The following is a 71,636-nucleotide window of genomic DNA, read 5'->3' as shown; positions in this document are numbered from 1 at the left end:
CAGTGCTTCCAATCTTGAGTTTTAACTTATTTAAAATTTTTAATTGTGCCCCAGAATGTCCATTTTCTTATTAAAGAAGGCCAGCAAGGCTGTGCATTTTTCATTTTGGTAATTTGATGTCTGCACGTCTCCATGTGTAAATAGTTTGTCGATGTTGACTATAAATCAAGTAGAATAAGGCACTAATCTTATACCTTTAAAATTGTTGTTTGATAATTTTATAGCTTATTACATATTTCTCACTTTGGTTGCTTTTCTTTTAATATTTTATATAGTTACAAAAGTTTTGTACTTTATATGTATCTGAAAATGGCCTCCATCTTGTCATATATCATTCTATAGCTGAGATAAATATGCCAGTACATTTTTTTCTAGATTTTAAAATAGTGTTCAATGTTTATTGGGAATTACAGTTGACCCTTGAACAACATGGGTCCACTTACATGAAGATTTTTTTCAATAAATATCTACTACAGTACTACATGATCTGAAGTTGGCTGAATCTGTGGATGTGGAACCACAGATACATGAGGTGGACTGTAAAATTATACTTGGATTTTCAACTTAGCAGGGGTTGGCGCCTCAACCTCCACGTTGTTCAAGGGTCAACTGCACTTTCAGAGTTAATGTATCAGATTCTGATGTATTAAAAAATCTCCCATCCCTCCTCTTGATTTATTCCTGCCCCACGCTGCTTCTTTGTTTATACTGGTATGTGAACTTTCTCTTCCTGAATAAGGAGTCAGTGGAGATGGGAATACTAATTGATCTGAGTCAGTGAGTATCAATGTCATTCTGGAAAAAGCAGTGGCAGCATTAAGATTATGATGATGATATTGCTATTGCTACTACTACTATTAATCGTCATCATCATCAAAATCAAATAATAACAAAGGCACTGTATGAGAGTCTTGTTCACTAACCTTTCCAAATATTGCTATTAATTTATCAAGAGAGTGGGCTGGAGACTGTTAACTAGTATTTAATTTCATCTAACTTAGTGACCATGTTAATATTTTACTTAAGTCTTCTGAGGCAGAAACAAGGTATATGTCTTCATAAATGTATAAATGTATATTTGTACATATATTTGTACATATATTTGTACATATGTACAAATGTATATTTGTACATATACTTCATAAATGTATATTAAACTCTATTAGAGTTTAATTTCCCCATGAATAAATTTCTTCTATTAGGCGGTGAAATTATTAGTCATGTTAAAGAAATTCTCCACAACTAATTTTTATTAAGTAACATGTAGAAATGAAACATATTTGATATCCTATGTGAAAAATCAGAATATATAATGCCATGTAAAATATATATCTACATCTGGGAAAAGATTAGAAAGAATTATATAAAATAAAGACATGAGATTATATTACTTTTTTCCTTTTTGGCAAATTTTCTTTAAAGGTATTGTTTAATTCTTTTGAGAAGAAATTAAAGATGGTGACTTATACAAAAGATTTTCTTTTAAGATGTGGATTATTCCCTTTTCCTCTTGAAAGCATGATGAATATGCCCTATTTTACTCTGCAGTCCAGCAATAAGCGCTATGGGGTCCCAAAGACAAATTCTTTTAAAGTTTCAATTACTAAGTTTTCTCTAGGATTCTATAATTTTTACATTTATATCTTATTGGTCTTACTATATTATCAATATTTATTTTCTTGCTTTTGTTTTATCAGTTTTAATATTATATTTTTAGTATTGTTATAGCTGTCTCCTTCTAGGTCGTAATAAAATTTGTTAGAATAGAAGAAAATCATACTCCCCTAATTTTTCTTCCAAGCTTTTAAACTAAAAAATTTCAAATATAACAGAAATGTTGATTTGCAGAATTAACAATTGTTAATATTTTGCCATGTTCACTTTATGTATATTACACATCTAAATTATAGTTCTGTTTTGAACTCTTTTATATTTGTTTTCTCTGTTCTTTTTTCATTTGTTCTTCAACAAATATCTGTTATGCATCAGTTAATTCTAGTAATTTGTATTTTCTTTTTCCCATTCCATTATTTGTGCTAATAGCTTTTTCATTTAAAAATTTTGTTTTGCAGAATCAACTATTGGTGTTATTAATTTTATTTTTTCTTCTCCTTAGCGTATGTTTACTCTTAATTTTATTATTTCCCTTTCCTTACTTTCTCTTGGCTTGCTAGTTAGTTTTTTCTCAAACTAAAGTGGGAACCCAGTTGATGTTTCTTTTTATTTCTTAGTACTAGAAACCTCTGGAACAATAAAATTTTCTGCCTTTTTTTTTTTTTTTTTTGGCTCTTCCATGTATTTTGGTGTTTAAGATGCTCCTTGAAAGCATCAGATTTGTTGGATTTTTTTTCAGTCCAGATATTTATCTTTTTTAAAAGGTTTATGGGGCTTCCCTGGTGACGCCGTGATTGGGAGTCCGCCTGCTGATGCAGGGGACATGGGTTCGTGCCCCGGTCTGGGAAGATCCCACATGCCGTGGAGCGGCTGGGCCCGTGAGCCATGGCGGCTGAGCCTGTGCGTCCGGAGCCTAGGCTCCGCAACGGGAGAGGCCACAGCAGTGAGAGGCCTGCGTACCGCAAAAAAAAAAAAGGAGCTTTAGCCAAATCATATTTCGTATTTTAATCAATTCCTCTGCATTCACATTATTCCATCCGTATATAAGCTTAAATATTGTTGCTATGATGTCATACTTTTTCTTTTCCTTAAAAGAAAACTAAAATTTTCTTGTGCCTCTTTAGAACCTATTCTTCCCTCCAATTGCATTCTTAGGCAATCAATGATCTGCTTTCTGTCACTAAATATTAGTTTTTCCGTTTTCTAGTATTATATAAATGGGATCATAAAGTAATACTTTTTTTTTTTTGGCCTGGCATCTTTCATTCAGCATAATTACTTTGAGATTTATCCATGTTATGGTGTGAATCAATAGTTTGTCCTTTTTGTAGTTAAGATAGCTAAATAGTATTCCAGTGCATGGATATACCACAATGTGTTTATCCATTCACCTGTTGATAGACATTTGGGTTGTTTCCAGATTAGGGATATTACAAATAAAGCTGATATGAACATCTGTGTACAAATTTTTATGTGGACATATGTTTTCATTTCTCTTGAGTATACGCCTTGGAGTGTGTCAGTCTGTTTGCGTTGCTATAACAAAATACTACAGATTGGGTAATTTGTAAAAAACAGAAATTTATTTCCTACCGTACTGGAGGCTGAAAGTCTGAGGTCAGTGCACTGGCATGGTCAGGTGAGGACCCTCTTCAGGGTCTCAGACTTCCCTTTGTGTCCTCACATGATGGAAGGGGCTGGGGAGCTCTGTGGGCTCTCTTTTATAAGAACATTAATCTCATTCACGAGGGCTCCACCCTCATGACCTAATAACCTCCCAAAGGCTCCCCCTTCTAATACCATCACAATGGGCACTAAAGTTTCAACATATGAATTGGGGAAGGAGAGGACACAAACATTCAGACCATAGCAGAGTGGTATTTTTGGGTTGTATGGTAACTCTATGTTTAATCTTTTGAGAAATCACCAAACTCTTTTCCATAGTGGCTGCACTTTTATACACCCTCCAGTAGTCCATGAGGGTTGCAATTTCTTTACCTCCTTACCAATACTTGTTATTGTCTGTTTTTGTTCTTCCAGCCATTCTAGTACGTGTGAAATGGTATCTTATTATGGTTTTATTTATGGTTTCCCTTAGTCTCTGATCCAACCTCACACCCCAGACAGCCCTTCCGGATGGCTCTATCTAAAATAACTTCCCTTCCTCCCTCTTCCCTTCACCATGCCTTACTTTTCTACACAGCACTTAGTGCCACCTGACATTATCAAATGCCTCTTTATCCATCTGTTTATTATTTCTCCTTTGATAATAATGGGAGCTTAGTGAGTTAGGGCTTTGTCTTCCTCACCCCTTTGGAAATGGCTTGGCACATACTGACTCAATATTTGTTGAATACATGTGGTGTCGAGAAGTTAAGTCATTTGCCTAATGTTCCGAGCTAACAAATGGTAGATTTGTACTTTGAACTCCCAGACTGTAAGAGTAGACTCTGCTTTGGGAAGGAAAAAAAAATACAGATGGCAGAGAAGCTTAGGATGGGAGATGGGAATGAGAAAGGCCTTTCTTCTCCTTTCTGCCAGGAAATGCTCAGTAGAATTTTTTTTTTTTTTTAATCTATGCAATAACCGAAGAGAATTGTTCAAAAGGCAGAGCTAAGGTACAGACATGTTCAGAGACTTCAAGTCAGGAGTATGCAGGTAAACTGGCTCCAAAGCCCACTTCTCTTCCTGGGCTACAGAGTTATGCCAGATGGTTACTTGCTTTCACCTTGCTACTTAATTTTCATATGAAAGGAATTCATACAACCTTGAACTATGGGACCTTAAAATAGCTCTGTAGGGGTCATTTTGAACAAATTAATTCAGGGTTAGTTTGTTCATTTATAATGGCAGGGAACAAACGAATAAATTGGTGTATTTTGCATTTAATATCATTCCTTAAGATCTTGAGAAAATCACTGTGTCATCTATGGGTACTTCTTAATTAGGAAATAAATTATCCATTCACACTAGAGACTGCAGAAGGAAATGAACTTCATCTTGCAATTCTAGAACAAACTTCCAAATAAGGGTCAAGTTTTCATAGAGTAGAGAAAAAGAAAGGAGAAAGAAAATCATTTAGCACAGTGTTTCTCAAATTTGGCTACTTTCATGACCATATTCTTGGGGGAGTGGCTGCAAGCTTTCTTTGATCACATTTTAAATTTTATGTTTGACTTTTGTTCATAATCTAGTCAAATGAATACACACTTGTTCAGGACTCTCTGGACAACCATCTTCTATAAAGGAGTGCTGCCACATGAACCATACCGCTGAACCAGAACTGCAGTCTGCCCGCTAATGCTTGCTATGTTCCTTTGCTTTACAGGCATAATATTCAACTGAGAAAGTTTCCTCTTCCAGCTCTTGGTATTGTATCCTTTTGTCACTTTCTCCTTCTGTACCATAACTCCCAGGGAGCCTAGCTAGCTGTATGTTGAATCCTTAAAATAGTTTTAAAGTAATTATATAAAAATTTTTAATGGTTTATCTTTTTGGCTAGGGGGAAGCAAGGGAAGTCGACAGAATAGATCCTCAGGTGATGTGGACTCAGTTTCTTGCTGGAATTTGCAAAGCCGATTTAAGTACGATCTTAGTTGTCAGATTGTTTTTAAAATGTAGAAATTCAAGAAGACAGGCTTTGAGAATGCAAATTTTGAAGAACTTGGAATCTTTTCTCATTTCGAATATAATATTAACCGCAGAGCTCGGCTAGCTGGATATCACAGTGTGTTCAACGTAAGGAAATCACAATAATAAAAACAGCCTCTCTGTCTTGCCGGTGTTTGGTTCTACCTTTGCCCTACACCATATCCTGTGTGTTATTGTTTAGAGAAATAGCAGTGTGCAAAAGAGCTCTGCAGGGTGGAAAATTAAATCATGATGACTAGCTAAGTAGTGATCAATGGATTTCAGCAGATGAAATATGATGATATGATAACTTACAATGTGGAAATGATGCTTCCAGAACTTTTCAGGGTTGTTTGCCTCAATGTTGGGGGCAAAATAAGGCTTATGTGAGAACAAAGAAAATGATAAGAATGCCTGAAATTCACATAGTGATTAAGACAAAAAGGAAGGGGAAGCAGTTCACAGGTAGGGATAAGGATGGAAGAAAGGCCGTTAACTTGAGATGGCCGTCGTGCCTGCGGGATTCAGGGGTCTGGGCTCCCAGAGGAATGACCTGGTGAGTTTCAGCACTTGTTGTTGTTGACTTGCTGGTCCCAGTACCTCTGGAGACATCTTGGCAAGCTAGCATTTACATGTAAACGCCTCTAATAGAGCTACCCTTTCCAGAGCCTGCTCCCGGAAAGGGTTGCAAATGAATGAAAATGAGGAAGAAAGAATGTTAGACCTTCTGTTCAATTTCACATATTCATCTTTCCACCACACCTAGAAGGCTCTTAGTCACAATGGAAACGAATTATAATTCTAAGGAAATTACTTTATTAAATTCGCACCCATATACAATATACATGTGCATTTTAATCTCTTTATCTAAAATGAAATTGAGAACAAAGTTTTTGAGAATTCAAATATTTTCACTTAAAAGGGAAGTTTCAAGATTCTAGTCCAAGCTTTTTCTGACATCAAATTAGTATATATGGCATGATTCATCAGAAAAGGAATGCATGGGCCACCTGGAAAAGAGGATGACCCTCAGAGCAGCAGCCTGACAGGGACTGTGGGAACCAGTGGGATGGGAGGAGGGCGCCTCCACAGCAGAGTGGCAGAGGACGAGCTGCCAGGTGATGCCTCCTTGTGGAGTGTGGTCCTGCACCGGCTGCCTAGGCCCAAGTGGAGGGGTGGAGAGTGTGTACAAAGGAGGGGTCCCGGATGCAAACCATTAAAATTATAAATGTGAGGAGAACTGGCATGCTTACAAATTGAATTTTATAATCCAAAAATAGTATAACTCTCCATTTATTAAAATCTTTTATATCCCTAAAAAACCAAAAAACAAAAACAAAAAAGGCCCCTTGCCCAGGCACTCCATCATAGTAACCTGCTTTATTTGGCTGGAGACACTCATCACCATATGAAATCATCTTGTTTACTTGATCACCTATTCTTTCTCTCTCTTCAAAGATAATGCCAGCAACCTGAGAGCGGGAAGTGGACTTTCTTGTTCAAGGCTGTATCCCCGGTGCCTGGAATGGTCCTAGATTAGGGTAAGCATTCAATAAAAGTTTGTTGAATGAAAAAAAGAAAGAAAAAGAAAAAGAAACAAAGAAAAGGAGTGTATGTGTACATAAACAATCTACATGGGATATTTTTGAGAATTTCAGCCTAACACAGATACAGTAGTTTTAATGTCTGCTTTTTTAAAGTCCCAAGTGTTTTTGCCAAAGTGCCCATATAATCCAATTTTAATTTACTGATAATTTAACTTGTGTTCGGTTTACATATAAGATAACTTATAGCTTGTAGTCTGTTCTATTTTACTGAATTGGAGGCATATGGCAATTTCATTCCCTGATTTCAGCCCTCAAATGTTGAGAATGAAAAGAGATATTAAAGAAACTCATAGAATAATGGTATTAGCAGGGTAATGTGGGGAGATTTGGGGTGCTTCAGAAAAAACTTATCACTTGAAAAACTCCAACCTCCTTTGACCTGATAGTACTTGAGATCTATCATTAAAAACAAAATTTTAAAAACATTGTTACCTCCAGGGACCCTCTTATACAGAGTCACTTCCTTGGGAGGTATAGGACAGGCATCTCGTTCCAGGGCTCAGAGATGAGGTTGCATGTGTTTACCCCATCCTTTTCTTTGTGGTCTAGACCATGAACAAGGACCCCGGCAAGGGGCACTGTGATAAGTGGTGAAACTGAGAAGGTTCTCCTGCCGTGGGGAGCCCTAGAATCAGGACCCTTGGCATCAGGGGCAGTGGGAAGGCACAGAGGAAAGTCACCGCAAGGGAAAAGGGGGCTGCAAAAAAACCAACGGGACTACCTTACATTTGTTCTTAGGACCACTAGTCCTGATATCTGTAGGCTCTAAAATGTTGTGATTCATGTAGAAAGGCTAGAGGAAGGGGGAGGGGAAGACTTGCTTAGCCTTTCATGGATTTATGTTCAACACTCTGTGAAAGAAAACTAGGGTTTTCCAATACCCACTTTACCATAACTGTGTTGGATGCAGGCAGGCAGGGAGTCTAAGCACTGGAGGCTAAGAATTAACCTCTTTAGTCAACTGGAGAGCCAGCTGGGGTTGAGATGTTCTGAGCTTGTATCTCTAACTCCACAGACAAGGCTGATCCTGGGAGGGAAATAAGAAATCAGTTCTGGAGCCCCTCAACCTTGGAGCCCTGGGACTACATTTAGGGAGTGGGAATGTGGTTGGGGGTGTGAACTGGTCCAACAGAATGTGGTGGTGTGGGACAAAGGGGCAGAACCTAGCTTTCTTGAGGGCTCAGCAACAGGGGGTGTGGGCAGTCATGCTATGGACTCCCCAAGTCTTTGCCACCTAAAGGGTAAAGGAAAGAAAGTAGGTGATGGTTTGTAAAGGAAAGAAGGTAGGTGATGGTTTGCTGGGGTCTTCCCCTCCCCCTCATCCCATATGGGAAACTTCACATTCAACCTCCCCACACACTCCAAATTTTATCACTGCTCATCCACAGCATAATAGTTCCCTGTTTTCTGGTGAAAGAATATTTCTTTTTGGTGTCAGTAATGGTAATTTTAAATATATTCCAGATAAGATAATAAAGAGTAATAAATAAGAGCCATGAAAATGTTACTGTCAACCCCCTCTCTCTCTTTTACTGATTAAAACATTAATGGTGGGGTTGAAGGGAAGCTTGTTAAAAAGCCATGCTGACAAATAGTTCTTCAAGGTTTCGTCTGAAATCTCCAGTAGCAAAGTACCTGGGTAATGGACTGAAATCTCCAGTAGCAAAGTACCTGGGTAATGGACTGGGAACAAGAGAACTACTCCAGTATACAGACATCTTTTGGGTAGAGAACAGACAATGGCGAAGATTTTGGAAGTACAAAATCTAACGGTCTTGGTTTTTATTTTAGTGTCCTCACCACTGGACACAGTGGGCGTTCATTCAATTGAATGAACCTTTTTAGGGCACTGAAATGTCTCCCTTTTAGCTTTCATCCAAATCTGCCCTATAACATCCTAATTCCCTACCCAGTAAACAGCCCAGATGCAAATATTTTCAACTAAATTCCACCAGAAGAATTTCTGTATCTGTGGCTACTCAAAAATATCTCGACTCTCGTGATTTTCAAATAAAGCCCACATACTATTGAATAGTTTGCGAACGTTAAAAGAATGAGGTAAACCAGACTCTAGTTTGTAAGTGGGCTGAACTTTGTGGAAAGCATTCACCTCTTTGCAGGAAGAACGTCTTTAGAAATCATCAGCTTTTGCCCACTCCCACAACATTCCTCATTCTGAGGAACAGCTTTTCTGTTTCAATACCCAAAACATGGATTATTGTAGCTGTATCAGAACTGTGTGATCCAGTTCTCTTGTTTAATAGATAAGGGAACTGAGTTCTCTAGGACTACTTCTAGTCAGAAGTGGTAGAACCAAAGAACACATCTCCAAACTCTCAAGCCAGTGACATTTCCTCCCACGAGGTAACTGCTTCTGCAAAAGACAGAAGGGGGCAAGGGATGGAATCTCGTCAGCCCTGTGAAAGCTATCCACTCAGTTACTGGGAATAGACACACATTGAAAAGGATGAATAAGGTAGAACTGTTTATATATACAAATATGGCAACATTCCAGACACTCATGAATTAAAACAGCAGTTGCCAAATATCAATAGTACAGAGAGTCCATTTATGCGAACCAAAATGAATAGTGTACATTTTCTATGGACAAAGTCTGAGGATGCATTCCACCCTGATAACAGTGCTTACCTCTGGGGAGGGCTGTAGAATTGGGGATAGTGGTCAAGGGAGAGTTTGTCCTTATCTGTATTGTTTGTATTTTTATGAGGAGAATCTACTTATGCATTAATTATTTAAGAATTAGTTTAAAAGAGTAAAACTACCTTTTTGTTGTGCTCTGTGTCACTCTGATGGCTTTGTTTCTATCACTGTGGATCATGCATGGAGGAACTCAGCTTGTTACCTTAATCTCAGGGCAATACCTAGATTAATCTCAAAGCTGTAGGGGCTGACAGTCTGGCACAGAGGGAAAGGAGTGAGAGTGTGTTTGTGGGTTTAATTTTTATCTTCCCCCAAATTACTTGTTGCCTTTATAACTCAGCAGAACCCTATGGGGCCTCCTTGGGACAGCCAGACACCACCCCCACCCCACCCCCGCCCCCGCCCCTGGCACATGTCCTCTACCTGCCTCTTGTTTGTAGAAAAACTTTAGCCTCCTAGGCCTTCCCAGAGTTCCAAAGAATATATTTAATTAAAGAAGTGAGAAAATGCAGAAGCAAAGGAAAACACTCAAGACAAAATAATAATTTAGCCATTAAACAAAGTCGAGGACCTTTAGTTCCTCCTCAAAGACTATAGATGATATTCTGAGCCAAATCCTTTGAGCTGTTTTGCAGATACTGAAACCCCCACCAGGTGGAAGAAATTAACTGCACGCTGCCCACAAGCACAAAGAGCCAAGACTGGTTGGAACCAGAAGGTTGATGGTGTTGACTCCCCATTACCTCACCACCAACCAATCAGAAGAATGTCCATGAGCTGATCACGCACCCTGCAACCCTCTCCCTCTCCCTGTCTTTAAAAACCTTTCCCTGAAAGCCTTCGGGTGGAGTTCGGGCTTTTTGAGCACTTGCTACCTGGACTCCTTGCTTGGCGCCCTGTGATAAACACTGCCCTTTCCTTCACCACAACCTGGTGTCAGTAGATTGACTTTACTGCATGTGTGGGCCAGCTGACCCAGGTTTTGGTTCCGTTACACCTTCTCCCTCATATTGATCACCATTTCACACTTTCACCTTCAGTGAGACCAAACTCCTTGAGTATAACAATGTTGCTGTTCCTGATAATAATAATAACTGGATATGCAATACTGCCAATCAGAATGACAATAGCTGTGCTTTTTTGAGCACTAACTTCATCCCAGACCCTCTCCTAAGACCCTTCATGCGTTGTCATCCTTGTTTCATCTTCCTAACCACTTTGTGAGGTAAATACTATTGTTATGCCCGTGTTAGAGCTGAGAAACGGAGGCTTGAAGAAATCAGTGACCCTGACTGCAGCCACATGGCTGGTGGGTGGAGCCTGGGTCTGAGCCCAGGCAGTGTGACTCCTGCAGATGTGCTTGCGCACAGATGTCAGCATTTCCTGTGCTTGGAAGGACGCTGACCGCCAGAGTCTGTAGGAAGAGTGCTTCGGGTTGGAAAATACAACTGGTCTAAATTGAATGTGTATGTTTTTGGAGAGACCTTCTGTCTAATCTGGTTCCCCATCGCTTCTTCCTTGAACTCCTTTGAGCCTTTAAGGGTTCAGTTGCCGCTGGGCCACTAAATCAAGTGCGTCATTCTACTGGCAATGTACGGTGAGGGGAAAATATTCTCCTTTGGAGAGTAAAACCCCATCTCCCTATGATTCCCACTTACCCGTTCCTCTTACTTAAACCACCACCACCAAGTAGAAACATCTTTTAAAAGAGAGAAAGTCTGCTCCTCTGGGGGTGAGTAAATAATCCCTTTTCTCTTCCAATATTGACTTTGGATATGTCAGTTTTGTTAAAGATGTGGAAAGCATAAAGTGATAAATTTTGAAATGATTTTTGTAGTTTATGTAGAGAAAGATACATTTTAGGAAGCTGGTCGTCTTATGCTAAATATGGAACAGTTTTCTCCCCAGCCACCCCTTCTCCCCAAACTTTGGGAATTATTTTATTATTTCTCTGTGGATGACCAAAGTATCTCATTTCATCATGGAAAGTTTGAGGTAGAGCACAGGGATCTTTGATAGAAATACACAAACATATACTTATGTATATACTATGTATGTTTATTCATGTGTATATATACATCTGTAATGTGTGTGTGTGTGTGTGTGTGTGTGTATGCCACTTGATGAGGTACCGTAAAATTCTCCTCGCATTCCCAAGTACCATCAAGTTTCTGCCTAGAGCGCTAAATTGGCTTTTTTGATTCCTGCCAAATCTTGCTCAGGGAAGCCACCTATGGTCTCAAAGTTCTGTTACTATTTCCATATATTTTGTGAATATTTTCCTTTTGAAAAGAACAACTCCTCCTGCTCGTTTTTCATCCATGTGATGTCACACATGCATACACGAAAGATGAAGTGGTGACCTGTCCTTTTTATTCTTTGCCCTACAAGCTCAGGGCCTGATGCTATTGCCATATTCTTACACTTGTAAATACAGCAAGTGGGCTCATGTCTCGAGTGCCCTCTCTGTGCCTGGCCCTGTATCTGGGACCTGAGAGGGGGCGGTGAATATAACGGACGTGAACCCTGCCCTCATGGGGTTTATGTTACCCCTGCCGCCAGTAGGATCTCTTAGCTCTGCCAAGCTCCCCAGTTACCAGGGCAACAGCACTTTTGGAAGGGGAAGGAGTTCTGACAAATGTGCGGTATGATACACAGTTCTGCACACAAAGCCATTTATTTTAGGCTGAAGCATTTGCAGCAAAATTTGAATAATTTATCTGGAATGTGTCAGATTGAATGCTTTATGATATCTTTTTGGTTTTCTTTGGTAGAACATTTATACAGTAAAACCTTTGTTATCATAGATTTCTCAACTAACTCTCTGCCAGTCACTGCAAACAAGATGTATGGACTAAACAGGGAGATGGTCCCAAGAATCTGAGCCTGTCTGAGAGAAGTATTACAGGTCATTACTGAAGTGAATCAGGAGGATCTGAAGGATTTTGTACTCAGTGCTCTAAGGTAGAGGTCCCCAACCTTTTTGGCACCAGGGACCGGTTTCATGGAAGACAGGTTTTCCATGGATGGGGGTGGGGGGGTGGGGGATGGTTCAGGTGGTAATGCGAGCGATGGGGAGCGATGGGGAGCGGCAGGTGAATTTCGCTCGCTGGCCTGCCGCTCACCTCCTGCTGTGCCGCCCGGTTCCTAAAAGGCTGAGCACAGGTACGGGTCCATTGTCCAGGGGTTGGGGAACCCTGCTCTAAGTTCTTGGGACAGAAATAACAAAAAAGAGGTTTTGCTGGGCCACAGCTGCTACTAAATGTTACCCATTCTGAACCAAAGAACAAGAGACATCCCTGATCCCACCCTCCTCAACCCAAGAAAAAATACTGAGTCCTGAAATTCCCATTATAAATGGAATCTTTTTGGTTAAGTTGGCATCGCTCTTGGAAAGAGGGTCAGTCAATCCAAGAGGACCATCCCCAAACTTGGGCTTGCCATTAACCTTTCCTAGGATTCATGTGTGCAGGGCCCAGCCAGCACGGTTTGCCGAGAGAATGAGACACCACAGGTGAGCATCACTGGTTCAAAACCTGGAGGGAGAAAGAGAAAGATGCTGGGCAGCCTTGCCTGGAAAGGCCTGGAAAGCCCCAGCCCCAAGAGAGCACTTTAAGCATGGAGGCATCTGGAGACGGGTGGCTGCTCAACTCTGCAGAGGGCCAGCTCTTGTTTGCCTCTAAGTGATTTCTGATATATTTCCAAGCACAAAATCAAACTTTCTTCTTTAAGATTCTTAACGATGGAATTCCTTGGCGGTCCAGTGGTTAGGACTCCACACTTCCACTGCAGCGGCACAGGTTCCGTCTCTGGTCGGGGAACTAAGATCCCATAAGCCATGTGGTGTGGCCAACCCCCCCCCAAAAAAAACCAAAATCAAAACAAAACAAAACAAATCAAAACAAAAAAGAATCTTAACGAATGTTCCTGCGTGTGTCCTAGATTTTTCTATGACAGGGATGTTTTGGACATCTCTTGTCCTTGCCCAGGCTGAGGCAGGAGAGGCAAGGTGCAGCACCCTACAGCCCCAGAAGGGCCTTGTCAGAGCACACTGTGCTGAGAGGTCACAGGTGGCAGAAACTGCTGGCCTCTCTTTCCACAGCCCACAGGAAACATTTGCATGTCTAACACTTTCTGCACAAAGCGGCCCATGGTAGCAATGCCCAGATGTGGTTCCCAAGCTGTTCATGGCACTGCTTTGTGATTCATCCTTTCTACACGGTCTCTGGGAGTCCAGTGGGGGCATCCAAACCTTCCTGTTGTCTATGTTCGGTAAGCAGAATGTTAAAATTTTAGAAATTCCTTGCTTTCACTCCTTTTAGAGGTAAAATAGTAATTAGCAGAAGCAAGCGTTTGTTTCTTGGGGATATGTTTGTGAAAACATAACAAAACTTTTTATTTATGACTTGCATTAGTTATTTCAAGCTTAAGAAATGTGCCCTTTTGAAAAAGTTGGAAAAATAACATGTTAAAGAGGGAGAAATTACTTACACCATTGTTCCTGGGTTGAATGGTGACACAGATAATTTAGTCAAAACATATCTTTAACCATTTTTTGGGTGCGATAAGTTTGTGAGTCTCTGATTAGAGCTGGCTGAATGTTTCCCCCAGAATAATGGGTTTTGAGCATTAATAATAAACCTCTAACTTTCACAAGCAATTGCTATGACTTTATTCATATGCAATAAGGCCCTTCTAACAGATTATACAGTTAACTTTCTGCAGTTAAAATGAATGAAATATTAATGGTTTTTGAGGAATCCAATGGAATTAAGTTAAAACACATTGACTTCTACCACTTTATGACCAGTTAAAATATATTTTTCATTATTTGAAATCGTTTTCTCCCAACATGTAGTAATGGTGGGAGAATTAAATGACACCGAAAATTCTGGAAATGAGGAGAAAGGGACTAGAACCGCAAGCACCAGGCAGATGAAGAGAGAGAAGAGTCGTTTAGGTAAGTCTCCAGTTACACATATTCTAGTAAGCTCTACTTGAGAAAGGGGGCACATTGCCCCTGCGGAGGCAATACTGCCGCATTGACATCAGCGATATGATGCTGTCAAGTTCTTCTGAGCATAATGGCTTTTTAAAAAAATATAGAGAGCAGGTTCTTATTAGTTATCCATTTTATACATATTAGTGTATATATGTCAATCCCAGTCTCCCAATTCATCACACCACCACCCCGCCCTGCCACTTTCCCCCACTGGTGTTTACACATTTGTTCTCTACATCTGTGTCTCTATTTCTGCCCTGCAAACCGGTTCATCTGTACCATTTTTCTAGGTTCCATATATATGCGTTAGTATATGATATTTGTTTTTCTCTTTCTGGCTTACTTCACTCTGTATGACAGTCTGTAGATCCATCCACATCTCTACAAAAGACGCAATTTCATTCCTTTTTATGGCTGAGTAATATTCCATTGTATATATGTACCACATCTTCTTTATCCATTTGTCTGTCGATGGGCATTTAGGTTGCTTCCATGACCTGGCTATTGTAAATAGTGCTGCAGTGAACATAGGGGTGCATGTGTGTATTTGAATTACAGTTTCCTCTGGGTATATGCCCAGTAGTGGGATTGCTGGGTCATATGATAATTCTATTTTTAGTTTTTTAACGAACCTCCATACTGTTCTCCGTAGTGGTTGTATCAATTTACATTCCCACCAACAGTGCAAGAGTGTTCCCTTTTCTCCACACCCTCTCCAGCATTTGTTGTTTGTAGATTTTCTCATGATGACCATTCTAACTGGTATGAAGTGATATGTCACTGTAGTTCTCACTTGCATTTCTCTAAAAATTAGTGATGTTGAGCAGCTTTTTCATGTGCTTCTTGGCCAACTGTATGTATTCTTTGGAGAAATGTCTATTTAGGTCTTCTGCCCATTTTTTGATTGGGTTGTTTATCTTTTTAATATTGAGCTGCATGAGCTGTTTATATATTTTGGAGATTCATCCTTTGTCCGTTGATTCATTTGCAAATATTTTCTCCCATTCTGAGGGTTGTCTTTTCGTCTTGTTTATGGTTTCCTTTCCTGCGCAAAAGCTTTTAAGTATCATTAGGTCCCATTTGTTTATTTTTATTTCCATTACTCTAGGAGGTGGATCAGAAAAGATCTTGCTGTGATTTATGTCAAAGAGTGTTCTTCCTATGTTTTCCTCTAAGAGTTTTATAGTGTCCGGTCTTACATTTAGGTGTCGAATCCATTTTGAGTTTCTTTTTGTGTGTGGTGTTAGGGAGTGTTCTAATTTCATTCTTTTACATGTAGCTATCCAGTTCTCCCAGCACCACTTACTGAAGAGACTGTCTTTTCTCCACTGTATATCCTTGCCTCCTTTGTCATAGATTAGTTGACCATAGGTGTGTGGGTTTATCTCTGGGTTTCCTATCCTGTTCCATTGATCTATATTTCTGTTTTTGTGCCAGTACCATATTGTCTTGATTACTGTAGCTTTGTAGTATAGTCTGAAGTCAGGGAGTCTGATTCCTCCAGCTCCTTTTTTTTCCTTCAAGACTGCTTTGGCTATTTGGGGTGTTTTGTATCTCCATACAAATTTTAAGATTTTTTTGTTCTAGTTCTGTAAAAAATGCCATTGGTAATTTGATAGGGATTGCATTGAATCTGTAGATTGCTTTGGATAGTATAGTCATTTTCACAATGTTGATTCTTCCAATCCAAGAACATGGTATATCTCTCCATCTGTTGGTATCATCTTTAATTTCTTTCATCAGTGTCTTATAGTTTTCTGCATACAGGTCTTTTGTCTCCCTAAGTAGCTTTATTCCTAGGTATTTTATTCTTTTTGTTGCAATGGTAAATGGGAGTGTTTCCTTAATTTCTCTTTCAGATTTTTCATCATTAGTGTATAGGAATGCAAGAGGTTTCTGGGCATTAATTTTGTATCCTGCAACTTTACCAAATTCATTGATTAGCTCTAGTAGTTTTCTGGTGGTGTCTTTCTCCATGTATAGTATCATGTCATCTGCAAACAGTGACAGTTTTACTTTTTTTCCAATTTGTATTCTTTTTATTTCTTTTACTTCTCTGATTGCCATGGCTAGGACTTCCAAAACTATGTTGAATAATAGTGGCGAGAGTGGATATCCTTGTCTTGTTCCTGATCTTAGAGGAAATGCTTTCAGTTTTTCACCATTGAGAATGATGTTTGCTGCGGGTTTGTCATATATGGCCTTTATTATGTTGAGGCAGGTTCCCTCTATGCCCACTTTCTGGAGAGTTTTTATCATAAATGGGTGTTGAATTTTGTCAAAAGCTTTTTCTGCATCTATTGAGATGATCATATGGTTTTTCTTCTTCAATTTGTTAATATGGTATATCACATTGATTGATTTGCGTATATTGAAGAATCCTTGCATCCCTGGGATAAATCCCACTTGATCATCGTGTATGATCCTTTTAATGTGTTGTTGGATTCTGTTTGCTAGTAGTTTTGCGGATTTTTGCATCTATATTCATCAGTGATACTGGTCTGTAATTTTCCTTTTTTGTAGTATCTTTGTCTGATTTTGGTATCAGGTGATGGTGGGCTCATAGAATGAGTCTGGGAGTGTTCCTTCCTCTGTAATCTTTTGGAAGAATTTGAGAAGGATTGGTGTTAGGTTTTCTCTAAATGTTTGATAGAATTCACCTGTGAAGCCATCTGGTCCTGGACTTTTTTTTGTTGGAAGATTTTTAATCACAGTTGCAATTTCATTACTTGTGATTTGTCTGTTCATATTTTCTATTTCTTCCTGGCTCAGTCTTGAAAGGTTATACCTTTCTAAGAATTTGTCCATTTCTTCCAGGCTGTCCAATTTATTGGCATAGAGTTGCTTGTAGTAGTCTCTCAGGATGGTTTGTACTCTGTGGTGTCTGTTGCAACTTCTCCTTTTTCATTTCTAATTTTATTGATTTGAGTCCTCTCCCTCTTTTTCTTAATGAGTCTGGCTAATGGTTTATCAATTTTGTTTATCTTCTCAAAGAACCAGCTTTTAGTTTTATTGTTTTCTTTGTTTCTATTTCATTTATTTCTGCTCTGATCTTTATGATTTCTTTACTTCTGCTAACTTTGGGTTTTGTTTGTTCTTCTTTCTCTAGTTCCTTTAGGTGTAAGTTTAGATTGTTTATTTGAGATTTTTCTTGTTTCTTGAGGTAGGCTTGTGTTGCTATGAACGTCCCTCTTAGAACTGCTTTTGCTGTCTCCCATAGGTTTTGGATCATCATGTTTTCATTGTAATTTGTCTCTAGGTAGTTTTTCATTTCCTCTTTGATTTCTTCAGTGATCTCTTGGTTATTTAGTAACGTATTGTTTAGCCTCCATGTGTTTGTGATGTTTTTTTCCCTGTAATTCATTTATAATCTTATAGCATTGTGGTCAGAAAAGATGCTTGATATGATTTCAATTTTCTTAAATTTACTGAAGTTTGATTTGTGACCCAAGATGTGATCTACCCTGGAGAACAGTCTATGTGCACTTGAGAAGAAAGTGTAATCTGCTGTTTTTGGATGGAATGTCCTATAAATATCAATTAAATCTAGCTGGTCTATTGTGTCATTTAAAGCTTGTGTTTCCTTATTAATTTTCATTTTGGATGATCTGTCCATTGGTGTAATTAAGGTGTTAAAGTCCCCCACTATTATTGTGTTACTGTCGATTTCCTCTTTTATAGCTGTTAGCAGTTGCCTTATGTATTGAGGTGCTCCTATGTTGGGTGTATATATATTTATAATTGTTATATCTTCTTTTTGGATTGATCGCTTGATCATTATGTAGTGACCTTCCTTGTCTCTTGTAACATTCTTTATTTTAAAGTCTATTTTATCTGATATGAATATTGCTACTCCAGCTTTCTTTTTGACTTCCATTTGCATGGAATATCTTTTTCCATCCCCTCACTTTCAGTCTGTATGTGTCCCTAGGTCTGAAGTGGGTGTCTTGTAGACAGCATATATATGGGTCTTGTTTTTGTATCCATTCAGCGAACCTGTATCTTTTGGTTGGAGCATTTAATCCATTCACGTTTAAGGTAATTATCGATATGTATGTTCCTATGACCATTTTCTTAATTGTTATGGGTTTCTTTTTGTACGTGCTTTTCTTCTCTTGTGTTTCCCACTTAGAGAAGTTCCTTTAGCATTTGTTGTAGAGCTGGTTCGGTGGTGCTGAATTCTCTTAGCTTTTGCTTCTCTGTAAAGCTTTTGATTTCTCCGCCTAATCTGAATGAGATCATTGCCGGTAGAGTAATCTTGGTTGTAGGTTCTTCCCTTTCATCACTTTAAATATATCATGCCACTCCCTTCTGGCTTGTAGAGTTTCAGCTGAGAAATCAGCTGTTAACCTTATGGGAGTTCCCTTGTATGTTATTTGTCGTTTTTCCCTTGTTGCTTTCAATAATTTTTCTTTGTCTTTAATTTTTGTCAATTTGATTACTATGTGTCTCAGTGTGTTTCTCCTTGGGTTTATCCTGCCTGGGACTCTCTGCGCTTCCTGGACTTGGGTGGCTATTTCCTTTCCCATGTTAGGGAAGTTTTCGACTATAATCTCTTCAAATATTTTCTCTGGTCCTTTCTCTCTCTCTTCTCCTTCTGGGACCCCTATAATGAGAATGTTGTTGTGTTTAATGTTGTTCCAGAGATCTCTTAAGCTGTCTACATTTCTTTTCATTCTTTTTTCTTTATTCTATTCCATGGCTTGAATTCTACCATTCTGCCTTCCAGGTCACTTATCTGTTCTTCTGCCCCAGTTATTGTGCTATTGATTCCTTCTATTGTATTTTTCATTTCAGTTATTGTATTGTTCATCTCTGTTTGTTTGTTCCTTAATTCTTCTAGGTCTTTGTTAAACATTTCTTGCATCTTCTCGATCTTTGCCTCCATTCTTTTTCTGAGGTCCTGGATCAACTTCACTATCATTATTCTGAATTCTTTTTCTGGAAGGTTGCTTCTCTCTGCTTCATTTAGTTGTTTTTCTGGGGTTTTACCTTGTTTCTTTATCTGGTACATAGCCCTCTGCCTTTTCATCTTGTCTATCTTTCTGTGAATGTGGTTTTTGTTCCACAGGTTGCAGGACTGTAGTTCTTCTTGCTTCTGCTGTCTGCCCTCTGGTGGATGAGGCTATTTAAGAGGCTTGTGCAAGTTTCCTGATGCAAGAGACTGGTGGTACGTAGAGCTGGGTGTTGCTCTGGTGGGGCAGAGCTCAGTAAAACTTTAATCCGCTTGACTGCTCATGGGTGGGGCTGGGTTCCCTCCCTGTTGGTTGTTTGACCTGAGGCTACCCAGCACTGGAGCTTACCTGGGCTCTTTGGTGAGGCTAATGGCAGACTCTGGGAGTTACTCACAACAAGGAGTACTTCCCAGAACTTTTGCTGCCAGTGTCCTTTTCCTCACAGTGAGCCACAGCCACCCCTCACCTCTGCAGGGGACCCTCCAACACTAGCAGGTAGGTCTAGTTCAGTGTCCTATGGAGTCACTGTTCCTTCCCCTGGGTCCCAATGCACACACTACTTTGCATTTGCCCTCCAAGAGTGGAGTCTCTGTTTCCCCCAGTCCTGTCGAAGTTCTGCAATCAAATCCCACTAGCCTTCAAAGTCTGATTCTCTAGGAATTCCTCCTCCCATTGCCGGACCCCCAGGCTCCCCCAGGAAGCCTGATGTGGGGCTCAGAACCTTCACTCTAGTGGGTGGACTACTGTGGTATAAGTGTTCTCCAGTTTGTGAATCACCCACCCAACAATTATGGGATTTGATTTTATTGTGATTGCGCCCCTCTTACCATCTCATTGTGGCTTCTCTTTTGTCTTTGGATGTAGGGTACCTTATTTGGTGAGTTCCAGTGTCTTCCTGTTGATGATTGTTCAGCAATTAGTTGTGATTCCGGTGCTCTCGCAAGAGGGAGTGAGTACACGTACTTCTACTCTGCCATCTTGAACCGATCTCTCATAATGGTTTTAATTAAGTAAAATTGGAAGTTAAAAAAAATAAACAAAGATAATCAAGCAACATTTGTCCTTTACGCAACAATGTTCTGCAAAAACCACTGTTGATTTCATTAATTTACATGTCACAAAACAATTAGCTTTGTTGACCCATCTCTCTCAGAGTGTGGGTGCATCTGAATTTTTTCCTAATTATGTTTATAAGGAGTGTCGACTATAAAGGGTGTTGAGTAGTTCAAATACACGATTAGTATTGTAATTACTACAACTGGGGGTAAAAAATGCCATCCCCTGTTCATTTTGTCCCACCGTTAACATGTAAATTGTGGAGTGGGATGTGGAGGGTCATTTGGGGAGGGGGAATAAAGTTAGGTCCCCAAATCAGAGCAGCCTGCCGCACAGAGAGCTTGACTCCACACTCGTGTCCATAGTCCTTTGCCTCAAAGTCTGATCGATAAGAACATGAGGAACCAGGAACCCAAGCCCAAATAAGCTTCCAAATGGGAATTCTTACAACGCTTTTGAAGGATGTATGGCTGAGGTGATTTGTTACAGTCTTAATTCCAAAGCTTTATTCAAGTCTTGCCAGGCTCTCCTGAGCTCAGAAGCCATCATGGGCTGAAGAATGAAACTCTGTCGTGGCAGGAGGAGGGGGTGATGAATCTTTCTTTTTTTTTTTTTTAATTTATTTTTTATATATATTTTTTAAATTAATCTTTTTAAAAAAATAATTATTTATTTTTGGCTGCGTTGGGTCTTCGTTGCTGCACGCGGGCTTTCTCTAGTTGAGATGAGCGGGGGCTATGCTTCGTTGCGGTGCGCGGCCTTCTCATTGTTTCTTGTTGCGGAGCACAGACTCTAGGTGCACAGGCTTCAGTAGTTGTGGCACATGGGCTTAGTTGCTCTGCGGCATGTGGTATCTTTCTGGACCAGGGCTTGAATGTGGGTCCCCTGCATTGGCAGGCAGATTGTTAACCACTGCGCCACGAGGGAAGTCCCGATCTTTCTTTTTGATTCAAAGAAGAAGAAAAAGTAAAACAAAACCCCAAGTCCCATTGTACCATTTAAATGGAAGTTTTTGCCAACTACAAAAAGATGTTTGAGGGATAATAAAGGAAACTGAATATGGACTAGCTCTCAGATACTATCAGAGAATTAGTAATATTTTTAGGAGAGAGAATAGCCTTGTAGTCATGAAGGGAAATGTGCTTACTTTTAGGAGATAGGTGCTGAAGGGGTAAGTTATGATATCGATAACTTAATTTCAACATATATTGAAAATACACATACACACAGAGATAAAACAAATATGGTACATATTAGCAATAGTGAAATTTCGATACTGGGTATATGGGCAGTCATTGAACAAGTCATTAGAGGTCTGTGTATCAGTTGGAAATGTTTCTGGCTGCAAGCAAAAGAAAACTCAACTGGCAAGGTCTGAATCTCAAAGAACCTTCATTACTTACTAAACAAGAAGTGTACAAGTTATCCAGTCAGGGTTGTTTCAGCAATTGAGTGATGCCTTCAAGGCCCCGGCGGTTCTTCCCATCTGCCTTGTCGCCCTCAGCCCACTGGCTTCTGACAGTGTCAGTTTATGACTGCGAGGCCGCTGCTACAGCTCTAGGCATCACAGCCACAGTCAAAGGCAAAGCGATGGGTGAGGAAGAGCAAAAGCAAACTCTCCTCTTGCACTTGATTCTTTTATCAGAAAGCAAAATCTTGGGGTTGGGGGGAGGGATAAATTTGGAATTTGAAATAAACAGATACACACTACTAAATAGAAGGTAGATAAACAGCAAGGACCTACTGAATAGCACAGGGAACTATATTCAGTATCTTATAATAAGCTATAATGGAAAAGAATCTGAAAAAGAATATATATATACATACATATATATATATATGTATATATATATATGTAGCTGAATCAGTTTGCTGTATACCTGAAATATTGTAAATCAACTATACTTCAAAAAAAAAAAACCCACAAAGAGATATCATCTCACACCTGTTAGTATGTGTATAATTAAAAAAAAAAATAGATGTTGGCAAAAAAAGAAAAAGAAAGCAAAATCTTTCCCAGAAGCCCCCAGGAGACTTCTCCTTCCACCTCAGTGGCTAGAACAGTCAGAGGCCAATCCTAGCTACAGGGGGTCTGGGAAATGCCATCACAATAAGTGACTTACATCAGTTGTGATTCATCCCCTGGGGCTAGGGATGCACTGTCTCCCAGAGCAAGATTGACGTTCTGTTAACAGAAAAAGGGGAAATGGCAGCTATTTCCCATGTGTTAAACATATGCTCTTTTTCTCTAGAGAGGATATGGTTCTGCTTTACTAGGTAACAGAAATGATTTTAAATGAAAGTAGAACCAAAATTCATTCTTCACTATATCCTGTTGCTGTTTAACAGGAAAGTAAATGGTGCCCAAAAGAGACTTTAGCTTTCTTGTCTTCCTGGACAGGGTCTCTTTAGTCCAGTGAAATAGAAACTCTAACCAGCCTTGAAATCTATCTTTTGTTTCACTTTCAAGTTTTATAATACATTTCAATATACAGTTTGCTTTTAAAGCTTGTCCTCATTGTGATGGACATTAGGCAGCAGGATAGAATATATACTACCGCTCATCCTATTTTTAGCCACAGTTGATCTAGTGTCCTCTCTTTGCAAGGATTTGTGATAGGTGAGTTACATGTTCTCTCATTTGTGTAAGAAGGATGTGCTTGCCTATTGCAAAAAGCCCCAATTCAGTCTGAGTCATCAGACTTAATAAAGAGAAAACCAGAAGCTTTCAGCAATTGTTCTAACTTCTACTTTCTCCCCAACCTGTGTGAGGCCAATCTAAGATAATCTCGACATCTGGGCTGTTTAAATGGAAGTTCTGATCAGAGCAAGTAATAGTCCTAACTAGAGTTCCCTCCTGTCCTCTTCCCTAGCCCTTGGCCCCAAAGTAGGCTTTCTTTTAGAAAGAATGCTGCACACTCATTGTAGATGGATTAAAATGAATCCCCAGACCAATAATAGCCGCCTAACCATCACTGGGAGCCGTAGTCATGTGTCCTTGGGAGGCAGACATAGCCTTGCCTGGCCTGGGCCAGAAGGTCTTTGCGTGTCCGGATGTCCCTCAAGACCACAATGGCACATTTGTCTGATGATTTAGCATTTGGTGTTAATGGCTGGCATTGTGCTCAGGTATATCATGGCTGGCTGTCCCCTGTTTCTGGGTACCTTCTGGTTGTGGCTGACTGTGACACTGACTGCTACATCAGGGCTCTGTGGCAGGGCTGGCTTGGAGCAGGCCCAAGAGCCCCCTTTTCTCTACTATGTCAACCAGCACCAACCCCATCCCCCCACCCAGTGTCCCTGACTCAAGTATTTTATTGGGGCTACACTGTAGCCTATGGCTTGCCTGTCTCCCTGCGGTGACCCCTGGGAGACATCCCATTGCTGATAGAAGCCACGTGACTATTCTACCTCCAAACTTAGATTTAACGCTTAGGATAAATATTTCAGTGATTCTCTCCAGTGTTTTTTTGCATTCTTATTTATTTATTTTTGGCTGCACTGCATCTTCATTGCTGTGCACAGGCTTTCTCTAGTTGTGGCGAGCAGGGGCTACTCTTGGTTGTGGTGTGCGAGCTTCTCACCGCAGTGGCTTCTCTTGTTGTGGAGCTCTAAGTGCACAGGCTTCAGTAGTTGCAGCATGCGGGCTCAGTAATTGTGGCTCGCGGGCTCTAGAGCGCAGGCTTAGTAGTTGTGGCACACGGGCTTAGCTGCTCCGTGGCATGTGGGATCTTCCTGGACCAGGGATTGAACCTGGGTCCCCTAAATTGGCAGGTGGATTCTTAACCACCGTGCCACCAGGGAAGTCTGAAACATTTCTCTTTAACTTAAATATAGTAAGGGCACATCACTTAAAAAAAAAAAAAGGATCAATGTCCTGGAGGATGGGAGAGAGAGGTGTGGTGAGGAGTGGCTTTGCTGGGCGCCCATAGAAACAGGAGGTAAAGGTGGAGCCACAGGTGTGGGCAGGTGGGAAGGTGTAATGGTGGGAAGTGAAGGAAGTCCTCTTCCACTGCTTTTATATCTTTAGTGGCTTAGCAAACAGGCTATCAGCGCAGAGTGAGGGTGGGAAATGTTCCAAGAGAGAAGAGAAATCAGGAAAGTAGGAAAGTAAATGGATGAGAAAAACACAGTGTGAGGGTGGGCAGCCTAAAGCCCCGCTTATGTTTAGTGATAACGTATTTGAAGGGAGATCAGCCAATGGCGAGTAATGTACCCCCGGCCAGAACCTCTCCTCTCACTGGGCCAGATGGAAGATCGAATAACAATCCAGAGAATTCCTGATGTGAGGGGCCAGCTCGCAACAAATTCTTGCTAGTAGCTGGGGGCCAGCAGGGCCGTCCTAGAGCAGACTGGGCTACCAGCCAAAGACCCTGCTCTTCAGTGCAGTAACCGTCACTGGAAGATTTGTCCATTGCTGGGCTGTGATGTGGATAGCAAAGTGCTGATGCCTCAGGCATTGCTGAGGTGGTGAAGAGTGGAGGTGCACCTGGGGAAAGGCCACAGGGTTGGTGATATCTGCACATGTGAAGGACCCAAGGCACTAGTTTTCCAGCACTGAGCTGCGTGGCTGGGTGGTGCTCCTGTGTCAGGAGATGGTATGACCAACTTTGACAGCCTTCCTCAGTGCCTTCTGTTGCCCTTTGGGTTCCAGAAAGCCTCCTAAGTGACCTGCCATAGTTCCTCCATGACTGGCTTGTGGAGTGACTGGGTGATACCCACCCCCGTCTAACAGGAAACTCATCACACTAGGTTGTGAGTCATTGTCTGTTGTTTGTTATCCCTGGATAACAGAAGAGTGAGAACCCTAACTTTTTTTTACCACTTTATCTCTAGTGCCTGGCAGAATACCTGAAAGACAGTAGATGCTCATTAAGTTTTGAATGTGTGAATACATAAAAGAGGGCTGGCAGGAAGGAGGGATGGAACGGAGGGAGGGAGGAAGGGAGGAAGGAAGGAAGGACGGAAGGAAGGAAGCAAGGAATTCTTGTTACTATATCAGGGCTATTCTGGAGGAGGGTTGTTTAAATTGGTGGTAGCCTGTATAGAAGTTATAGCAATGCAGGTAGGTGGAGGGTGGTGGGAGCTGATGAAAAGGGCTTTAGCAGGGCTCTCTAAAATGAGGAAGACACACTGGAGGTTGCAGCGAGAGACCAGAAAGACTGGGACGTCAGTGGCTGGCACAGATGGGGATCAGGTGCTATTTTGGTGAGGTTGTCAGAAAGGTGAGAATAAAGAATGATGGTCAAGATGGGTAGGAGGGAAGCAGGAGAGGGTTCCTGGGTGAAGAGCTGAGACAGACCCGCAGCTCAGCAGGTGTAGTGGGTGTGTTTGAAAGGCCCCTGCAGAGATGAGGCCCCTGCAGCTGGGCATCCACAGAGGAGCCCAGTGGCTTTAATGATCGGCCTCTCTTTCCTATTCTTTCTGGAAAGAAGGGATCTCCCCTGCACTTGCTTCATCCTCCCCACTTCCTACTCTCTCTGACTTGGTACTTTACACCCCAGCCTCTGGATTTTCTTGTTTGCAGTTTGCTCTCTCTTTTCTCCAGACCTTCGAACCCATGGTTCTCCTGACCTAGAAAGCTAGCTCCACCCTCAAACCTCCTTCCTAGTGACTCCCTCTTGGCCCTCAGATTTTGCTGAGGGATAACGTCCCCTTGAAGTACTTGCTCTGCCTTCCCAGGTTGAGTGGCTGCCATTTCTATGTTCTTCATCACACTCTGGGCTACTTCCTTTAAAGCACATATCTCAGTGCAATGGCTTGCTTACTTCTCTGACTCCATCTCTAGATACGAGAAAAGGGATATGGTTAAATATTTCCCTAGTGGTCACTCAATGGCAAATAAATCAAAGAAAACAAAGCAGAAGCCCTGAGAATCCTCTCACTTGTTGAACAAAACCATGTGCTTTTCTGTTGCCTGTGTTTTTATTTCGCACCAGGCTAGTGTCTGAAAGCAAACTCATGCCAAACAGGATTTCACTTTCTCTGAGTTAACAGGCAAAATTTGCTTTAAAGAAATATAAACACATATTTCCAAATGATAAACATTATGAAATAGTAAAAAAATATACATATATATATAATTTTTTTTTTTTTTTACTATTTCATAATGTTTATCATTTGGAAATATGTGTTTTAGGAGCAACTTTGACCTACCTCATCAGTCCAAGATTTTTGATTTATGTAAGCTGTGCCTTATCAATACGGGTAAGATGAATCAAAATGAAATTAATATATTTTGAATGGTTAAGAGAACTGTAATAGACAATTAGAATGTCTCGAAATAACTGATGCAAAATGTGTGTATATTTTTGTTAAAAAATGTTTTGAATTACAAACTCTAGCACAAATAGAGGAAAGTGCATCATGTATATATATACATATATATATGGAACAATTATAACAAACACTTATAAAGTGAATACATGAAACCACCACTCAAGTCAAAAGCTAGGATGTAGCCAGCACCCAAGAAGTCCCTCATAGGGTCCTTCTCAATTATACCCCTTCCTCACAAAGGGAAGTAGCCAGGAGCCCCACTTTTCTGGCATTTACTTCCTTGCTTTTGTTTATAGTTTCACCACTGATGTAGGCATCCCTAAATGATATAGTTGAGTTAATTTCAAGTTTAGTTTGAACTTTCCATAAATGAAGTTCTACCGTATATATTCTATTTTATCTTTCTTCTTTTGCTCAACATTATGTATGTAATCCCATGTTTTTGCAAACAGCCCTGGGTTGCTACTTTTTATTGCTGTGTAGTATTTCACTGCATAATAAACCACAGTTTATTTTATTAGTTTTTCCAAAGAGCCAGATTTTGGCTTTATTAAGCTTTTCTATTGTATGTTCATTTTCCTAGTTCATTGATTTCTTCTCTTACCTTTATTATTGCTTTTCTTCTATTTTCTTTGGGTTTAATTTGCTGTTCCTTTTCTAACTTTTTAATATAGATACTTAGCTCATTAAACTCAGCCTTTCTTTTCTAATATATGCATTTTAAACTATAAATTTCTCTTTAAACAGTATATCAATAGCATCTGACAAGTTGATATACTCTGTTTGAAATATTTTATAATGTCCTTTCTGATTGCCAGCTTGACCTATGGATTATTTAGAAACGAATTCCTTAATTTACAAACATATGAAGAATTTCTGATTTTCTTTCTTATTGATTTTAGCTTAATTGCCTTGAGGTCAGAGAACATTCTCTGTATGGTTCAGTATTTTGAAAATAAGATTTGCTCTAAGATCCATTATCTGGTCATTTTGTTGATTTGTACGAATGTTTCATGTGCTTAAAAAGCAAGTGTATTCTAAAGTTGTCAAGTGCACTGTTTTTTATGTAACCTTTACGTAGAACACACACACATATATAACATATAAGATATATATAAGTGTATATTCTTACTATATATTTATATTTTTTTGTTTATTCTATCAATTACCAAGAGGGAGATGGTGAGTTAAAATCTCCCACAATGATTGTCTATTTCTTCTTTTAACTCTACAGATTTTTGAGTCATATATTTTGAGCCCTGGTTATTAGGTACATACAAAATTGGAATTTTTATATCTTCCTGATCAATTAAGCCTTTATCATTATGAAATGATTCTCTTTATTTCCAGTAATCTTTTTTTGCCTTAAAGCCTACTTTTGTATCAATTCAGTGACATGGATTCTTTTCGGTTAATTATCTGTCATTTTCTTCAATCTTTCTTATTCTTTTGTTTTAATGTGTCTCTTGTAAATAGCATCTAGCTGTATTTTTGAATCCAGTTTGTCACTCTTTATCCTCTAATTTGAACATTTAGTTTATTTATACTTATTGGTAGCTTATGATATATTTACGCTAAATCTACCATGTTATTTTGTGTTTTCTATTTGTCTGGCCTGTTATATGTTTCTTTTTCTCCTTTTTCATTTTTGTTCCTACCATGTTTCCCTCAGTTTGTCTTTCTGTGTTTTATTGTGGGTTTTTCTTCATACATATCTACAGTTAACTAATTTTTCTTTAATTATAACCTCCTATTGAACCTATCAATTGAATTTTAAATTTTAATTTCTATTGCTATATTTTTCAGTCCTAGAATTTCTCTTTAGTTCTTTTTCAAACTGACCACATCATTTTTTACAGTTTCCAATTCCCTGCTCAGATTGTCAGAATTGGCATTTATTTCTTTAAATAGAGTAAGCATTATTATTTTACAGCCTGTGTCTGGTAATTTAAATATCTGAAGTCTCAATAGGTCTGTTTCTATTGTATGTTATTTATTGTAGATTTTGCTCATAGTGTTTCATTTCCTTATATGACTGGTTATCTTTGACTGTGTGCTGGGCATTGTGTTTTAAAATTATTATAATAAATATTAAACATACCAAAAAATAAATAAATAAAAATAAAATTATTGTAGAAGTATTTTGAAGCCTAAGATGATAGTATTTTCTTTTAGAGAGGATTTTACTGCTTCTCCCAGATGCATAGTGAGCAGTAGCCATTTGGAACCAGTTTAATTCAAGCTCAAGGCTTGAGGTTTTCTGGGTCATCAGATGAGGTAAAGCTGGACTACAAGTCCATGCAATGGTTAGCTTACTTGTAGTTTACTCTGACTTACCCTAAGCGTGGAGTTATAGCTCAGCCTAAAGTAAGAACTATTTTTATCTTTGTCTTTGGTGAGCATAGACTTCCATCTTCTGACTTTCTGAGGCTGCTAAAACTGCAGTTCTGTTTCACAGTTGTTTCTTCTGAATCAGCAGATACCTCAGGGTAACCTAGGCTTAATTCTTGGGCTTCTCATGTTCTCCAAGTGTTCATCTGACATTCTCTCCTGGGCTTCTTGACTTTTTGGTGTTTTAAGATTTTAAAATAACATTCTGTTCAGTTTTTTAAAGTATAATTGTATTGCATTAAAAATTATGGGCTTCCCTGGTGGCGCAGTGGTTGAGAGTCCGCCTGCCGATGCAGGGGACACGGGTTCGTGCCCCGGTCCAGGAAGATCCCACATGCCGCAGAGTGGCTGGGCCCGTAAGCCATGGCCGCTGAGCCTGGGCATCCGGGGCCTGTGCTCCACAACGGGAGAGGCCACAACAGTGAGAGGCCCGCCTACCGCAAAAAAAAAAAAAAAAAAATGTTATACTTGTACTACATAAAAGTGTAACTTTGGACATTCTGGTTTTAAATTCTGCATATTACATGGCATTTGAGAGAAATGCATCTTTCTGGATTTTAACTTTGTTCCATCTTTTAGGTCAATGATTAAAACATGCTTTGCTTCTACTGCCTTGCAGGGAGACTGAATGTGGCACTTTGCCATATCTGTGGTCCTGATAAAATTATATGGATACAATCTTCTACTAACAGCAGTGTTTGGCTTAGTGGTAGCTGGATCTGTATTAATATTTAGGGTATTAATTGGTGATTGGATCAACAGGAAACCAAGAAAAAAAGGTAATACATATATAATGATATGGTAAATTATGACCTCACTAGCTTTTTTGGTTTACTTAGTGAAATAAAATACAGATATGAACTTAATACTGACAGGGCATAAGTTTTAAAAACTAGAAAAAGCGGTATCCAGCTTTCTGTCATTCTCTGGTACTATATTTAAAATATTTTATTGTAGTTTTTAGATATTTATCCATCACAGATTTTTAATATTAAATTCCTAAAAACATGTTTCATTTTAATACTCTGGTATTACCTATGTATAATATACTCATGTAATTTCTATTAAAGACAATTTCTATGTGTAAAAGATAACTTTTATACCAAGTAATCTGTCTAAACTGGGAATTACTATCTGGAGACTTATTTGTTCAAATGTCAATCCATTTTTAGCTTTTCCCTCTAATATCTCTTTAACCTTCCTTTACCCAAGAAGAATGTAGGATTTCCCAAGTTTTTCCAAGTCTTTTGATTACCAGTCAGCCTGATTGTTTTCATTTCACCCAGGAGGTTTGGCAAGGCATTCTCTGAAAGCACAGCACTGAAAAGGCTAACTTATTTAAAATCTGGACTGTTGGTCCTTAGGCTGTGTTGATAACTTCAGTCACAAATTAAAGAAGAGTGTGATATATCAGTAGAAAAATGTAAGTGCTTTGATTTATCTAATATCTTGCTTTTCATATCGTCTTACTCTCAAAGCATGTTTTCATTTGCTTGCAAAACCCAGCTTTTTTTTCTTCTTCTTCTTCTGGTTGTAAAGGCTTTGCCTTTAGTGAGCACACAAGCCTGCTCTTTGCTTCCTACTCAGCCTATGATTGCTGATGGGAATGATAACCCTGGTTGGCACAGGGGTTTGGTCAACTGCAGTCACTCTGCATTAAACGATGATGTAATTGTAACCTGTCTCTTAAAACCAAGAATAAATATTGTTTCCCTTTGCAGTTGGTCATGTCTTGCTCTTCACTCAGAATGCCTCTATCACCACCGGCTGTGCGGTCCTGATGCTTGTGTTCTCATACAGAAGGGAGCTGGAGCAAGTATGGCAAGGCTGGTTCACTGTGAGTGTCTGCCATCTCCCCACTGTGCTGTGAGAGTGAATGTCACAGGCAAGACCAGAATGCCCTTCAGTGAGTCATCTCTGGATGGCCCTGCTCACTGATCTGGGATCTGGCTAATCTTTCACCAGTGTTCTCCTTACCCCTAATTTGTTAGTCAGAGTCTAAATCTCACAGTCATGAAGGCAATAGAACAGCAGAGTCTCTGTCTGCAAGGTACACATTAGCACCGGATCTGGTGCTACTGGGGTGGGAAGAAGAAAACGCTGAGAATAAATACAACAACATTTGGCTTCAAACCTGCATTGAAACTCTTTCTCTCAAAAGTCTTTGGGTTCATTTAGATGCTCTTCAAACTGTCAGGTAAGTAACCGTATGTATTACAATGGGCTGAGAAAGTCTATCTATCCCTGGATTCCAAGCTCGGTTTACCCTCCTTCCTTCAGTGGTCTGCTTCACAGCTGTGATCACCCTGGCAGCCCTGGCGAACCTGGCCAGCACAGCACTGACCAACACCATTCAGAAGGACTGGATTGTAAGCCTCACAGGTGACAACAGAGGCCAGCTGGCTGGTGAGCTGTGGATATAACAGGGCATCACATGTTCTCTAATCTGCTGAGAAGTAGGCTTGATTTAGTGAACAGAGTTGATGAGACAATTAGCGCTCCGAGAAAGGCAGGAAAGTAGCATTTAATAGAAGGTATTTGGAGTCAAAGAGACCTGCATTTGAATGCAGCTAAAACCAGCTATGGCTCTTACCAGCTGCAAGTTACTTAACTTCTCTAGACTTTACTTTCCTCATCTGTAGAATGAGAGAAATTATGACAACCCCCCACCTTGCCACCAGCTCACTTTTGGGAAGGATTATGTGACATACAGGATTTGTAAAGCACTTAGCACTATATCTGCACATGGGAAGCATGTAAGAAATGGATGAGACTGTTATTATCAAAAGGATATATAGACCATACTTTCGGGAGAGAAATCCCTCTGAATATATTACAGAGGTTCTTTGGTCATTTTAGATTTGAAAAATAAGTGAATTAAAAGATTTCTTAATTTTTGTCTGTGATAAGCTTCTACTTTCCCCAGAAAATTCATCCCCAAGTGTGACTTGATTATCACCTAATCACTAGTAATGAGAGGTAGAATCATTTTTTTCAATAATGGAGCTAAATGGAAGAATCTGGCATCTTTTTATTTTTTCTTCCATTTATAAAACTTGGATCATTTTCATTGTGAGATATTCAAATTGCCAAACTAAAGCAGGAGATCTTGTCTTACCCTATATTTGTGCAGTTGGTACTCTTGGCTAGAAAACGTTTATGAGAGTTGATAGCCAAGATAAAGGAAGCTATTACAGAGGACTCTATTAAAATATACTCCTTACAAAGTGTAGAACCCCCTTATAATCATGTTTTCTTCTAAACTGCACTTATTTGGATGTACTGTGGCTTAAATAACAACACCCAAAATAAAACAGCTATGTGGGTACAAGCCAGGTGACATGGTGTTGAAAGTGTCCTGTCTCTGGGTAAAAGAAAATCTTCCTGCTTGCTGTTAATTAATTTTAAAGAAATCTAAAATAAAGCACAGATTCAGATCTGAGGTTTATTCTAATTTTAAAAATCATCTTGTAAATATGTTAATGATGGTGGAATAGTTAAGAGAATAAGCTTTAGGGTCAGACTGCCTAGGTTTGAATCTCAGCTCCACCATTTACCTTCCCTGTGACCTTAATTAATTTCACTTCTTTATGTCTCAGTTTCTTAATTTGTAAAAGGGAGATACTACGGACCCCTTAGAGTCGTTGCGAGGGTTGAGTGAGATGAATATGTGTAGAAGGCTTAGAACTATGCGTGTGGCAAAGAGTATTCAACTATTTCTGTCCTTCGTCCCCTGTTTTTTCCCTCTCTGCCCTGTCAACGTGTGAGTCATAATGGCTATTAATACTATTGTTGTTCGGACAGTGGGATGTGATAGAAAGAGTGCTGAGACAGGAGTTGGAATAATTCCAAGTTACCTAATCTCTCTAGCCCTCAGTTTACTCATTGGTTAATTGTTCAAATTCCAACAGAACTGATCTCAAAGGTCTTTTCCAGGTTGAAAATCCTATGATTAATCTATAGTCAGACTAAAAGGGATCTTTCCTATTTTCACTGCCATTCACCCAGTGCGGGCTCACAAATCTAGCAAATACATGACATTAAATTCACCAGGAGGAGAGACTCATGCACTGAGTTGCAGTGTTTCCGTCCTGTCACTTACAGGGATGAATGCAGCTGTCTGGCGGCTGGACCAGATCATCAGTAGATCTGCTCGCCTGTTCATGGGCCAGGTGATGACATGGGCATCTCATGTGATTGGTTGTGGTTTCATTCTTGGATGGAGCTTGGTTTCACTTCTTGTTGAGTTTCTATTTCTATCCAGGGTTTTTCAACTAGTTCCCCAATTGGCTGTAAAACCCCAGCGACAAACGGGGGCACTTCCTAGAAAGGCGACAGGAGGCTGTGAACATTCAAGGCAATGCAAACTCAGAGACAGCTCTTGCTTTTTTTTTTTTCCCCTCCTTTATGTCAATGCTTCATTTCTTCTTTTCAGAGCTTGTGTCTAACTATAATCTTAATATTCTGTCTGCAAATGTGCCTCAAACAGTGAGAAGTGAGAAGGCTCCAATAGTGCCATTTGTTATTCAGTTCATATGGTTGGTGTCATTGGTGGAAGCAGGGGGGTCTGCCGTGTACAGTTACACAGGTTGTACACTACACAACTCCAGGGGCTCCATTAAGTGAGTTTCCACTGTGAGTAGCACTCCCTGGGGACCATGCAGTTTACAGCCTGCAAAACTTATTCCATGGTCCTTAGGGGATACTCCTTCCTATTTTATCATAAACCTCTTTCCGAAAGACGCTAAGCTAGAGAGACAACTATGTCAGGGAATATGGGCTGTTTTTTGGTCAAGACAATAGATAAATTGGCCATCCCTGCTATCAGCAGTGTTTTTTAAATCAGAAATTGCTTATCATCAGGATGAGGATGACAGAAAAGTAAACCTGCCAGTAAATGTGACCCCATTCTCTCAAGATAAGAGCTATACTTGCCTATTGACAATGTTGCCCATCTGCCTGGGCAACACAGCCCAGGCATTGCTTCTGACCTCAGTTTCTCTTTCTGGAATTCTTTTTTTTTTTTTGGATTGGTATATCTCTGAAAATGGATGCTCACTTTATTTATGGTTGTTTTTACCTATTACTTTATTTTAAGCATGAGAATTTTAAAGAGAAATGTAATACAGTACCAAATGGGAGAACAATCATGGAAAAAATACAGCCAGTCGACTAATAATTTTTCAAAAATTGTATCTTTAAGCAATTTTGCTTTATTGTTGATTATGTGAAACTAAGTTGCAAATCATAGACATTTCAGGTAAGCACAGAAGTTGAGTTGGTAAAGTCAGTTTCAAACAAAAGCTAAGTTTAAGACAAATGAAAGTGAAATCATATTTTTATCTCAATCAATAAACTCAAGAATCCTAAAAACAGATAGAGATGAGGGTCTTGCAGTTGTGATGTCTAATACTGTACTGAAAGCTAGGGTTGATTTTCCCAATTTGGCCAGTTTAGATAGCTCCCCATTATTCCCACATTCTTGATCCGTGGTCCCCAAATTGTGCTCTTAAGTGACAAGAAAAATCCTCCTTCTTGATGGTCTCCTGTCAGGCATGATTGAGTAAGCCTGGTATTGACACCTGACTTAAACTGGACAAGTGAGATTATCACTTTGGATAGTTGTAATTAAGATGAGGAAATTCTAATTCAGTTTGGTATAGTTTCTTGAGGAAAGATGGGTAGGCTTCTTTTACCGACTGTCCAGACTCCAGAACTCCACACTCCGAGGCCCCCCTCAGGCTGTGATGCCTTTCCTCCTGCTGTGCAGGTCCTGGACTTCTTATAATTATATTTTCTCTCAAGTTGTTTTGCAATTAAAGCTCACCAGATCTCACTGTATGGATAAAATATAAGTATTTATAGATATAGGTAAATAGATATACATATTTAAGTGATGGATGGATGGATAGATAGGTAAATAGATAGATAGATAGATAGATAGATAGGACGAGCTATATCTTCCCATCTATCACTTTTAGTTGTGTGACCATGTGTGGCTAATTTATTCAAATTCGCTGTGTCTCACTATCTGTAAAGTAAGGATAAAAATAACAGAACTGATGGCAGGGAAGCGATTAGATAAGATAGTCTACATAAAGCCCTATTTCCTTCTGCATAGAGTAGAACTTAAGGCAATGTTGGCTGTTTTTTTCATTGTTATTGTTATCTTTACAAAAAAACCCTGCTATGGCAATAAATTCTTTTCTATAACCAAATTCACCCTTCCCACAGTTCTTGGGCTAGAGTGGATTTAGCATACCTGACCCTCTCTCCTTCCTTCATGGCCTTATTTGGCTCTTCTAGTCCTTTTTGGAGTTTGTCTTAATTTGTGCTAAATACTTCTTACAACTTGTTATGTACTTTAAAAATCTGTTTGCAATCATTGCCTATTCTGTCCTGGAAGATGGAAAGGTATTTGTCATTTCCTTTTCATGAATATCTGCTTCTTCAGAAAAATAACCAGAGGAAATATCCACCACTCTTTCCAAGAGTTCATTACCACATCTCAAGCACGTGCAGTTTTGTCTTTTACTCTCTCCCGTGTCTTTCCTCTCCTGTCAAGGTCCACCTTCCTGAATTTACTGTTTGTTTTAGTCTGGGTTCTTTCAAGAGCAATTCTGGGACTTCCCTTACATCTCCATCACCTTGCTCTTCTCGGGTGTGATCCTGGCAGGAATTGTGAGCGGTGGGTCATGTGTGGCACAGGATTCTGCAGCCTGTGATGTTGCTAAGTAATCGTAGAAGCATTTTATGGTCTCACCACTGTGTCGTTGTCAGTCTTCATCATTCATTCACTAAGAACCCATTATGTGACAAGAACTGTCCTAGACACTGGGGATACATGAGTGGTTTAATCAGACAAGGTCTTAGCCCCACTGACTGTACAGTTTGGATGGGAGACCAAAGAGTGAGTAAATAGCAATGGCCAACAACACAAAGTGACAGGAGCTATGTTAGAGAAGGACAGAGGATTGGAGACACATAGGAGGGATACCAGATCTGGTCTTGGGAGCCGGGGAAGCCTTTCCAGTGGGAGGCACAATTAAGAGATCCATGAAGGGCAAGCTCGGCAGGTGACATGAAGAGGGAAGAGTGCTCTAGGCGGGGTGGGAAGTGGTGCAAAAGCCGAAATGTGGAGATGTGGAGATCTGGGGAAGTGAAAATAGTTATTTCCAGGAGTCAAGCATGTAAATGCTACAAATGGCATCCACATTGAAGGAATATTTTGACCTGGGTCCTTTCCCCGCGCAAGTGGGATGGGGAGAGGGGAAAGAAGACAGCTTGGTGGCGCCAGAGCTTTCCTTAGCTGTCTGGGGAAGGGGAGGGAAATCCTTTCCCAGAGACAGGGTGCCTGACTCTGAACATCTGCAAGCTTGTCTCCCCTGAGAACTTGGTCTTGGAACTCTGCCACCAACCAAATGTCATTCATACCTGGCAGTGAGGACATATATGATTTGGTTAGGGTGTTTAAAAAATTGTTTTGGTCATTTTATGCCTGATGAATTCAGCAGCAACATATTGGGTATCAACACTGATGGGGATTAACAGCATATTGGCCCCGAGTGATTCGACCTGCAGATGCCCAGTCTGGGAAGATTCTGGACCTTGCTCTTAGACATGGACTCCCTGTGATCCGGTTTCCACCCAGGAGCATCATTTCTTTGCCCAAGCCCTGCTCCCTCCCCTCAGTCCAACCTCAAGGCCACAGCTCAGAGCCAGGGGATCCCCCATCCCCAGAGCAAAAATGAGGGAGCGGAGAGTGTCGTGGCGGGTGGTGGAAGGAGAGGATCAAAGGCTGAACCGACCGTGTCTTCCCCCTTCATTCAGCATCTCCCTGCCTGCCTGTGCTGTGAACCTCAGCCCCGACTCCAGGTGTTGGGCTCGTGCAAGGTCCCTGCCCTCCTGGGGCTCAGAGCTTCCCCTTCTCACCCTTGGGCCCACAGCGGGGTGGGGGCATGGGGTTTGGGGATACCTTTCTGCTTTCTATCAAGGAGACCCAGAAGCCCTTGGTCCACAGAATCTTGAGAATATTGGGAGAGGAGAAATGAGAGTTTTGTCAGTCCAATTCCAGAGGTTATAAAACCACGGGCTAGCTTGGGAACCTCTTTCCTATAATGTAATGTGCATGTATGAGAAAGGAACTGTTCCTAATTCCAAATAGCTGATTTAGAAACCTGTTCTTTCATCTGGAGATGACCCAACCTCTAAAATATTTTAAGTGAAGGACCTGACAGGTGAATTATCTTTTATTAGGCTATTTGGCTTGTACTTCCCAGGCTTTAATTGCATGAACGACAGAGAGCAGGTTGGCCGTTTAAGATTTACACAATTCACATAGTATTATGATAATAAACTAGTTCTAAGGGGGGGAAAAAAAAAAGAAGTCCAACTGGCTCTTCCTGACACAAAGGAAACATCACATTTAGAGAAAGTGAAATCTCATTGGCAATGCCTACAGTCTGGAGAAGTATTCAGTACGAGAGAAACTTCGGGCTTTTCTCTATGGCAATAGCAGTTCTTTTTGCTGACCCTTGATAAGGATGCCAGACACACAACACCTTTGACACTCACAAGGGAGACAGCTCAGGATGTGGAGCCAGGCTGCCCATGATGTTCGCACGTTACCTAAGCTCCCTGTGTCCCTGTTTCCTTGTCTGTAAGACGGGATAGTAATGATAGTACCTACCCATCAGGGAGAGTGTCGTGGCGGGTGGTGGAAGGAGAGGATCAAAGGCACAGGTATTGGAGCTGTTTGTTAAAAATGAATATTAACTCTCATCTTCAGTCGTCATCATCATTTTTATATCTTGGCTGTGATTGTGGTGCTTTCACGAGCGTTGTTGTGTGAGCGTGGAGTGTGGTGTGGACAGTGAGATTGAGAACCACGATGCCGAGTGACACGGATGCTGACTGAATCCCGCACACCCACTGCCAGCGAATGCCATTCACATTTATTCCCAGCAGAATTACAAATCACTCCAGGGTTGGTGGTGTGGTCAAAACTGCACCCGATAAAAGTACCAGTGCCCCCAAAGGATATAGTATCGTCCCTGTGTTAGCATGGTTAGCATGGTCAGGCCTGGTGGCCGTGATGACGTGTGTCTCACCAGGACCAGTGGCCTGTGGCCACCTTGCTGTCTACCACGGATCCCCAGACACAGAGCTCACCCGAGACATTGGCTCAGTATATACTTGTTTCCATTCTTAGTGGAAAGGAAGTTACAGAACTCTGGCTACAGCAGGATTTGACATATTACCCCAAAGTCACTTTGCTTTTGAAAATCTAAGAACTGCGACTCCGTATGCCCTCAATTTACAAATAATTCTGTCAGTGCAGAATCAGCCCTCACTTCCAAGGCTGCACATTGTGCAGCTGCAGCGTTTTATAAATACCTCTGACCTGTCCGCACTGCTTGTTAGGGGCCAGGCGTGTGGGTTTTATAGGTGAGCTCCAGGTCAGAGTCCTTTGGCAGACCAAACCCTGAGGCTTCGAGGCCATGCCGGGTGGTTGGGACGGCCCAGAAGAGTGGGGAGCCTGGGCCAGGGTCCCAGGTGCGGGCTACCGCAGGGTGACAAGGGCAGCCTAGGAGGACAGAAGGCCTGGCCAATGCTCTGCAAAGGCAGACACTGGAGGACACGGCATATTCAACCCAAATAATTCTTGAGTTCAGAGCTCAGTCCAGAGATCAGGACAGAGGCACACGAGAGGCCTCTGCAGGGCCAGCGCTGGATCTCAGGGAGAATCCAGAAGGAAACCAGCTATAGGCAGAAGCTGGGAGCAGGCACAAGAGCCCCGGGACTGGCCCTCAAGGACAGCATTGCCACCTGGTTTCTGACTTACGTGGTGCCTGTACGGCAGGTCCTGAGGCTGCTTCTGAAGTGTAATCAAATGTAGCCTCTTAATGTGGTTAAAGGTGGGGGAGGGGAGAGGAAGCTCATTCCTCCTCTGCCAGATCAGGAGGGAGGAGGAAACACGCGGAACTGGAGCAGGATGTGAAGCTCAAGACTTTGCTCTCTGTCCGAACCATTTTTGGAGTGGAATGGAGACATACATAGATACATCTAAAATGAAGTTATATCGCTACCTAGTGATAACGGTGGCGATGGTGATTCAAAAATACAATTTATACTACCACAAATTATTGACCGTGCCAGGCATGATGCTGCCCACTTCACAGTACCGTCTCATGTAATCCTCCAGTGAGATGGGGTCTAAAGAGTCCCATTTCACGGCTGAGCCGCCGAAAGCTTCATTTACCCAGCGTGACCGTGCCAGTCAGCGCAAGAGCCAGAATCCTCCCCGAGGTCTCTGACATCTCTTTCCATTTCTTCTCCCCCCACACTGCTGCCCTGTAGGTCTTTGGTCCTTTGACCTCACTGTGACCCAGCTTCTTCAGGAGAACATTCTGGAAACAGAGCGAGGGGCTGTGAACGGTGTGCAGTGTTCCCTGAACTAGCTCACGGACCTCATCCACTTCGTCCTGGTCACGCTGGCCCCGCAGCGTGTTCGGCATGCTGGTCTTCACCTCCATCCTGTTTGTGCTGCATTTTTTTTTTTTTTTTGCGGTACACGGGCCTCTCACTGTTGTGGCCTCTCCCGTTGCGGAGCACAGGCTCGGGACGCGCGGGCTCAGCGGCCATGGCTCACGGCCGCAGCCGCTCCGTGGCATGTGGGATCTTCCCGGACCGGGGCACGAACCCGTGTCCCCTGCATCGGCAGGCAGACTTTCAACCACTGCGCCACCAGGGAAGCCCCTGTACTGTATTTTTTTAACGCAAGGAAGTGTAAGGTTACAAATGCCCATGCTCAGAAGACAGCGAAGAAGAGCACTTCAACCTGAGAGGTAGGCAGCACCTCTGACCACTCAGAGCCTTACTAACACTGGCCCCATCTCACTGTTTCCGGTGATTTCCCCCGAGTTGCTACTGGGTGCTTACCTTGTTCCACTGCTACATTTGAGAGCAATTATGTCACCATCACCTTTGGCAATAGCATCAACTGCTTTAAATGCATCTTTGGGGCGATGGCTACTAGCCAGAGTTTGACTGGGGTCTGACTCGTGGCATGCCAATTAGCAACTCAGATTCCACTCCAGACAACTTGAAGGGGCTTGTTTTAATTTTGCCAACACAATTCAACGTTTTCAGGTTTTTATTGTTCTTTGGGTTCTAAAATTAGGCAGGATCTTCTGGTCAGTATTAAAATTAGAGTTAGATCACGGTCAGTGATGTTTGGTCTCAGTTCCTTGGGTTTTTGTTCTACAGCTGGTTTGTGAACGTCCTTTTGATGGGCTGTGTGCCCCTCACAAGGACTGAAGCTATCTGTTGAATTCAATCATGGTAACAACCTTTGGGTGGTTTCTGGGGTCTAGCGTCAGGCCATGGATCTGAGGATCCCTCAGCTGCCTTGGGCAGGCTTCGTCTCAGCAATCAAGCTAAGACATCCAGTTTGACCATCTCTGATTAAGAAAACCACTAGTTTGTGATGAGTAGAATTTGAGTTTCTGGCTGCTTAGAAGCAATCAATCAACACTAAAACTATCTTCTGGGGAGCCTAGAAAACCCATATAGCTCTTTGCTTTAAATAATGAATTGCTTCTTTGTAAATGCTGTGGAATAGAAATTCACTTAGCAGTGAGAACAATGAGGCTAGCAATGAAGGCTGCTCAGGCCTCAAAGTACAGAGAACCTTTCTGGGGGTCGTGGGGGAGTCACATTTGGGGAATAGCCTGTAGCACACTCAGTACCACCTTAGCAGGTTGGTGCTGTTGGGAATGATTTTCTAAGACAGGGTTTCTCAAGCTCTGCGCTGTTGACATTTTGGATTAGATACTCCTTTGGTGTCGAGGCTGTCCTGTGCATTGTAGGACACTCTGCAGCATCTCTGGTCTCTACCCACTAGATGGAGGGAGCAGCCCCCAACCACACACTTGTGAGAATCAAAGGTGTCTTCAGACGTTACCCAATGTCCCCAGGGAGGGTAAAATACTCCTCCCCCCATACCCCCTCTTAAGAACCACTGCTTAAAGGAAACGTGAAACCTAAAGGAAAAAATCCACCTATTGTTAAAAGACAAAAATGACCAAAAGTCATTCATAGTAAGGAAATCACAAAAGGGAATTTTACACAGACCTGCTTCTTAGAGCTGAGATGAGTGAAAACAAGGGAAGGAGAGAATTTTGTGAACATTTTGCTTAACATAAGGTTGAAAAAAATTGTGCTGTATATAAGTTCTGGTAGTACTTATGGTGCCACCTCCCCCAATCTTTCCTTTTCCAAGAAAAAATCTGAAAGGCTACGTTACTACACACACACACACACACACACACACACACACACACACACACACACACACAACCAACTAGGTCAGGAAACCAGAACTGTTCCTCACATGAATTCTTCACTAAGGAGACTGTATTTTGAGGAGGTAGTACATCACATCTCCTGACCCTTGATTATCCCAATGAACACACAAGTACTTGCACAGGCGAGTCTCGGAACAAGTGTTTAATAAATCCATCCTGAAGTGTAGAATTTATGTCAAGTCTTCTAAGTACCACTGGCTCCCTACATCTGCACCTCCTGCCCTTGAAAAATTAGCTGCTTACCTGTAAATTCTGCATTTTAAGCGCAAATTTTACTCTTGCTTTTCCTCCAGGCCTTGTATAGTAGGACAGCAACATGTTTATATTGGATCGTGGAATGACTATCTCCATGTTTCCATGAATATTTCATGTTTTAGACCAGTACTACCCAACAGAAATATAATGCAAGTCACATTTATATAATTTTAATAATATATTTCTAAAATATTATCATTTAACTTGTAATCAATATAAAACTGAGATTTTACATTCTTTTTTATTGAAGTATAGTTGATTTATAGTATTGTATTAGGTCCAGGTATATAACATAGTGACTCGGTATTTTTGCAGATTTTATTCCACTCTAGGTTACTATAAGATAATGGGTATAATTTCCTGTGCTATACAGTATATCTTTGTTGCTTATCTATTTTACATATAGCAACTTGTATCTGTTAATCCCATACCCTTAATTTGTCCCTTCCCACTTCCTTCTCCCCTTTGGTAACCACAAGTTTTGTTTTCTATATCTGTGGAATCTAAAAAATAATACAAATGATTGTAGATGCATCTTTAAAAAATATTAATTCTTCCAAAGCTGATGTTTCTTACACCTCAGCACGTCAGTTTGCACTAGATACATTTCAAGTGCTCAATAGCCACATGTGGCTAGTGGCTACTGTACTGGAGTACAGTTTGGGAATCATCTGTGATGATTCCCAAAGTTCCACATACCACATATTTCTCCACTATAGAAAGCCTATAAATGATACAATGGGCTCTCTTCTGCCGGGTAGTGGGGGTAACATGCCAGAGCATTTGTCCAACTGGAAAATCATTCCATCAACTACAACATTCTGATCTGTTTTCCAGAAACAAATCATGGTGACATACATCAACCTGAACTGACTGGATTTTGTCTGTTTACCTCTGAAACAGATTGATGTGCAGCTGTTCTGGAAATGCAGATGGCAACTGGGAAGGGTACCTCAAGATAATTGGCCCTTGCCGTACAGACAAACTCAAGCAGGGGGCTTTCTAGCCGTGGTTGCATAGTCCCAGATAAGTCACAATTTTATAACAAAATATCAGAATCAGAACTTTTCAGTTTATGAACACAAGGTAAATTTTGGAAAGGCAATCCTTATGAGTACAAAATTAAAATAAGCCTTTCATACACATCTCTGGCTGTTTATTTGTTCTCAGCATGGCTTTCCTCTTGAGGTGTTATCCCTGACCTTGGCTCACAGGGGTCACTGGTTGACTGACCTTACTACCCTGGTCAAATGCCTCAGTCTTTACTATCTCTAGATCCCCCTGTTTCGTTATCTGGACACCTTCTCTGTTCTACTTCTTCCTTCAAGGTACTTCAGATCATGAGGGAGAAAAAGCATCTTCTCGCGTGGGTTCCAGGGAGCCTAGAATGTAAATGACCCTGCCCCCTCCACCTTGTCCATTTAAAATTTATATTCAAGTGCCAAATGACGAATTTGCCAACCGGATTTCCTCTGGCTCCTAGGAAGCTCAGAGCCAAACTGGCGGGAGCCTAAAAGCATGAGGTCTAATGGTTTGGTTTTATACCCTGCTCTCTTCTTGCTGAGCTTTTATTCCCTCCTCTAATTATTGTACTGTTTGCCATTTGTTTATAAGCCACCCCAAGTCATTCTGGGAATGTGGTGGGGGTATACATAGATATAATAGTCTCTTTATAGTTTGTCCTAACAATTGAATCTTTCAGATATTGACTCAGATACTGAGTGAAGTTATTCCTTAAAAGAGAAGTGGAGGGAGGAACATTCTAACCAGGTTCATCTTACAAAGTGTCACAGATAAACCACACCGTGTAAGTTCCATAAAGGCAGGAATCATCCATCACAGGACTTAACACACAAGGGAAACAGAGTAGATATTTACCAAATTATATAAATATTTGTTTGTGGAACCTCAAAAAAAAATACTACCTTAGTTTGGAATATTCTCTTGAACTATAGACCTTTTTTTAAAAAAAATATTTATTTAATCGCACAGGGTCTTAGTTGTGGCATGTGAACTCTTAGTTGCAGTATGCATGTGGGATCTAATTCCCTGACCAGGGATCGAACCCGGGTATCCTGCATTGGGAGTGCGGGAGTCTTATCCACTGCACCAGCAGGGAAGTCCCAAGACCTGCTTGCTTTTAAGAAACAAAAACTACTTGTCTTTAAAAATGGAGTATGCACATTCTTGAATCTAATTCTATGACTCAATCTACCTGAACTGACATAGTGATGGCACTACTGCCAATACCAGGCAAGTCACATCTGGGGAGGTTAGTGACTGGAGTTCTTACATAAGATTTGACATTTTCAGTGAAACCATAACCATTGAATATAATTATATTCCAATCACATTTTCTTTTATAGTCATAAATATTCTCTTCATGACCATAACTCCTCCCTTGGAACTAATAAATCCTCTGAAAACATTTCATTCAGCTCCAGATTTGCTTCACTTCTCCTCTTTTGCACCTGAGCACAAAAGAATGGCCTGGTAATTTTAATAGTCATGCTGGCCATCTTTTCACTCTTGCTTTAGCTCTTCTCAACATGCAGGCATGTGGTATGCCAAGGAGGGCAAGTTGACTGCAGCCCTGGGACTGGCTGCAACTCACTTTGGTGACCCTGGGCTGTACTTAATCAAGGTGCTAGATAACTCTGTATTGCCACGGTACAGGGAAGGGAGCTGGGGGGAGATGGAACAGGTTAGGTACCACACCTGGAAGCACAAGGAGGCATCTGAAGGCACTGCTTCATCCTACAGGCAAGATGGCCCAAGGGTGGCCAATTGTTCTTTTTTTTTTTTAAGGAAATAACATCTTATTTAACTGTTTATTGCTTTAATTTTTTTTTTTTGGCCACACTGCGCAGTATGTGGAACTTCCCCAACCAGGGATCGAACCAGTGTCCCCTGCAGTGGAAGCTCAGAGCCTCAACCACTGGACCACCAGGGAAGTCCCCTTCCCTCTTTTCAAAAACACCCTTGAATATCCCCAGAGAAAAAGTAATCCATGTGACTTATGCATCAAGTTTTGAGATTAACCCAAACCCAATCACTCAGCACCTAGAACCTCACTTACTCCTTAATTCTCTCACTTAATTCCCTGTTTTAGCCAGTATCGGCCAAAGCCGTTCTAAATTTTGTTGGGTAACAATTTTCTCACTTCATTTTCTGCTACCATGTCGCCACTAGTATACACTGTCAAGAGATGCAGAGAAAAGTGCCAGACCGCTCACACCCTGCCAAGTGGGATTGAAAATGCAGCTGTTAAGACAATGAGTATGTGCTGTTGCCTGAACCATCCATAAAGAGAACCTGTACACCCTTGACAGGTGAGGATATACACTGATTGTTTCTTGAGTATTTACTTGTGCATGAGTCACTTACATGACTCCAAGGTAATTTTGATGTTTTTGCCACTCTAATCTCAGTAAATCATTCAATTACTGACCTAAGACTGTCTTCCCACAGATTTCATTGGAAATGTCATTAAGATGCCAGAAAGGGTAAGTTTTTAAAGCCATGTTTATTGAAGTTGAATTTACATTCAGTAAAACTCACTCCAAAATTTGACAAAGGCAAACAGCACCATAATCAAAGTGTAGAGCAGTTCTTCAACACCCACCCCCGACCAAACCCTATGCAACAAACTCCTCCCTGATCCTTAGGAATCCACTGATCTGTCAAAGGGGTCAAACTTAATCATCAAAATAATCTATTATAGGAAAAACTGTAAGCACAAAAAAACAAGTTTTTAAAAGGATACTTTGAAACATACAATGTTTAGAATAGTCAAAAGTATGGGATTTAGAACTAACCTTTGTAAATTCAAGCAGCTGACAGTTTTCTTAAGATAGCTGTATTGATAGAATAGCTAGTCTAGTTACTATGTTGAGCTGCAGGCTGGGGCTGGCTGGCAGAAAAATGATTTAAAATAGTTTAAATGGAGTTGAATTCTACAGAAATTCTCTATGGGGCAGATATATGTTCTTGCAGATATTTGGCACCTTTTCAAAAGTCCTCCCCTGCTACCACCATGAAAGGGACAGTAAGCGAAAACCTCTACTCTGTATATATCAATCGTCACATGTTCAAATACACCTTGTCTCCTCGAAAAGCTTTCAAGCACCAGCCCTGTAAGAGAAGTATCACAGTAGGTAATTAGAGCAGCAATTACTAAATAAGATGCTATTAAGAAAATACAGTGTCTAGACTATGTTCACAAAAGCAGTGCAGGTTAAGGAAAATGAATTCCCCAATGTACTACACATTGTCAACACAGGCATAGTAATGTTCTGACATAAAAATGAAAAAAAAAATTTTTTTTCAACTCAAAATCCTATTTTACTAATGCTAGCAATTCACCCTCTGCCTCTGGAAGATTCTAACTCAAAATGGCCACTGTTGCCAAAGATAAACATCTTGAAAGATTAGATGCCAATCACTTAAAAATCCCCCCCCCAACAACCTTTTTCTGGGCATAATAAAGTATTACCTATTTACTAGAGCCCCCCACCACCATTTTATTTAAATCATACTTTTTAAAGGTGGGGCGGGGTGTGATTGTACTTAATAAATTCCTACCTATCAAGTTGGCCTCAGGTAAATCCTTTAACCCATCAGAGCAGGATATCCAATCAGATTAGAGTTCTCATCCTTGGCCAAGAATTCTATTCGTATTTATTAACTCAAGCCAAATTCTTTCCATTTGGTCCATACCTGTTTGCCAGCATCTTGAACTGGACTGAGCCTGGTAGGAAATTGAGAAAAACAATGTTAAGAATATCATATGCTAACTTTTTATGGTTTTGTGTGTGTGTATATGTGTGTGTTTGGTAAAGAGTCTTTTATTGGGCTACCTACCAGCTAGCTACCTTTGATGAATAAAAAGCTACCTTTAAGTAGAGTTCCTTTAAAACAGCTACATTCTCCAAACTTCCTGACACTGGGAATCTCCCATCATTTCCAGCCAGGAGTAAAATAAGTAGTGAACTAAGTGCCAATACTCTGGGAATCCATTTTACAGAAAGCCAGCAGTCACCAACCTCCCAATCTCCCTGTTACAGTTGCATGGAACATTATCAATTTGGAAAAAATAAACATTACTAGCAACAGTATTTACCTAGGAAAGAGGGAAATAAACTTTAACATTAAAAAAAACCAAAGGAAGCCTGAGACTTGCTTACCCAGAGGCAGAGCCCAGGGAGTGTACAACAGTCCTCAGCACTTGCTCAGTTTCCAGTCCTTAAACAGACACTGGCTCAGGCTGCTGCTTCCTTGACCTGCTGCCTGGCTCTCTCAGCCCATGTCCCTCTCCCCGAGGCAACCATTTGGCTCAGCAGGAATCCCCAACATCTAAACCAATTGTAAAACAAAGCCTGAGCACTGCATTTCTCTCTGTGGTAGTGCCATTCACCAGAGATCCAGGTAGTCGGGGCAGGGAAAACCGTGTGCTCCCACCCCATATATATGGCTGGAAAGGGGGTGCCTAGGACAGTTTGCAACGCTGCTCCTCGTTTCCTCTTTAAAAGCAGGATAAAATTGATGTCCCATTTGGTTTCCTAATTAGTAAAATAAGTTATTTTCTGATCAGTAAAAGGGTCTTTCACCACTGAGGCAAATATGTAAAACACCCCACAAGCCTCACATTTCAAGAGAAGATTACTAAGCGGTACCAATGATACCTATAACGATTCCTTCATTTCATTCGCTCAACTCTAAATTTAGATCTCTACAAATTTTATGGAATTTAGAGAGTAATCCTTTCTATAGGAACGTATAGCAGTAAAACACAGTAAAAATGCCCACTGATGCCGAAGAGAGCCACACCGAAACTTAGAAACTCTTTTTTCAGACAAACTTTCTCTAGGGCAACCCTTCCTCTTTATCTTGGCGGACACAAAACCCCAACGGTGCCGACTTTTTCCCAGGACAGACAACCATGACGAGCCTCACAGCCTGAAAATGTTGGAAGAGGGTCCCATGCTGCATAACGCACTGTCAGTCCTGAAAAGTTGGGGGAGAAAATTACTCCCTCATTAAGGCTCACAGTAGTTAACCGCTTCCGCAAGACTCAACGCCAGACCTTTTAAAGAGCCCAACCGCCGGGAGAAGGGGCAACTGGAAGGCACTTGTGGCAGGGGAGTGTCTGTGTGGGCGAAATCCCCTCCGTTTCTCGCCAACACCGGAATTAACACTGCTCTGCTCTGAAGCTTAAAAGTGTTGCAGGCGCGTGATCTTAACCCGCTTCCTAAACTGGCCGTTCCGGGGTCGTCAGAGTCACCGGGCGGGCGGGGGCCCCGCGTGCGCCTAGAACACGGACACCGTCCCGGGCTCTGCGCCTCCGTCCTGGGTCAGTTTCATTCTCGAAGTTTTGTTTGTTGTTTTCTTTTTTCATTGCAAAGGAGCTTCAAGCTCCCTGTGGCCTGGATCCCTTGGGCGTCGGGGTCACAGGTACAGAAGGTGCCGGGCGCCTCGGTCCCTGGGAGGAAAAGGGGGTCTTTAGGCGCCAGGAGGGTCATTCCCGGGGAGGAAGGGTCCCCGGCACACTGAGGACGTCCCCGCCCCAGAGGGGCCCTCACAGGAGCTCCCCTGGGGGCTGGGAGGCCTCTCCCGAGGGGGTGCCGAGCTCCGCCCCGACGGAGCGGGCCCGGGGACAGGAGGGGCGCGCGCGCCCGGTAAGTGCCACTGGAGAGACCCCCAGGCCACGTGGCGGGCTCTAACGTCGAGCTGGTTGGAAACCACTTACCGAGTCGTTCGCCGAGGCCGAAAAGGGAGGGGAAGGGAGAGACCCAGTTTAAGAGGGGCCTGGGCGGTCAGCACCCAGCGGCAGCCAACCAAAAAGTTGCCCCAGCGCCCCGCCCGGCTCGGGACCCGGCCCAGCACCAGGCCCAGCACCCGCCCCGCCAGCGGCGCGCGGAGGCCCTCGCGCGTCCCCTGCCGGCGGCCTGGGGCAAGCGGGGCAGGCGGCGGCCGCCCGGGTCTACCCTAGCTCGGGCCTCGGGCCGACCGACCGAACTTTTCGCCTCAGAGCCCTTCCTAAGCGTGGTGTCCATTTACCTCGCGGCGGGTTCGACGGAGCTCCTGGCACCCTAATAATATTAGATATTTATGCCCGTCTCCCCTTTCCCCACCTCAAGTATCCCATGTTCTCCCCCAGGGGGGTCTGCAAGCCACTAGAAGTCCCCAGCCTTGCTTTTTTTAAAAAAACTATTTTTTTAAATGAATTTATTTATTTTTGGCTGCGTCGGGTCTTCGTTGTTGCACGTGGGGTGGGCTTTCTCTAGTTGCGGGGCGCGGGGGCTACTCTTTGTTGCCTTGCGCGGGCTTCTCACTGCGGTGGCTTCTCTTGTTGCAGAGCTCGGGCTCTAGGCGCGCGGGCTTCAGTAATTGTGACTCGCGGGCTCTAGAGGGCAGGCTTAGTAGTTGTGGTGCACGGGCTTCGTCGCTCCACAGCAGGTGGGATCTTCCCAGACCAGGGCTCGAACCCGTGCCCCCTGCATTGGCAGGCAGATTACTAACCACTGTGCTACCAGGGAAACCCCAAGCCTTGCTTTTATATTTGGTTTTATCCTTAATCTGTCCCTGGAAGTTTGAGATTTGAGGCTTCCTAGGTACTGGAGCACTTGAGAGCACTTTTGGTTGGAGGGACTGTATAGGGCAACAAATATTTACTGAATGCCCACTCAGCGGTAGGCACCGTGATCCGTGCTGTGAAGTTGAATGAGAAACTGCCCCTGCCCTCAAGAAACATAAAGTGATAAAAGCCTATGCAACGTGCCAAGGGCCTAGCACAAAGCCATGAAACCCAGCCTGCTAAGGGGATCAGGGAAGGCTTCCTGGATGAGGGGTATACCTAGGCTGAGTCTAGCATTACTAGCAGGAAGTTGGCTTCACAATATAGAAGCCAAGAGAGTTAAAGAAGGATCATAGAGTAGAAGGACTTTTAGATCATACAGAGCTTCTGGTGGAATAGAGCCCACCTTAGGGTGTTCTCCAAAAGCAGACTTGTCTTGATCATGGAATGTAAGCTCCATGCAGACTTGCTTTCCCAGTCTCCTGGATCCTCTGAATTCAGCATAGTGCCTGGAACATATTCAGGTAAGTGGGAAATGACTCCAGGGAAAGAGATTCGCCATTGAGCCCCTGCAGTAGTTGAATATTCATACTATAAAACTCTTCAAGGCTCATAGTGAGGATAGTGGTGGGGTCTTATCCCAGAATGTAGCTTTTTTGGGTCACCTTGAGTATGAATTTATCCCTGCATTCCCGGCACATGGCCTAGAGCTTGGTGCACTGTCAGTAATTGATAAAACCTGCTGTATCTCCTTTCTTGGTGTGTATTTGGCCTGCCTTTCACACACGCGATGAACTACTTGTAGAACAGGCATCCCGAGCCCCCGGGAGGTGTTGGGCACTTCTCTGGCTAGTTTTGCTGCTGCTAGAGGGGAGCCCTCACCCCCGACCCCGGCTCCCCATGCCATGTCTCTTTGTGGAGGAACATCTGTGGGATAATGCCCTGAGCTTCTGTCCACCCTTTCCTCATTCCCTTCCAGCAGAGGAAGGCATTTCAATAAAATCCTGTTCTAACATGAATTTGGAGAGCTTGCAAACCGGGGTAGGCTTGTTGGCATCTGTTCTCCACCTGTTTCCTGTTTTCAAGATTCTAATGTTCTCTGATGGGAGGGGGAGAGGGGGGTAAGAAGTGACCATTTGGAATCCATTGAGGGTTTTCTTGGTTCAGTGTATAGTCACTCGGGAACATTAAGTGTCACCCCCTTAAACTTTGTGCTTTTTCAATGGTCCAAACTGAATAAAAGATAGTATTTCTTACTAACCCTGCAATAACATGGTCATGCATTTTACTCATTTTAAATTTTTGGCCCGCGCGTATGTTATGGCAGGTGATATCCAACGGCTCATCTTTCTCAAAGAAGAGCAAGTCCATCAGAAGGCTGTGAGCTGCGAAGATTCGTGTTCTTTTTCTTCCCTCGCTGCCCAGGATCAGTATAAGGTAATGGTGACCCAACGTCCAGACGGGGAAAGGGAGTAGAACAGACTCAGCTCTGAAGTCACTATCTTGTCAGTAGTAAAGCTAACACCTTCATTTCCCTTCTGTATCTTATCTTGAGTTGGTTCTGAAGGTGGAAAGGGAAGAAAGCACATTATTTGTCACCCTCCCCCAACCCTTATTCCCAGGAGATCCTAAGACTCATTTGTTCTCAATGGACTAACATTACACACAGAGCTGGGACATTCGCTCTCACAGATTAATTGGCCCATCCATTTTCTTTTGTCTCTGTGTTTAGTGCGCATTTTATTGTGTCATTGTAGAGTCAGGAGATAAAGCAACTGCAGACATCATTTATGATTTAAACGGCAGTTCCAGTTGGGTAACATTTTAATTGGCGTCGTTGGGCCATTTGCCACATGCAGGTCTCTGCCCAGCAGCCTGCCTTTTCCAAGCAGCTTGTTTTCAAGCCAAGAGAGAATGTCTGCTCTCACGGAGGCCTATTGGTTTCATTTGCCTAAATAGAAGTGGATGATGGCTGAAATGTGGCTGATTTTAGCAATCAGAGGGTGTGCAGGTAAGCATCCTGGAAGCACTGGGATACAGGTGTGCTTGTTTCTGACCCCTTACATCGGTACAAAACAGACTATTAAAACAATGCCCTCTCGATTGCCATGTACTCACTGCCATATTTAACATGAATAACCAACAAGGATCTACTGTACAGCACAGGGAACTCTGTTCAATATTACATAACAACCTAAATGGGAAAAGAATTTGAAAAAGAATAGATACATGTATATGTATAACTGAATCACTTTGCCGTACACCTGAAACCAACACAACATTGTTAATCAATTGTACTCCAATATAGAATAAAAAGTTAAAAAAAAAATGCCCTCTCAGGTGTGTTGCCTACAGACCTGAGCCTTGTTGTTCACAAGACTTCTAGGAAATATAGGAATAAAGGTATAAAATACATTTCTATTTCATATTTATGTTCAATATATCAAATATATCACCTTTATTGATAAGCATGATCTAGTTGTAAAACAAATAAATAAAAACATCCTTTAACTCCATATTCTTCTGCAACTAACCCTTCATTTCTTTTTCTCTTGAAAAAGACTCCTCAAAAGCACTGTCTTTATTTGTCTCAAATTCCTCTCCTCCATTCTTTTCTGAATCAAATTATGTTGGGCAGCCTCTGAGATCGTCCCCAAAGGCCCCATCCTCCTGCTCTTCATGCCCTTGTATAATTCCCTCCCCTTGAGTGTGGACTGGACCTGTTGAATTTCTTCCAATGAATAGAATACAGGAAAAATGACGGGATGACATATGAAAAGATGCTCCCTGTTTTATATCACTAGGGAATTGCAAATTAAAACAGCAATGAGGTACCATTATATATCTATTAGAATAGCTGAATTCCAAAATACTGACAACACCAAATGGTAGTGAGGATGTAGAACAATAGGAACTCTCAGTCGTTGCTGGTGGGAATGCAACATGGTACAGCCACTTTGGAAGACAGTTTGGGACAGAGAATAATTGCAGATGAGCTTTGTTTAGTTGTATACTTATGGGATTGTTCAAATCAACATTGCCAAGTTTAAGTTTCAAGAGGTAGAAATTATGACCGCTTAATTTCTGCATATAAATTCCAGGCTGCCTGAACCTCATGTAGGAGGTTGCTAATACATGCCTTTCATACGAATGATGGTAAATATGTGAAGCCACTTGACTGCAATGTCCTTTCTGATTAACACATATTTATGACCCACATTTGGAAGCCTGGAGATTGCTGCCAGGCCCATCCAAATCTGTGCTGGGTAACTGAATGCCGCAATGCCACAGACAGCTTCTCCTAAATCATGCTTTAAGCTTTAGAAAAATGGTAATGGAACAGTGCATAATCCTTTTGGTCTCTCCAGCGATGTACTTAAACATGTGTTTCCTTCCTACCCTTTGCCGTGACTAAACATCTGTGCAACCATGACCGTACCACCTTAAAGGAAAGCAACAGATCCTTTTAGCTTCTCTTGCTGTTCATCCTGTGTCCTCTCTCCTCTCCTTCCCAAAGTAGCCTTCGAGTGGGGGGCAGCAGCATCACAAATGCTCAGTCGAGAGCAGAGTCAGTCTAGATTTTTTCCATTGCTGATCTGCATTCCCTTACGAGCCCGTGTTCTGCTAGATAGGGCTCGAGGTGCCAAGGGGGTTTTACATTTTAGTCGAGTCAAGTAAATTTACTCAGATTCAATCATTTAAACCGGCTTTTAGGGGGAATGTTGAGTCTATTTTTGTAGAAAGGCCCCGTCTTTCTGGTTTTTGCTCCCCTTCCCTTCTCTCCATGGCGCCTGGCGAATGCATGTGGGGAGGTGCTTATGGCCCAGGAAGCAAGGCAGATGACACAGATGGATCTTCTGCATTGCAGCTGGCCTTTGCTTGGACAGTGACCACTGTAATGGGACTGTTTCTAGCCCTGGTCTTCTCCGGGGTTTGCTGTTGAAGACCTGGGACCTGGTCACTCATGATCATACTTGCTTGTGGCTTGGCCAGGCCTTGGGAATCTGCCCTGGTCAACTCCAATGGCACCTGCCCTGGCCACCCTGTTCCAAGCCCAGCCCCCTCCCCCCACTGCTTTCTACTTTTTTTTAAAAAAAAAACACCGCTTTCTATAAAATAGAAATAGATATATCTATAATAGAAATAGATAGCATGTATCTATTTATCTATCCATCTATCTTTCTCTCAGCTGGCTTCTAAGTCCCTTTCAAGATGATTTACGTAGAGGTCTCCTGTCCTCTTCTCTATCTCTGTCTGTATCTCCCTCTCCATTTCCACACCCAAACCTAAACCCATACCCATACCCGTACCAATCTATGTCGATTAAAAATATGGACTCTAAAATTCAACTTCCTGGGTTCAAATCCTTGTTCTGTTACTTATTAGCTGTGTGTACTTGGACAATTTACTTAGCCTGCCTATGCCTTGGTTTCCTTATTTGTAAAATGGGGATAATAATAGCACCTACCCTATAGGTTGTGATAAAAATAAAATGAATTACTATATGGAAAGGGTTTAGAAATAGATCTGACACGTGGAAAGCACCACCTAAGTATTTGATGCTTTTTAAAAATTATTGATTGCCTCCCCAGCAGAATATAAAGTCCATGAAGGCAGAAACTTTGTCTGTCTTTTTTACTGTTATATCTCTTTGTCCATCGGCAATGCCTGACCCACAACGGGTACTTAGTAACTATTTGTTGGAAGAATGAATAAATGAATGTATGGAGAAACAAAAAAGAACAACACAATCTATTTCAAAAACTGTTACCATCCTTTCACACTCCCTCTAGCAAAAGTTGATGTCCCTCTAAAGGTGACTTCCTCCTCTTTAGGGTTCTCCTGTCCTCTGGGAAGCTGAGAACTAGGTTTTAGCTTTTGTTTTTGGCTGTACCACATGGATTACAGGATTTTAGTCTCCCGACCAGGGATCAAACCCAGGCCCTTAGCAGTGAGAGTGCAGAGTCCTAACCACTGGGCCACGAGGGAATTCCCTTGGTTTTGGTCTTTAATGGACCTTTCTATCACCAAACTACGTTATCCCAGGGCCTCTGATCTTTTTTTTTTTTTTTTTTTTTTTTTCTTTTGAGGTACGCGGGCCTCTCACTCTTGCGGCCTCTCCCGTTGCGGAGCACAGGCTCCGGACGCGCAGGCTCAGCGGCCATGGCTCACGGGCCCAGCCGCTCCGCAGCATGTGGGATCTTCCGGGACCGGGGCACGAACCCGTGTCCCCTGCATCGGCAGGCGGATCAACCACTGCGCCACCAGGGAAGCCCAGGGCCTCTGATCTTGTTGGATAACCTGGTCCTGGGGAAAGTCTTCCCCTCTTGATCCTCAGAGGTTCCTCCTCTTTCTTCACAAAGTTTTGGCTACTTCCTCACATTGATACTAACACTATTCTTTCCTGCTCCAGGTGGAGTAGGGGGTACTTAGAGTTATCACATCTTGCACGTGTGTGCGTGTGCGCGTGTGCGCACATGTGTGCATTGTGTGTGTGCGCGCGTGTGTGTGTGCGCACGCACGCGTGTGTGTGTGTGTGTGTGTGTTAGTGAGGGAAGGCAGAGGATAATGAGCAGCTCTCACAGCTTAAAAGCAGCCATTTTCCCACCCTGCCTTCCTTCTTCCTCCTGCGATGGTATCTTTCTAGTTTCTGGCCTTACCTTGCCTGGCTTGAGAGAGAATTGGAGCCGGTTCTCCCCAGAGTCCTGTGGCATTAACCACTTAGCTCTCCTGATGCCCTAGGTCCTGCGTTAGTAGCTGGAGGCTTTCATTTCAAGCAAGCCCCAGATCACTCCATTAGTGGTGGGAGTTGCCGCTGATGGAAATGAGCTTCCTTTTTGGTTAAGAGGCTCAGAATTCAACTGAATGTGAATTGTGATGAATTCTACTCTCACCACTCTTTTTTCTGCTGGCTTTCCTCTCTCTGTCTTGGCAAGACACACCCCTTTGCAGGACTGGGTTCAAGATGACTTGGCTTTTTAATTTTTAAACTAGGAGTTTGTAATCAGCCCACAGGGCATGGAAGTGAGCCCCACGTGTAGTAGGGGAGGGTTTGACCACCATCTGGTCCCACCCTAGCAAAGCATTAGGGCTCTACCTTCTTGGGCATTAAGGGTGCCAATTCTCTTAAGGGGTGTCCTGGGGCACCCAAGGTGAGCTCACACATGACAGTTTGGAAAGGCTCAGCAAAGTCTTGTTGCATGAGTGGGTTTTCTTCTGCTGGAAAAACCACGGGCATGATGCAAGCCCCTGCTGACAGAGGCCCTCGCCCTACAGCAAAAAAGGAATGATTACATCGACTTTTCCATCCACGTGCTCCCAAGGGCGTAGGCTGGTTTGCAGATGTTGGCCTGCTGTTTAGGTTCATGTGGCCTGAGCTGGAGAGGCCCCCCTCTTCTCGTTGCCAGGGTTTTATATTGTTAATTAATTGGTTCTTTCTAAGGCATTGAGAGAGGGGTTCTCTGGGAGAAAGATATATAAAATTTTCTGCCATTAAGAGAACATTTTTCTCTTCTGAGGGATTGCACATACTTGCTACTGGGAGAGATTTCCATTAGAAGATGGAGTAATGGTTATTTAATAAGACGTTACTCATGCCAGCTTCTTAGCTCTCTGTTGAGGTCACTTATGTTTCAAAAGTCTGAGTGGTGGAGAATCCCTGCCCCTCCATCTCCCTGTCTTAGGAGGGGCAAACAGAGGGTCTTCTGTGGTGGAGCTCTTTGGATGTGACATGGCCACTGCTTCCCGTCGGATGAGGTGACCCAACCTTGTCTTTTAAAAACCAAAACTGCTGACTGTGTTGCCTTCTAATTTCAACATTGCTTTCTTCATTTGGCGTCCTGAAAGGGGAACTTCCAGTAGAAATGTTACTCTGTAGCAGACATGCAGTAGAAGAGAGAGAAATGTATTAGTGATGTTGAAGAACCTTTTATATTTTTGTTCATCTCCCTTAGTTTTATTAGAAACAGAAAACAGGATCTTAGGAACTCTGGTGGCCATGTATCCCCTGACGTGTACTGTGTATGTTAGGAAAGTAAATAAAATCAGGGAAATGGACTCGAGAGAGATAGAGGAGGGGGGTTCTATGTTAGGCAGATGGTCAGGGCATGCCCTTCTGAGAGACAGTATTTCTGAAGAGACCTGAAGGCAATGAGGGGCTGAGCCGCGGGAGGAGCATTCCAGGCACAGGGCACAGGAGTGCGAAGGCCCCGAGCTGGGAAGGTAGGAACACGATGATCTCTTCATAGGATCCCTGCAACCCGGTGCCCCAGAGCAGGCCCTCTTTCCACTAAGTCAGGGTTCCTGGCCCCCATCTCTGACTTCCTTCCCCACCCATCAGACCTCGTCCGGGTCTCCTGGAAGCCGGGCCTCTTCCTCTTCTTCTCTCTCCCAGACTCCACTGCTTTGGTGTTAGCTCTGTACCCTGGTCCCCCTCTTCTCCCCACACCTGATTTCACTAAAGCACTCGTGGAAATTTTTTCTAAATACCTGAAGTCGACTGTTGCCATTTCTTTTCACTTCAGCCATAACAATCGTGCTTCTCTTTGAAGCGGTGTGATTCTCTACACCCACAAGGCAAGGGGTGGAGGTGGACATAAAGAATAAGAGTTGGGGCTTCCCTGGTGGCGCAGTGGTTGAGAGGGGATGCAGGGGACGCGGGTTCGTGCCCCGGTCTGGGAAGATCCCACATGCCGCGGAGCGGCTGGGCCCGTGAGCCATGGCCGCTGAGCCTGTGCGTCCGGAGCCTGTGCTCCGCAACGGGAGAGGCCACAACAGTGAGAGGCCCGCGTATTGCAAAAAAAAAAAAAAAAAAAAAGGAATAAGAGTTGCCACTTTGGCTTTTCACCCCACTCTCCACCCTTAGTGCCTGAAGGGCTGGTGTGTGTACCTTTACGCTGACAAAACTGTCTTCTGGAATTGGGACCTGTGACTTTCCAATTTCCACGAGCAGTCGGTTTGTTCTCACTCCTCATATGATTCACGTGCAGAATCTGACACTGTAAGGCTTCCGGAAAGTGCCTCACCGACTAACTGGTTGACTTGTTAATTCACAGTGTGTACATTGAACGCCAGCCATGAGAGGCGCTGCTGCAGACCCTGGGTATGGAGGTGAATTACACGGTCCCCGTTCCAGGAGGACTTATAATCCCAGGGCGGTCACAGCCAGCCATGGGGCAGTGGAGCCGACAGGAGGTGCTGAAGGGAGTGCATGGAAGGGGCCCTGCGAGGGTCTCCCTAGACCTCTGAGTGCAGGCGTGCTCTGACTGATTTCACACAGCCCCGGTTCTCCCCCTGCCTGAGCTTCCTACTCCACCTGGCTGCCTCTGTCTCATTGTCCTAGCCTCTCAACTGGGCATTGAAAAGACTAATTTTATTCAAGTATAGTTGATTTACAATGTTGTGTTAGTTTCTGGTCTATGGCAAAGTGATTCAGTTACACATATACATACACATTCTTTTTCATAGTCTTTTCCATTATGGTTTATCACAGGATATTGAATATAGTTCCCTGTGCTATACAGGAGGACCTTGTTGTTTGTCCCTCCTATATATAATAGTTTGCATCTGCTAATTCAGTTGGGCATTTTATGTGAGTCCTTCTCTCTCTGCCTTCTGTTCCTTGCAGATCTTACCTTTTCTTATGACTTCTATGCTGGATGAGGCCCACGTCCCTGTGTGGGGTCTCTCCTTATCTCCAGAGCCAGCCTCTGACTCACCTGCTCTCTCCAGCGCCTCACTTTTGCACTTCTACAGTCTTCTTTCTTTTGACTTAATTCCACCTCATTTTTGAATTCACCCTGACTGAAGTTTCCATCCTGGTTTAAAAGGGTTGTTGGAAGACAGCATGTGCCATGGGCACTGGGCCTCCCCGTCTGTTCCTTCTGAGAACGCCAAGAAGGCAAGGCCCCGGTGGCTCTTCGTCCAGGCCATTATTCAGGGTTATGTGTGCAGCAAGCGACCTTCAGGGAAGAGGCAATGCCTCCTCCCAGACAAAGGTTTGCTACTGCTCACTATGAAAACAATGAATCCCTCCAGGTCAGTGTTCCTCTCCCATGGCAACCCTCTGCATGTGCAGGCATCCTGGATGGGTCCTCTGCGTCATCATTGTGGGATTCGGGGGACATGGGGAACCACTGCAAACCAACACAAAGCTCTGGCTACTTCTTTTGCCACATGTAATAAAATCCTCAGTCTCTGGCCAAGAGGCTCATGCCTCTTACCAGTGTCCATGAAAGAGTAACTTGCAAGCTTGGAAATGGGGTAAAACTTTAGACCCTGCACAGTTTTTAACAAGTGTTATCTAAGCTTCTAACTCCAACCTACCATTTGATGTCGCCAGGTAACCAGGTTGCTTCCTATGTCCTGAATGGTGCTGAGCACTTTTTTTTCTATTATATCCTCCCCCCACCCCGCACCCCACAACTACCACCATTGTTGGCCTGCTTCAGTTCTCTTCTAGGGCTAAGCTGAGTATTCTCCAATTATTTCCTGTCCTGGCATCCTGCCCCTTAAACTCAACTTTGAACATTCTCTAGGAAACCCAGTGTGAGCTGTTGCTCAGATTTCCTCTGATCTGTTTACTTGTCTGCCTGCATGTCCAGGCCCTGGTGTGGCTTAGGCTGCCTAACTGGACTCTTCCACGCTTGCCCAAAAGTCCCTAAGTCATCCCTAATGCCTTGACCTGGAACTAGCAGTCACGGCAAGTAGTCCTGCCTTTCAGTTGGCTAATAATAAGAGCTGACATTTATAGAGCACCTACTACATACCACCTGAGACTCATCCAAGAGTTCGTAGCTAGTGAGAGCTGCAAAGCTAAGGTTTGCCCCAGCAGTCTGATTCCATGTGCTATAGTGCCTCCTGCTGGGAGGAACTTTCATTCCTATGTCTTGCCCTCATTTCTAACTCTTGACCTATCTTTATTAGAAAGGAAACCATTTTGGGACTTCCCTGGTGGCACAGTGGCTAAGACTCCGTGTTCCAAATGCAGAGGCCCCGGGTTCAATCCCTGGTCAGGGAACTAGACCCCATGTACATGCCTCAACAAAGACCCCATGTGCATGCTGCAACAAAGATCCTGTGTGCTGCAGCTAAGACCTGGCGCAGCAAAATGAAAGAAAGAAAGGAAATCGTTTTAAAATGCTATTTGGTCAGTTACCTGAACAACTTGTCAACCTCCATAATCACTTTATGAAATCAATATTTTTAAATAGCAGTGTTTCTCAGGGAAGAATCTGACAATGAAATGAGAACTTAATTTATCAATAGGTCAATGAGGAAAGGTCTGCAAATCAAACCTATTATATCTTGGCTTTAATCCAGTTTTTGTATATTTTTATGAAACAATGGACAGTATGGTGTATATATGAAGTTCACTGGCCTTGAATTTTAAGAGCCTGGATCTGTTAAGTCTTGCTAGATGGCCTTAACCTCTGGGGACCTCGCGTTTTCCATTTGTAGAATGAAAACCAGAAGATCTTCAGGTTTGTGTTCAGATGTGATTCTGTGTCTAACAAAGCATGTTAACTCTCCCACAATAGCAGAGCCCTTGTTCCAGGACTGTTATATTCCTCTTTTCCCTCTTTCCTTTCTTTTGTTTTTCCCTCCCTTCCCTTCCTTCCCCTTTCTTTGCTATTTGTGTTACTATCACCAAATACCATCACCCAAACTTGAAATCTCATAGCTGATTTGAATTGCCGCCTTTCCAGTCAATGTTTCGTTCAATAGGCCATGCACATCCTTACTTTCATTTCCATTCCCAGTGCCATGTTCAGTTTTACGTATTTATCACCTCATATTTCCACATCTACTCTTTCTGCTCTGTTTTCTCTTCTCTTCCAGCCTTTGTCCATCTTTAGACATATTTTGTATATAGCTGTAACCCAGGTGCTCATAAAATTTTGCTTTATCCTTGTATCAGTTAACAACTCTTTAATCCTGTTGCTACACGGTCTATGTAATCTGTGTTTTAAAAGGCTGCGCACCTGTGTATGGCAGCACTGACAATGATTCTTCTGCTGCTGAACATTGAGGTTGCTTCCAAGTCTCAAATCATGCTGCAATGAGTATTTTGGTGAGCTATTTTCCAGTTAAATTCTTTAGTTGCAAGAGACCAATTCAGGTTATCGTCAGCCTTTTTTTTTTTTTTTTCCCCTTGGCCGCACTGCACGGTGTGTCTTGTGGGATTCCCCGACCAGGGATTGAACCCGGGCCCTCAGTAGTGAAAGCACGGAATCTTAACCACTGGACTGCCAGGGAATTCCCTATCGTCAGTCAATTGATGGACTTTTGATGATGATAGAGGGAGTGTCACAGAGAGGGAGGAAAGGCGAGGGGCCCAGGGAAAGGAATGGACTCTGTAGCCAGGTGGGCCTCTTCTGGGTGCTTCCCTCTGGGTGGGCTTCATTTTTCTCCCATTGCCCAGCTTCTTCTGTTATTCAAGCCCCATGGTGGGAGAAGATGGGTCCCTTTGCTCTTTCAACATTATATCTCTATCTTACAAGAGTCTATTTTTGACTGAAGTGGAATCTCTTTGTCCCAATTCCAAATTCTGGGAGAAAGACTCCGACTGGCTCTTTTTGTGTTGGGAATCTATACTTTGTCCAATCAGCTGGACCAGTGGTGGGTCAGACTGGATAGAGCTGCTGGCTGCTGGGGACCCATCCCTATAGGTGGGGAGTGCAGCTAGGATGATCCGTAGTGAGCAGATACCTCCCTTAATGCGTCCATCCTTTCCTTAGGGTAAATTCTGAGAAGTAGAACTCCTGGATCCCAGGGCATAACCATTTACCTGGTTAGTATCATCAGTTCAGTCCCAGTGAACAGCAGGCCATGGAAATTTAAATAAGCTGGTGTTGCCACTGGGATAATAGGCACCCACTGTGAGCAGGCTGTAGGCAGCAAGCAACTGCACAAGGAGCCACACATTTCCTCAGAAAAAAGGCATTGAATCTTTCCCAGTTCTGCTCCATAGAATACTGAGGAGAAAATATTTAGCTTGAAACATTTAAACATAGGTGTTGGCTACATTGTCTGGTTCTTGGAGAAATTCAACATGAAGTTCCCTTTCAGGGAAAACAAGAAACAAAAATAAAACCTGCACTCTGCTTTCCAGCCCAGGTGAGCCAGTGTGGGTGTGTCTTTTGGTGCTATTCTGATTGGTGGAAGCCAATACTTTGAATATCGCCCTTGAGTGAAACCCCTTTAGAATGTCTGGGTGTTAACTAAAATTGCTTCTTGATGTGTCCAACAGGATGATTTACCTGCAAAATGTACTAATACCAAGGAGTCAACCTGTTAGATGGGTTATTAAACTGTACATTGAAGTGAAGCAGAATGGCTATTAAATGCAAAGGTTTTATTTATCATTATTACTGTGTGGCACCCCCTCTGACAGTCATTAGTGACTGGATTAGAAAACAGAAGCGCTCAGGAAATAATTTTATTTTAAATCAAAAATAATATGGGGTAAGACGCAGCTTTCTTTGGCACTCAAAGGGAGACTAAATCTGCCAAGAGATAACTCCTATTTCTTTTTTTTTATTGAAGTATAGTTGATTTACAATGTGTGTTAATTTCTGCTCTATAGCAAAGTGATTCCATTTTACATATATGCATTCTTTTTTATATTCTTTTATATTTTTTAAAAATTTATTTTTTATTGAAGTATAGTTGATTTAAAATGTGTTAGTTTCGGGTGTACAGTAAAGGGATTCAGCTTTATATATATATTATGTATTATATAGATAATATATATGTGTGTGTGTGTGTATATATATATATTTATTTATTCTTTTTCAGATTCTTTTCCCATATAGGTTATTACAAAATATTGAGTATAGTTCTCTGTGCTATACATTGTTGTTTATCCATTCTATATATAATAGTTTGCATGTGCTAACCCCAAACTCCCACTCCATCCCTTCTCCACCCCCCTTCCCCTTGACAACCACAAATCTGTTCTTTATGTCTGTGGAGATAACTCCTATTTCTGATTGTAGGTAGAGGATTCTGATATAGGTGACAGTCATACTTGCCAAACTTTTATTTTTATAGTGGATTCAACTTAAGTAAGTCATGTTCCATTTATCATCTTGTCTAACCCTCAAGATAATTGAAAGGTAACCAAGGCAGGTAATCCCAATGTTGCAGATGAGAGAGCCAAAACAGGAGGGTTAAGTGACCTACTCCAAGTCAAACATTAGGAGCAGAAGACTAGGATGAGAACTGCGTGCTTCTGATTTCCCAGCCCCTGATTTCCCACTACAGTCTTTATGGTTACATAGTTTGGTACCTAGCCCACTCTTAACCATCGAGTCAAAGTCTGAGTACACACGGTTGGACACTGTTATTAATTTTCAGGAATTTAAAGGAAATCTGAGATATTTGGCTTCACAGGGGACAAGTTAAATATTTTATTCATGAAAAGTATGACTATGCATCTGTAAATAGGGAAGCTATTTATGTACTGATCTGAAATAATTGCCAAGAAATATTCTTAATACTTTTTATTTTGACATATTTTAAGACTTCCAAGAAGTTCCAAAAATTGTACAGAGAGTTCCCGTGGGTCAGGAACTCTCTCTTCACCCAGCTTCCCCCAGTGATAAGATATACATAACCATAATCCATTGTTAAAACCAGAAAGTTGAGATTGGTACAATACCATTAATTTAAGTAAAGACTTTATTTGGGTTTGTAAGAAATATTTTAAAATAAAGAAAGAAGGTGAGATAGTGTATATTATGCATCCTATTTGTATATTTTTAAAGGGGTGAGGAGGATGTGTGAGTTTGTGTTTATTTGTTTCCATATGCGTAGAATATCTCTGGAAGGATGTATATGAAACTAGAGACACTGGGTTGCCTCCAAGGAGAAGATCTGAGCAGCAAAGTGTAAAAGAAATAGAATTATGCTCTTTTGTACCAATCCATCTATTTTTTAAAAAGGTAATGAGAAATCTTTTTATGTGTTCATATAAAATAATCTTTAAATTACATTTTTAAGGTAAGTAAATCTGACTGTATTCCATTTGCAAAACATATGCATAGATATCTTTGGAAGAATATATAGGAAATCGGTAACATTGATTTGCTTCCAGGGATAAAAATGGGCAGCAGGGGACAGAAGCAGCGGGAGACCTTTCACTGAGTACCTTTTGTACCTTTTAAATTTACACGATGTGAATTTATTTCCTTTTCAACAAAATTAAGAAAGCTGAAAAACTTAAACCCTAAAAATAAATTGCTTTTACCTTGTAATTTTTTTTTTCCTCTAAAATATTCAGTAGCTTTCTAGCTACTCTCTGGCTAAAATCCAAACTTCTTAACATGACATTTACGTTCTTTTTATAACTTGGTCTCATTATTTCCTGCCTGGAGCTTCTGTTCCACCTAAATCGTTTTATTACTCTCTCTTTCCAAATCCTGCACCTTCTGGCATTTCTTTATTCTTGTCTCCCTCTTCCTCAGCCATCAGAAACTAGCTCAGGCTCAGTTCTGTGACGTTCCCCCCGAACAATCCAGCCCTCTGTGGCTTGTCTCTCATCCAGATTTCTATAACAGTATACTGTCTGCCCTACACATTTGGCTCTTATCCCATACTCTCTTGTCTTTCAAGGGTATGTGCACTCTGTCCCCAAATAAGATTCCCAAATCCTTGCGGGCAGGAGCTGAGAAGGACAGTTTTCTGAAACTCCCTTTTCCTGGCAGAACCCTACACTTGGTAGATGTCCCAGTGATGCTTTTTGGCTAATCTCTTCTTTGCAGAAATTTATTCCATGCATATGCTCGCTTGATATGCTTAAGAATCCCAAGCTGTATCATGGCAGTAAGAAATTATCTATCCACCCAAAACACCCTAGCAGAAAAAAAAAGAGGACAAAGTAAGAGTTAAAAACTCAAGAAAGCACATGGTGTTTGAATACTGATATATTTTTAATATACCATTTCTGGAAAACCAGATGCATGCTAAATTTTTTTCCTCTTTTTCATTTTGGTGCATATATTTGGCTGCATTTTGGAAAATAGGCCCTGTTTTCCTGGTAACCATGGTGAATTAACTAGTTTTTCTGATATATTATCAATTAGTTCTTGCAGTTCTTGTTTTGGGGAAATGGCAGAGTTGGATTCAGAGGTTGACAAGTCTGCTGTCAGATCTACGTGACTTCTAACTCTGTGTTCTTTTTTTTTGAGGTACGCGGGCCTCTCACTGTTGTGGCCTCTCCCGCTGCGGAGCACAGGCTCCGGACGCGCAGGCTCAGCGGCCATGGCTCACGGGCCCAGCTGCTCCGTGGCATATGGGATCTTCCCGGACCGGGGCATGAACCCGTGTCCCCAGCATCGGCAGGCGGACTCTCAACCACTATGCCACCAGGGAAGCCCTGTGTTCTTTTCTTTATAGCAATGGATATATGTTAGGCTCCCTCCATGGCACAGCATTGTATTCAGATTTAATGGGCACAAAGTATAAACTCTCTTCCTTGAGGAGCTTACATTCTGTCGCAGGTTGTATTAGTCTTTGTGCACTCTGTATGTAGTAGGTGCAGCCAGTTCCTGGAAGGCTGTTGATAGTTAGCCTTAGAACTAGAGAAAAAACTCCTGAAAAAGGTTGATCTTTGAAACAGAAACCAGTAAGAACGAAGATGAAACAACAAACAATAATAGAAATAGCTTACCTTTGCCTAAGTCTTTTAGTTAGGCCCCATATTTCAAGCATATTATCTCTTCAACTTTACAGTAACTGACTGAGGTGGATATTATTGTTATCTTCTTTTGCAGATGAGAAAAGAGACTCAGAGAGGTTAAATAACTTGACCATGATCACACAGCTAAGTGACAGAGCCAGGATTCAAATGCAGAGCTTCTGCCCCTGGGTCCCTGTGTTTAACCTTGATGTGATGTTATTGTTTTTCCAAAGATTAGTCACATGGACAAGTAACTTATTAATATACTTGTCTTACTCTCTCTAACTAGATCACAGAGTCTCTAAGTGGAAGACTGTACCTCATTTTCGTATGGGTCTCCACACGTAATTATCCATAGCACAAGGAGCTGGACATTGTCAGTACTCAATACTCCAGAATGAGTGAATGCATAAAAACAATTATGGCTTATAAATGTTGTGTTAATAAGACCATGATGTTCAGATTCAAAATTCAACAAACCAACTACACACCAAGCAGTGTGAGAGGTGCAAAGAGCATGAAGTTTTGGAGGACTGGAGATGATGTCCATGAAGGGCCTGGCACAGGGAAGTGCCCAATACATGGTACTTTTATTAATACATTAACGTGATCTAATTTTCCTTACACACAACCCTGTTAGGTAGTATATTAGTCTGCTCAGACTGCCATAACACAACACCACAGACGGGTGGTTTAAACAACCAAAGTTTGTTTTCTCACACTTCTAGAGGCTCAAAGTCCTAGATCAAGGTGCTCTCTTCTCACTGTGTCCTCACATGGCCTCTGTGTGCACGAGGGTGTCTCTTTCTTTTCTCATAAGAACAGGCCCTATCAGATTAGGGTCCACTCTTAAGACTTCATTTGATCTTAATTACCTCCTTAAAGGCCCTTTCTCCAAATCCCTCCACAGGGGGTTGAGGCTTCAACATATGAATTTGGGGGAGGGAGACAGAATTCAGTCCGTAACAAGTAGTTATTCCCTTTCCATTTTACAGATGTGGAAATAGACATTTAAAGGAGTGGTTCCTGTTTTCCTGTGAAGCCTGGCTGTGCTGTCAGAAATGTCTATCACCCATATTTCTGTAGGTTTCTTTCCTCTTAGCAACTTAAAGCGTTCAACCATCTAACCCTCTCTAGAGGTTTTTTTTCCTAAGAAGACAGAGTTAGTATTATCTTTTCTCTGGATGTTGCTGGTGAAATCCTGACAGTTGATTTTTTCCCCTGAGTTTCTCACCTTCATGCCTTCACCTCTCTTCTGTTATTTTATAATTAGCTGAGACCATGGGGGTTATCATGTAATTGATTAGTTCCACTTCCTTCTACGTTACAGAACAGGAACCATGGCAAGGCCAGGCTTACCAACTCTGGAATAAGGCTGGGGAATGGAAGGCTGTTCAGCCTACAGCAAACTCCAGGTAGGACTATCTTATTGTGCTGTCACCAGAAAGCATGTGTGACTTCCCTGGTGGTTCAGTGGTTAGGACTTCTCACTTCCACTGCAGGGGGCATGGGTTTTATCCCTGATCGGGGAACTAAGATCCCAGAAGCCCCATGGCAAGGGCAAAAAACAAACAAAAACAAAACAAAACAAAAAGCCCCAGAAAGCATGTTACTCTTTACCTGAGGGCTTTAATATCATTATAACTCAATATTCTCTACTTCACTCTTTCTGCCTACTTGTACCTTCTGCCGCTTCATGCCTTCTATTCTCTCTATCTTACCAGCTTTGGTCAAATTGTTATTTCTATCTTGAGTTCAAAACTCATTTAGGGAGAGTCTGGTTGGTTCAGCCAGTCAGCATCCCTTTGGGTCACTGGCCAGCATTTGGTCTAGTCGTATGTGTTGCTTCAGTACAATGGAAAGAATTCTTTTATCTATCACAGCATGAGGAAAATATTTTTTGAGAATATACAATTTCTTTTCTTCTGGTCCTGTGTTTACTTCTCTTCTGTAATGCAGTCTAGTGTCATGGTTAACATTCAAGTTCTGGAGTAAAAGTGTCTGGGTTTAGACACTACTTCCACCACTTACCAATTCTATGAACTTGGACAAATTTACTTCACTTCCCTGTGCCTCAGTTTTCTCAAAATGAGATTGTTAATACAGTCCCCATCTCACAGAGTTGAGAGGATTCAACGAGTTAAGGCATGTGAGCAAGCACAGTGCATGCATATAGTAAGCACCCAGTAAGTATTAGTTATTTCTAATTGGTTGTCTGAGTGTAGTTGCCCTCTTGGAAGGAGAATGTTAGTTCTTTTGCCAAGAATATCTCTAATCATAAATTTACAAATAAGCATTTTAGATACCTGTTCTGTGGCTGATTAAGTAGCATAATTAACCAAGGCTGTTAGTTCCTGATGACATTCATTCAACAATTCCACAAGTGTTACATATACAGTAACTTTTGTATTGAAACACTTAACACAGGCAGAGTAGACAGGTTGTTATTATCATGATGATGAGCTAAGCACAGGAATACCCAGAAAGCTAGGGGAAATTTTTATGTGCCATTGGACACCTTAAGAATTTAAAAGACGGAGCACTTCTGGTTTGGAACTGCTCGATTTAAACAAATTTTTGCTCAAATAAACTAAAAAAAAAAAAAAAGAATTTAAAAGAAAATATGATGTATCTTGAGGGTGAGCCAGGAAAGGCATCAAGGTCAAAGCCTTAGAAATCTCTTACAGCCTTAGAAATCAAGAAGTCCTCGACCTGGGGTCAAAAACTCAAACACCAACTGCGGCCAGGCAGTTACTGAATCAGAAGTTGGGAACTTCAATGGTAAACCAAAGCCCAGGCCCCACCCCCAAACTAATGATAATTCGTAGGATTTGGTACCCAGCAGCAGTAGGTCCAGCAAGGAGTAAGCCTTTACATCGCCTCACTGATTCTATTGTGCAGCCAGGGGTGAGAACCACTGCAATTCTAAACCAACGAGGGCAAGATGGGTGTTGATTGCAATGAGATTCGCCAACTTCTCTGAAAAAGTCCAGATCTGCATGGGAATTTTCCCAAACTTTAAAATGTTGGCAAGTAATTTAAAATGTAAAAACTAAATAAATAAAAAAAAACAAACACCCTGGGAGTCAAAGAAAACATGGATAGGGGCTCTGTTGGGCGTCAGTTTGTAACCTTCCTTGCAGTTCAACCTTCAGCTTGAAGAAGCAAACTGATACAGAGATAGGTTAAATAACTTGGCCAAGATTAAACGGCGAGTCAGAATAACTGAGTTGGGACTAAAACCCGGTTCTTTTGAATTTAGTTAATGGTCCTTCTATGTTAGGTAAAGAACACTTGGAGATACACTTTAAAAAATGGGTAAGACTGTGGGCAGAGAGAGGGCGTTCCGGGCAGAAGGAATCCCAAGACCAGTGCCCCCAGGCATCCCGCAATCAGCGAAACTGGGCGATTCCTAAATAGACGAAAGTGAACTTGGGCCTTTGAACGAGGAGAATCAACCACGCATGCGCCTTCCACAGGCGGGGCCGCGGAGAGGCAGGTGGAAAGGTGACGAATTACGACCTCCGCTGGCGACGTTCACGTCTCCTGCCGTAAAGGCTGTGTGTGTGGCGCATGCGCATCTCCTTTCCTTTTCGGATTCCCGACGCGGTTGCCGCGGTTGCTGTAGTTTCCCTAAGTGTGTTGCCCGGGCCGTCGCCATGGTGAAGCTGAGCAAAGAGGCCAAGCAGAGGCTGCAGCAGCTTTTCAAGGGAGGCCAGTTTGCCATCCGTTGGGGCTTTATTCCTCTCGTGATTTACCTGGGTCAGTATGAGAAGAATCTGGGAGGAGTCGGGAGGGAAGCGGGTGCGGAGGCCGAGACTCCATTTTTGGTTTAGGGCGGGAGAGAGAAACGCGACCACGCCGCGCGTGCCGTTTGAGGTTGTCTTGTCGAGTGGGGTCGTTCTGAGTTCGAGTTCTTGTTCTGCCCTTTACTTTTTTTTTCGGGGGGGGTCTTTAACATGTCACGTAATGTCTCCCGTCCTGTTTTTACATCTGTAAACTAGAGGTGACCTACTTTTCTGACAGAGTTAGGACGACCTGACGTATGTGAAAACAACGAATTCACTCTTTGGCACTAGGTAGGTTTTCAGGGCGTTAATCCTCACCTTTCCAGGTGGGCCTAAGTGGAAAGAGACCGGTGAACCTCGTGGGTATGCCATTGCTTTGAGGCATGATTAAGACAATAGTTGTTGGTTGCCTCTGCGTTCTCACCAGGAGTAACGGGTTTACTGGTGAGGAAACCGAGGCGTAGAAAAGTTCTGTTCCTTGCTGAAGGCCACACAGCTGTCACGAGGGGGAGTTATGAACTCAAGCATTGGGGCATCAAGGCCCATACTCTTCACCAGTATGCTGTAGTGCAAAGATTTGTAAGTGCTCAGGCAAATATTTTCACCTAGGGCTGCACATTGGTAATTTATCCTGTTTCTAGCCTTGGATAGTCTTTTAAATTTAATCTGCCCTATTCAGGCAGTACTGTGGAAAGGAAAGAGTCTCAGTTCTGTCAGTTTGACATTTTCTAAAACCCAGGTTCATATTTCAGAATCCTATGATTTTAACTAGGTGCTGCTTCTTGTTTTTCTTGCCTTTTTTTTTTTTGGTGTAAGATAAAGTACATTCACTCAGTCTTGACAGAGTGTTTGACTGTGCTGGACATTCTCTAGGTAGCTTTGGCTCCCATTTCCCCATGAGTTGCAAGGCACCTGATAACTTGGAGATACTTCAGTATGCAGGACTTAAACAGATCCTTTTCCGCCCTTATTTCTAAAATATTTTCTCTAATATTCTCCAATTGGAGAATTTTAATCTTTTTTAAAAAAAGATTTATTATTTATTTATTTTATTTATTTTTGGCTGCGTTGGGTTATAGTTGCGGCATGTGGGATATTTTGTTGCGGTGCGCAGGCTTCTCTCTAGTTGTGGCGTGCAGGTTTTCTCTTCTCTAGTTGTGGTGCACAGGCTCCCAGGGCACATGGGCTCTGTAGTTGTGGCGCGTGGGTTCCAGAGCGTGTGGGCTCTGTAATTTGAGGCCAGCCAGCTCAGTAGTTGTGGCACTCGGGCTTAGTTGCCCTGTGGCATGTGGGATCTTAGTTCCCTGACCAGGGATTGAATCCGCGTCCCCTGCATTGTAGGGTGGATTCTTTACCAGCGCACTGCCGGGGGAGTCCCTCCCTGATTTTGAACGCATTTTTAAAAGAAGCATTACTTTGCCAGATTTTAGTGACTTTGTATAGGTATCAAAGGTTAGGGCAAGTAATTGGGACACCCTGCTCTTACAGGCTGTTATTCCCCTCTTTCTTCCAGACTCATCCCCATCTCAGCTTTCACTTAATGGTAGAACGGCCCAGTTTGGCTAGTCAAGCACTGGGAGGAACTCTTCTTTTAGCTAAGGAAGGTATGGGGGCTTTGATGCTTCCCCGTCTTTGTGCCATCTCCTTTTTCCATTGTTGTGTATATTGGGTTTTAGTCTGCTCTTGCTTTCTTTGTCCCTGTGGTTTCTTTGTTGCTCTGTAAGTCTTCGTGTACCTTTCCCTCCTCCCCTTTTTGAAATTGCTTTTCTACTGCCAGAAAGCTGTAGCTGGTTGTTACATCTGTGTAGCTGGTTGTTACAATCTGTGTATCGGGGTTTTGGTCGCAAGAGTAGATAATGCTTTCCTTTTCCACCTCATTTTCTTTTTTGTGCACACCAGCTATATTCTCTTTACTAGGACTATCATTATGGTGATTTTTGGTACCCTAGTGTCCAACTCAGATGGAGATTGATGTTAAGGCTATCTTTTTGTGCTTCTTCCTTGTTAGTCATTGTCTTTTTCCTTATACTGTATCTAAACTTAATTTCATGTCTAACCTAGTTCCCATGCTTTACTTCTCCACCTTAGCTCTCACTAAAAGCTGCAACTGCAGATTGAATTTCTTGTGTAATTTAGGTTCAAACATACCTTTTAGGGCTTCAGGGAGTATAGTGGGAATATAGTGCTATAATATCGGACAGATAGTGACATGATGATAAAGAATGTGTTTGGACAGTTACCAACAAAAGGATTTTAATGAGTTACCTGTTGGAAGACAATTCTCCATAGTATCTTGAATTTCTACAAATCTGGTGAGCAGAGGCAGTGACCACCCTTTGTTCCGTATCTTTAAGGATATTGGTAGGGTGAACAGCCTTGGAAAATAGTTCCAGGGCAAAGGGGAGACATGCTCACTGCCCATTATGAAAGATTCTGGTTCCCCAATCTCAGGGTTCGTCTCCTAAATGGTAATACTCTGACTGTAGCTGTTGCTGGGAGTAATAAAGTGTCCTTGTTTCTTTTCTCTTTTTTTTTCTTAATAACTAAACTTTCTCCCTTAACATTTTCTTTTAAAAATTTTATTTACTTACTTTTGGCTGTGTTGAGTCTTCGTTGCTGCGTGCGGGCTTTCTCTAGTTGTGGCAAGCGGGGGCTACACTCTTTGTTGCGGTGTGCAGGCTTCTCATTGCCGTGGCTTCTCTTGTTGTGGCGCACGGGCTTAGTTGCTCCATGGCATGTCGCATCTTCCAGGACCAGGGATCGAAACCGTGT

At 42.1% G+C, this 71,636-nt stretch overlaps 1 protein-coding gene, 4 long non-coding RNA genes and 1 other non-coding gene across 10 annotated transcripts in view; 4 read left to right on the top strand and 2 right to left on the bottom strand.

Annotated features, from left to right (window-relative positions):
* The first annotated feature begins 12,605 nt into the window (after nucleotides 1-12,605).
* Nucleotides 12,606-27,089, top strand: LOC117203933 (uncharacterized). The gene is made up of 3 exons (XR_007479276.1): nucleotides 12,606-14,472; nucleotides 18,506-18,552; nucleotides 20,334-27,089. It is a non-coding gene; the product is annotated as an uncharacterized LOC117203933 (long non-coding RNA).
* A 14,889-nt stretch (nucleotides 27,090-41,978) lies between these two features.
* LOC125965418 (uncharacterized) lies at nucleotides 41,979-45,568 on the top strand. Its single transcript, XR_007479273.1, has 2 exons — nucleotides 41,979-45,150; nucleotides 45,290-45,568. It is a non-coding gene; the product is annotated as an uncharacterized LOC125965418 (long non-coding RNA).
* Nucleotides 45,326-48,496, bottom strand: LOC105748293 (uncharacterized). Of its 3 annotated transcripts, none has more exons than XR_004486893.2 (3): nucleotides 47,904-48,496; nucleotides 46,403-47,173; nucleotides 45,326-45,952 (listed from the first exon to the last, which is right to left on the bottom strand). It is a non-coding gene; the product is annotated as an uncharacterized LOC105748293 (long non-coding RNA). The 3 variants fall into 3 exon arrangements; XR_004486892.2 differs by having other exon boundaries at nucleotides 46,403-46,568; nucleotides 47,005-48,463; XR_007479272.1 differs by having other exon boundaries at nucleotides 46,403-48,454.
* On the bottom strand, nucleotides 46,412-46,482 carry LOC117195497 (small nucleolar RNA SNORD93). The gene has a single exon (XR_004475223.1). It is a non-coding gene; the product is annotated as a small nucleolar RNA SNORD93 (small nucleolar RNA).
* Nucleotides 48,497-48,555: 59 nt separating the features above from the next.
* On the top strand, nucleotides 48,556-66,508 carry LOC117203934 (uncharacterized). The gene is made up of 3 exons (XR_004486897.2): nucleotides 48,556-49,918; nucleotides 50,722-50,831; nucleotides 66,407-66,508. It is a non-coding gene; the product is annotated as an uncharacterized LOC117203934 (long non-coding RNA).
* A 2,143-nt stretch (nucleotides 66,509-68,651) lies between these two features.
* The window catches only part of TOMM7 (translocase of outer mitochondrial membrane 7), a 7,742-nt gene continuing 4,757 nt past the window's right edge, over nucleotides 68,652-71,636 (top strand). For 2 of the 3 annotated variants that reach the window (XM_033440414.2, XM_033440403.2), the window contains exon 1: nucleotides 68,652-68,838. In XM_033440414.2, the coding sequence (XP_033296305.1) occupies nucleotides 68,736-68,838 (103 nt within the window). In that variant the 5' untranslated portion in view covers nucleotides 68,652-68,735. The remainder of the gene's footprint in view (nucleotides 68,839-71,636) is intronic. The other variant, XM_033440409.2, reaches the window with a different exon arrangement.

Source organism: Orcinus orca, chromosome 9 (assembly GCF_937001465.1).
Source record: "Orcinus orca chromosome 9, mOrcOrc1.1, whole genome shotgun sequence".
Classification (NCBI taxonomy): Eukaryota; Metazoa; Chordata; class Mammalia; order Artiodactyla; family Delphinidae; genus Orcinus; species Orcinus orca.
Note: the sequence above shows the minus strand (reverse complement) of the source record. Positions and strands in the feature narration are given on the sequence as shown.